Source organism: Genypterus blacodes, unplaced genomic scaffold (genome assembly GCF_046128005.1).
Source record: "Genypterus blacodes isolate CSIRO-AG114 ecotype Tasmania unplaced genomic scaffold, CSIRO-AGI_Gbla_v1 ptg000401l_1, whole genome shotgun sequence".
Classification (NCBI taxonomy): Eukaryota; Metazoa; Chordata; class Actinopteri; order Ophidiiformes; family Ophidiidae; genus Genypterus; species Genypterus blacodes.
Window position 1 is genome coordinate 775,753 of NW_027467176.1, and position 61,748 is coordinate 837,500.

Consider the following 61,748-nt stretch of genomic DNA (forward strand, 5'->3'; position numbering starts at 1 on the left):
TTTTTCAAATCACTTTCCATAGTCATTGTCCTCACTCGGCTCTTTACCAAATGGCTTGAGATTGTGCGGACTGTGTATTTGAGTGGAAAGAGGGGTTACGTGCAAATTGACTTTGGAATGAAGCAGATTATTCCATGGACTTGAAATAAAATACTATTAAGCCTCAGTCTAGCCTGGTAAAGTAATTAAAGGTACAGTAGTGTATGCACACACACACACACACAGACACGCACTCACACACACACACACACACATGTACACATTTGAAAGCCAAGCTAAGAAAATTCCATCCAGTAAGGTGGGAGTGAAGCAACAGTGCTGCAGGAGCTTCAAGCTTTAAAGGAACCAAACTGAAAAGAGTTTTTTGACCACCAACTACTTCAACATAAGCTTTAGAGGTTATTTCATCAAGAAATGTATCTATGGGGCAAAGCTGTCTGGGTCTCACCATCAACGTCATCCACCGTAGCAAACTGTGCCCCAACTTGAAGGCTCTCCAACACAGGAATGCACCCACACGGTCAATATGAACTCTTGCTGAACTTGATTTTAGTAGCTGTGTCAGCTGCTACATTAGATAGTGTGGCAGTTTGAAACCCATGTTCCAAAATGAGCCTACTCGCACGGTAGTGTGTGTCCTATTGTAAAGATAATACACATGCTGTTCCAACAGAGTCCATTGGCCCTGTCAGGTCTGTGATCACATCCCACACTTAAGTGCTGTGACCCAGCAAAATCAAGCTCAACTGCTGAACAAGCTGTCCCCAGCAGCCTCCTGGTAATTAGAACGAGAAGCCTGAGGCATCTCACGGCAGACATGAGACCCTGTGCCGCTAATAGGGCCACAAGCTTCTTCACAAGTGTCTAAAGTAAAGTACATGTTGAACCTCTTTTCTTTCTACAGTCAGGATGATCATTTCTTTGAATGTTTTATGTTAAACAACCTGCAGACATCGGCTCCACTAGGGAAACCACCACCGAGCTCTCAGTCGGATACGATTCTACATGAAAAATGTGAGAACAAAAGTGTGAAAATGTGCAATAGTGTGAAATCAGCTGACAGAATAATAGGAGGCCAGGATCGTTTCATGTGTTTTCAATTCCAATTTATGTCCAATTATCTCAATTTCTTTGTTTGTCTGTAAAAATAGGCCATAAGGTGTGAGTATTCCAACAGGACACATTCAACAAAGGCGAAATAAATTGTGTTGTCAGTGATACAGTAACTTGCTTATCTCCCTCAGGTTTGAATAATTGACTCTGGATGCAGCATTGAGTCTCTGCTCGGGTCTAAATCACTGCACTTTAATACATATAAGACTGAACCCTAATGCATCAAATCACATTGAATGTAATTGGTGCTAATGACTTGTTTTGTCAGGATCTTAATGTGTCAGAAATCAAATATAAGCAAACACAGAGACACAGACTTTGCCGATGATGCAAACGTCTCTGATTTGTTTCTTTAAAAATAGAAAAAATGTAGAACGTTGACATAAGTTTCCGCCAAATTTCAGTGAAATCTGTTACACATTTCCAACATGTGATGCCAAAAACAGAAGCAGAACATAAACACTGCTGTTTACTGCCTGAAACATTACAGGACTGAGCTGCGATTTACAGCATTTCACAGGATTGCCTCACCTAACAGTGGTGACTTAATGTACCGTAAATTCTGCTTAGGCAAGACAATCTTTACTCACAGCACAGATATTTCTACAGGTCTCTGGAACAGTATTAATATCTGAACCTCTGTTCCTGTTCTTACTTTAACGTATCTGTGATAGTCCATGCATGGAGAGCCTCGCTTCTCCTCCAGATGAGCTGTTGCCTCAAATACAATCAGAAATGGATTGCAGAATCGCTGGGTTTGGTTCTGCTCCAATTCACTTTCAAAGCACAGAAAGGTCCTAATTTCTCAACCGCATTCTCTGTCTGAGTGCAGATGAGCAGGGGCATGAGTTTGGAGCATGTCTTGTGAAGAACATGCGGTACAAACGCAGCCCAGTCTGTTGATGGATGTGAGTGTTTTACACACAATGTCAACATTTCGGTGCAATTATTGTTTTTCTAATAAGATGCTTACCACATTTCCCTGAGCTACGGTTTCAAATGTCTGTCAGTAAGATTTACAGTCAAATCAATGTTGCTGCTGTTCAGAGTGTTGACAGCTCTTAGAAAACACATTTGCTTTTACCCGTGCAGGGAATTTAATAATGCCTCACTGGAAAATCCATCTGCGGTTGAATGTTTTCCTTGTGTCCGACATGGCGTCTGAATGTAAATGAATTGCCGCTCTTCAGAGGAGCAAAATTGCTCGGTAGAAATTGAAGACTATGTTAAGTATTCACGAGGAGCGCGAGGATGAAAGCAAGGGTCTAGGCTGAGCGTTTCCAACCTGAATTACGCCGCCATCATCCTCTGAAACACCACTTGACCTTTTGCCTCTCGTTCCCATCTGAAGTTGAAAAATCGTGCAAACAGCGATGTGGGTGATTCTTAAGTGCTGCTCATTATGAGTGATTAATATTGCTCATCAACGGAAGGTCATCAGGGGTCTAATTAACACTCTCCTGGATGGTGCAGCATGCATGAATGCGTCTCCCCCGTGGCTCAGTCCACTCTTAGCCCTCGCTGGATGATAACACAAGATTTGTTTTCATTTAACCTGAAAGGGACAAGACACCTGAGGGCTCTGACGCCTCCAAGTTCACCTTTAATGTCAGCAGCGTTGTTTTAAATCAAAACCAATAGGATCGCTGGTCATTCCGGCGGGGGGGCAAGGGGTTCAAAGGTCACGCTGGCACGCATCGAACCGGTCACGCTCTCCACTGATTGTGAGTAAAGGCAGGAAGTAGTGACCCGTGTAATAAGATTTTGCATTTGAGCCGCTTAATGAGCTGCGCTGATGTGTCTGACTGTTTGGCTCAGCGCGGAGGTGCAGATTTACGGCGTACCTCTGTTTCCCAGAGTTACCGGCGTGTTGCCTCATGTCTCTAAAGGACGTAGGCCGTGTGTTTGCAGAAGCCGCCTGAACACAGGTGGGTGATTCATTCCCATTAGGAGGAAAGATTTTGCTGCAAACTTCAGGTAACTGTAGAGCATTACTCACCATGAAACTCAACCAACATGGCAGATCAAAGCAAATGAGCTAAAGAAGTACCGGTTCACATTCCTGACATATTGATCCGAAACTTTGCACCTTCTGTATTCTCCTTAACTTCATAATTGTTTGTTATGTAATTGTGGTTTTGGTTTTTTTGTGGTCATTTTTCCCCCCCTTCCCTTTTCTCTCTGTCCCCTGAAAACAAGTATTCAAACAAACAAAAGTGAGCCTCAGGGGTGCAAAAAACATTATTCCCTACAAAAAGGGGCTCCTGTCTAAAGGAAACACCAAATGTGGTCTTTAATCCTGATGTCAACGGCTCCAATCCAGCGTGCGGGGGAGATAGCGCTCCTAAACAGATAGTGTGTATTGTGTCCAGATCAATACTTGGCAAACTGACGTCCCATTAAGCTGGAAAAACAATAGAATGATGAAGCAAACCCTGACGCAGCGCCGCTTTCACACTGATCCCCAAACCCTCATGTGTGGATGTAAAGTTCTCGACCCCACCGGCCTTCGTCAGAATGATTTCACAGGTTTTGTAGTTGTAAACAAACCAACAATCCGACAGTTGTGGGTGAAAGCATAACCTCTTCAACGAAGTGCCGAGGGTCGATACTCCATCATTAAACAATGAAGCGGTAAGTGAAGTGAAACTCTTGAAGGGTACAGCACCGCGCCGTCATTAGACATGCAAACAATGTGCTTGTTTATCATAATAGCCAAGGATGCACCGGTCAGAGCGGCTTGTTTATTTCCCCTTGTCTTTGCCTGCGTGTCCTCACTTGATAAATATCCCATTAACTCTTCTGTTCCACTTAGCAGGTCGGACCATGTGGGACTCCTGTTTGACCTCACACACACACACACATTTCAAATGCTCATGTTAAACTATATGTGCACGTCGGACCATACGCTCAGGGTACAAACAACATTGTCGTATCCCCTTCTCTCTCCCTCCTTCACACACACACACACACTCATACACACTCCCTCTCACTTCCTGTATAGCGTGGAGTTCAATCAGCCCCCAAAGGACCTTTTTAGTCACCTCGTTTGCAGCGTTATGAAGCACCCGCCTGCAGCCATTTATGCCCGGTGCCCTTCAGTATCCCCAACATCTCCCCCACAAATGCATCTTTGTTTGCAGAATATAATAAATAAAAAAAGAGTAAAATAAAGGAAGTAAAGTCTTGCGAGCCGCCCAGTGTCTCGGCGGTCATTTATCTCTGACTGCCGGTGGTTTAGGAGTAAAAGGAGAAATTAATTTAGCCTCCCTGTCACGAGTGCGCATCAGATTGGACGCCGGCAGGCTGGGCTCATTTATTGCCTCTTTGTAGCCTCCATTGTGTTCCAAAGAGATAGGCCAATCCCTGTAAGCAAGTAAAGGGGGGATTAGAAACTTTTATTCATTTCTATGGAGAATAGAGGTCAAGAAAACGTTAATATGAGGCTTCATAGAGAATGAGAATGAGGGAAAGAGCGACACATAACAGAGCTGGTTGATTATATAAGAGCTTAGTCACACATCCAGTATATTAATCATGAGTCTGTGTTTTATGCATTAAGTATTTACTTTTTATTTGAAATTTGAAGACGTGGACTTGTGGAGCAAAGCTCATATTTAAAGTGAAAGGCTTGTGTTTTGGATCCTTAAATGTGCTGCAGTTTCTCTTTATAACTGTGAACATTTCTTCAACTATTTCTCAGTGGGAGGATTAAGCTCTGATTGGAGGATTTTGACTCCTTTTTATTCAAAAATAATGTAAATTTTCCATTACCTCAGCATTTAAAGGTTCCCTGGGATCCTGTAGACCACCAGTGTTCCTGTAGGACAAAGCCCTGGTTGTTCTATCAGTAAAACACAGGCAGGACTGTACCTTCAATTTACGAGCATGGGCATTATTTATTACACACACCTCTGCAGAGAGCAGTAATGCATATCATCAGTTAATAATGGCAGTAATGTGCTATAAAAGCAGAATTGTTGACTATAAACAATCCTGTCGTCCTGCTTTGTAATCATAATTCCCCAGGATATCTTTAAATAATTCAATTTTAAATCAAATTGTTATATCATAGGATAATATTATCTCACCAACACAGCCTGTTCTCACACACCCCATATCCGTATAATTATATTGTGTATTATAGTACTTATCAATGCAATACTTCTACATTTCCTACATAATTAAATCCTCTCATACTCTCATTCAGCTTCAATGCAAATGTGAATTATTATGTCTCCATACTCACACGCAAATGATCTCATGTGTAATATGGTGTGTTCCCCATAAAGTCCTTTACAAAAATCACTAATAGTAATGTGTTCCGTCACACAAATGGTTGCTTGGAGACATATTTTCCCAGCATGCAATCTGTTAAATGAAATTTGATTTCCTTAAGGTGCATTTTTACCACATTGGCTGAAAATGGAAATTTTTTCGAATGTAATTTCCAAGGAACATTTTAGCGCAGATAGCTTGTGCTGCTCAGCATATGATCATGACTTTGACTTCAGAGACACTTTGAACTGTCGTGCAGCGCTGGGAGAATGGCAGACAACTCTTGAAGTTATATAAGGGATGAAATATTTAGTATGCTGAAGATGTGTCAGCCTGGTGGTGGTGGTGTCATGCCCTGCTCTGTAGAGACACACAGAGTTCATATAGAAATGGAAATGCAGTGCACAGAATATTCAAGTTATTCGAGTCTGTGTCTCGGTCAGTTGGTTGCTCCGTCTCAAATCAGGTGGGTCTGTCAGTGTGTTTGAGTTGGAGAGAGAGCAAAGATCCAAACATATAGCTGTGTACAAAAGACAACATAACGTAAAGACAAATCAAAGATGTGTTTTTTTCCTACCTGACTGTAAAGCAAAGTGGTATTGATTACCTGTAGTCTGATTGGTCGCTGCCCTTGAAGTTATTGGGCATTAGTTTTCCCTTCTCCCATTTTCTTGGCCAGCAATCAAAGGAGAGAGGTGACAAACTAGCAGGTTTAAAATACAGTGAGCTGGAGACCCATCAGGAAAAATTGACTTTACAGGGGAAAAAACACACACAAGACCACACACAGACAGGCACACAACACAGACACACACAAGCACGTAGAGCGAGAGAGTGTGAAGCTATTCCCCTGCACCATGCGCACAGACTTGTCATGCCCCTTAATCAGTACAGTCTTGGGAGTGTAAGATAAATTGGAGCCATTCTTCAACTTGCACAGTCTAGGTGTCGGAGGAAGTCAATAGGCTGCTAATTACATGGTGTTAGAAACTCCACGTCTGGCACCCAGGGCCTCCTTACACCGCAGACCTATAGGCACGGCCTGACATGTGGATTAATGCTGAGTGCCAGAGAGGCGGCCGAGTGCAGGAGAGCTGCGCTGACAAGGTTAGAGGACCAATGTATGTTTGTGAAAAGGGGAAATGTAATTATGTCCAAATGCTGTCACGCTCCAGCAGAGGTGGACTATACAGAGATACTACCTGTGCCTCCATTCAAATTGGGGTGCAGGTGTTCGGAAGCTGCGTTGTTTTAAATGGATTCCGATTCAATTTGAAGAGGAAAACAATTTGCATGCCTACCAACCCACAAGTCATAACAAATGGAACACAAATGCGTTATGCAGCCATTCCATATCTGCTCTGTTGGCTCCAAGCTCCTCTCCTGTAGATCGTATAAATAATCAATCAGCTCCATATCAAACCTGATCAAATGATTGGCTTATCTGTCACATGTAATAACATGCTGTGATTGGAGAGTGAATTCCAATTATGCACAAGAAAATAGCTTGAATGACGGGGCTGATGTCAGATATACAGAGTAATAAGCGCGGCATTTAGACTGCAGCTGTCCGCGTGTGTGTGTGTGTGTGTGTGTGTGTGTGTAACATCGACATATAGAAAAACATTTCCCCCCGGTGCTGTTGGAGGAAAGTGAAATGGCAGCACGGCGGGAAAGCTTGAGTTTGCATAAAGAAATGGAGGGAGTTGAGAAGGAGGAGGAGGTTAAATTCACATACATGGCTCCAGAGAGGAGAGGAGGAAGAGAAGAGTGGGAAGACTAATTGTCTTTATAGAGGCTCATAAAGTGTAGGGTCATTAGTGTTAATCATGCCGTGCTGTCACATCGACTGCTGTGATTATCTAACTGCTATTGTTGCTCCTCCGCACACTCGCTCTCTCCGCCGACAACTTCTCCATCTCCTGAGTGCTTCTGCCTGTGTTTGTTGTTCCAGACAAGAGATCAGCAACGTGTATATATGTGTACGTACACGTGTGTGTATGAACCAGAGTCATCATCATTTCCCTCTCTCTCATTTTAAATATAATAAGAGAATATTTTGTTTCGCAGTGATCCTTAATTGAATTGAATTCTGTTTAAATTAAAATCAGAAAATGGTTTTAAAATCTCTCTTTGATGCTTCAGTAATTTAAAGGAAAACACATTTGTTCATAAATCAACCATTATACACAAATTGGTCTCAAGCTGTGTTTTTGCCATTTAAATAGAACATTCTATTGTGAATAACTCCAGCTGCAATGAACAATCAATACAACTTTGGAACTGAGCTGTGTAATATAAAACCAGATTTTATTGTCGGTAAGCGCTCGGTGTACATGAACCCAAAGAGCCTCTGCTGTAGCTGCTGAAGAGTAAATCAATAAGAAGGAGATGTTTTGATTTGGAAAAAGAAAAGATAATTGTCAGAGAATAGCAGGATTAAGTAGATATGAACCACAACTTTCTTTTCAGTTCCACCAATCCTGCAGCTTTCCCACGAGTGCTCCTCTCCTATGCTGACTGAGCCATGAGCTAAGGACAATGGGCTTGATTTGATTATAAAGGACATCGGAGTTGTCATGGATCACAAAACCCCAAAACAAACTCAAACACAAGGCACAGAAGAAGAAACCAGACAGCCGACAGAGGGAGAAAAAGGTTTCTGTGCCCTCTAACAAAATGCTGAGCGTCCACTCGTCTGGTTTGGGAGTAAGCAGCCCGGGGACTTGGGGACTTGCTTGCACGGAGGGTCAGCAAGATGGTCTGGTTCGATGTTCTGGGGCCCTGAACTGAAAAAGCCAATTATCCCGGCGTTTCAGTCAGGCTTAATTAGGCTTGTCAGATGTGCGGTGGATTCATTATGTTTCTAATTAAGTCCCTATCAGCTCCACAGAAATAATGGCTTTATGCTACATCAAAACCAAGCTGCAGTGGGCTGACATGATTGCAGAACGATCCTGTGGCAATCACTCCACCCTGCCAGAGTGGGTGGTCGCCTGGAGGTTGGTGTCTCCTTTAAAAGAGGTTTGGGTTTTTTTTTCCAAACAGAGTGATGGAAACGGATATTTCACCAAATTATTTCTCAACATGTTTTGTTACTTCGGTGTTTCATTTCTACTGCACAGCTTGCTGCCTAAAACAAATCTTACACTTTGTAAATGAACACAACAGGGTTTTTTTGTACCTCAAATGTGTGTGTGGCAGTTAAATGACAAGCGTGGTCACAATCCCACAGGAGAGAACACGCAAATATTTTACATTCTGTTCGTATTCAAAGATGTAAACTATTTTTCATGTTGCTTACTGCTCACTTAATGGGTTAAAAGGCTGTGAGGGGAAGGTGTTTAACTGACTGAAGGTGAAACTAAATCTACTAAATGTGCTGTTTATGTTGGCTGAATGCAGAATGTGACTTAAAGCAGACATCTTTATTACACCTTAGGAAAAAGCTTTCTAACATTCATTATTCTCTTCCAAACAATTGCACTCATGCCACATTGTGAGCTGGGCTTCAACAAGGACATAAAGGAAAATCAGTGAACGCATACTGCAATACACGGCACGGCCACTGGAGCAAAGTATCACACAGCAGCGTGTGGAGCTTTGGCATTAATGATTTTTATGAATTCAACTGCCAGTCAGTCCTAAACAAAGAGGATGAGCTGATTCTGTTGGAGAGGACAGCTACAAGCAAAACACAAACTCCCCGAGAGCTTCCCATGCAAATACTGCCGAGGATGAGGCTTTACTCTGCAAACAGATGAAGGGCCCGACTCGTAGACAACACGGGTGGGGAATTTGAATCACAAAGAAAGTGATGCAACATCTACAATATGGGCTGCAGAGTGGAATCAAAACAGAAACCGGCAGCTTCGGGCCTCAGCGAGTCTCGCAGTCGGAAGGTAAAAATACCTCTTCCGAATTGACTTACGCAGAGGTGAGGGGTTGTTTACAGTGATTGTATCGTTTTGTGTTTTTGTGCTCTCCATATTGTTACACACAGGGATACAAATGCATAAAGCTGCAGAGTTACAAACTTACAAATGTCAGATGAAGCCTTTTAGGAAACAATGGGACATGAACACAATTTCCAGGTAAGAGCAAATCTTTCTGCTTCTGTTTTGTAATTTTGGGACCCTGTTGCCGGCTGAGAAAAGGAGAAACTGATTGCAGCTCTTTTCACATGCGTCTTGATAAAGGCCGACTTTCTTTTTTTTTTTTTTATCTTTCCTTTGGTTATGCAAATTATGTGGGAGGCAATGTTGCATAATCAAAAGAGAAAAATGCTGTGGGGGAAATAATGCAGAGATGAGAATGCATGAAGAGCAATAACACACTTTTCATTGTAAGATGCATGAATCGCATATTAATTGATTGAATAGAACTGGTGCTGATTCTGTTTAAAGGCTGATTAACCATTGTCATTCTGTTGCCAAATAACGATCCTTTAAAGGAATTATCAAAGATTACCACTATTCCAAAAGATGTCCACGGCAATTGTGCTCCACCTAAAGACAATATTGTGTAGTATTTACAGTTCTGCACACAAAACAGAACAGAGCACACAGATCCTAACACTCCAGCCCTTTAAGGAGTGTGTGAAGCTCTTGAAGCGAATGAGTGGAGGTGATCTGATACCCAAACTTCACCTACTACCAATCAATTCATGCCAAAGTTGCACAAATGAGTGCCCATGTGTCCAGTCTCACGTACCGTCTTGTGAGGAGGAGGATCAATATCATCGTTACCTCTGATCCATGCAGGATTCCAACGATCGGACCTTCTGGTATGACAGAGAAGCTGTGGGATGCTAAATGGATATTATTGTAGATTCTATTATTCGCTGCACAGTATCATTGATCCACTGTGAATTCATAAAATGGTTTTCTGTAGATCATCGCTTTGTTGGCGGTGATTATTGAACAGAGCAGCTCACACGGCAAATTACTTTCCAACAGAAGATTCGTCCTGTTTGTCAATGTCTGCATGTGAGCCTTGGTACACGACTGAAAGAGGGGAACATGTCACAGCTCAGGTGTGAAAGCCATCAGTGTGTATTACTGTAACGCTGCATTTAAGTACAATCTGTCCTGATGACTGACAGGCGTGTCAAACCACAAGGTAATACATCATCACCCCAGGGATCTGTTTTACATTCAGTAAGACGAGACGCGGTGACTCTCATTTTTAATCATCAGTATTGTGTTTCTGCGTGTGTGTGTGTGCGTGCGCGTGTGTGTGCGCGTGTGTGTGTGCGCGTGTGTGTGCGCGCGTGTGTGTGTGCGCGTGTGTGTGCGCGCATGTGTGTGTGTGTGTGTGTGCATGTTTGGTAGCTGGCAGGATATTATTTTATCGTCCAGTGGAGCAGAAACATGGGAGCCAGTTGGAGACATTTAGAGGAGCCGTGCAGGTTCCTCTCGGGGATAATAGCTACGAGGAGGAGGCAGGTGATTGCCTGGACAACACAACACTGGAACTGTTTGTCCCAAGAGGCTAAAGAAGAGTTCTGCCTCAGTGATGCCACTCAGGAAATAGATGGACTAAGATTAATCTCAATACTGGCTAAAATGGCTCCGTGCCATTTTTGCATGTTAAATTTCCATCTCATCTCATCTCATCTCACATCCTGTTAACATTTTTCAGCTCTCCGACATCACCTGGCTCCTTGTTAATGAGAGAGACTGAAGAGGATATTGTATATATTTGAAAGATTATTGTCTGGAGTCGCTCTGAGAGGACTTTTATTATTATTATTATTTTTCCTCTTTTGACAGAAGCCTTGACACTTTGTTTTTCTGTTCAGCATTTTGAGCTGTCAAGTGAGCACAGAGATCAAGAGTGACTCAGCCGGGTGTCACACATTCTGAACACACAGATTTTGATTGGCTGACTTAAAAGAGCAATCAATTCTGATTAGTGACAAGTTTGCCGACATGTGATTAGTATCTGTAAAACTGAAAGAAAGTGACTGATTGCCATTTGCATGTCCCCCAAAAAAACAGCTAAAAGGTTGACATATTATTTATATTTACTTAATTTTGTTCATTTCCTGGCTGAGACGCCACACAGGGGAACTTCCACTAATGTGATGCTTCTCCTTTCAAATGAACTTAATTGCGGATAACTCAAAGAAAAAACTAACATGTAAAATTATAGACATTATGACAGGAATGTGTGTTTGTGCCAAGGTTAGACTTCATCACATCATTCAACTGCTCCAATGACACAGCAGTGTTTTGTGGGATGCACACACATTTCAGCACTGAGCACAGACAAAGTGCAGGAAATTACAAGATCTCTCAACAGGAGATGACATTTGAATTCTCATTTCATCCCAACATAATGCAAACATGTAATACATAAACGTACAGCCATGATGTGTGTGTATAATGTATGTATGCTAATGTGTAAAAATCAATGGAGAAGAAGAAAAAGTCCTATGCTGGCACTGGAGGATGAATCTGTTATAAATGCAGATCTACTGTGAATAGATGCATGCATGTATCTCCATATATGGTTATGAATTAATGGGCATTACCATCATTTATAGAGGCTAAATCCATTTTAGTGTGAATCAAAGTGAGTTCTGCTTTGCATTTAAATAAAAATCCTTTGAGGTAAAAACCCGTTTTTTCTTTTTCTTTCATTTACCCAGAGAAGTTGCTTGAGCTGTAGATTTTCTGTGATGAGACCACTATCAGGTCGAGTGACTTAAACAAAAGGTAAACAAAATGACTCTATGTTGAGGAATCATCCTGGATTATCACTGTAATCCCTTGATAAATCCCTTAAGAACCCAATTATCCCACCTAGTAGGCCGTGCACTTTGGTAGTTATAATGATAGAAGATAATAGGAGGTGATGTCGATGTTAATAGGTTGGTTATTTAAATTGGAGGACAGTTCGGTCTTGGCAGAGGTATGGACTAGTTTCAATAGATAAACTAAAAAATGCTAGAGGAAAGGAAAGACAAGTTTATTGAGGTTGTCAGTTTAATTGCAGAAAAAGTGGGATAGTTTAAAACTATTTAATGATATGCAGTTGTTCTGTTTGAAACCAGGCTTTACAAAGTCCTGAGATTGTTTTTCATGAAAACAAATCCCTTAACAGAAAAAACTGCAGATCAGTGAAATCCTCACAAAACTTTACTCTTTAGGCATCAACAACAAAAAGAGCGTGTCCTTCAGTGAGTGACCGACACACACACACACACACACACACACAAATACAGAGATGCATTGAGTTTGAGAGATACATCAGAGGTTATTCTCTGTCTGCACTGTGAAAAGTGTTGTGGATTGCTTTCTTTACAAACTGCTCATATTGTTTTAAATCAATCAATATAAGTCCTACATGAGGTTATAAGTGATCCCCATTTTGATACAGAGTCAATTATCCCTATTAGATATGGCAGTAGATCAATGGTTTTCAAACTGTGGTATGAGTACAACCTGTGGTACTCAACTCATCCTATAGTGCACAATATATAAATCATTTATGTGTCGTTGTGTTTCCCTTGTGGTGGAACAGGAGCTTTGTAACAGCTACAGGTTGAGCTGGAGAGATTCTGCATTAAAGTGTGTATGTGTTCCTAATAAAAAGGGTGAATCTGATTACATTTACTGTTTACTTTAACTTATGATTCAATCTGTCCATATGTTGATTTTCCCACATTAGTGAATCCAGCCTGTGTGCACATTTATGCTGTGATGTTTGTCGCTGAGCTTTTAGCGGCCACAGTAAAGGCATGTGTTATGTAATGAGAATGTTTGATCTGGCTTTGCTTTTTGTTTTGTTTTTGGCAGGATTACAGCCTTCGACAAGATCATTTGATCAGCAGGTGTCTCACCTGGGCCCATGTTTGTTTTCTTTATGCTGGATGCGGATAATCTGAGGATTATTGTTACGTCCCATTGCAGCGAAATGCATTTTAATGATGATGCTCCTAAAAGTCATTACAAAATAACTCTGTCAAATGGAAAAAAGAAGTGAGAATGTTTTGGGTTTTTAATCCTGAGGCTGAGGCTGAGGCTGAGGCTGAGTGGCTGGGGTTTGCATACTCGATGTTATTTCTACATCTTCTCGTGCCCCACAGTGAGACGAGGGTCATGCATCATTCATAACTAGATGTGAGTCGGTTTTGCAATTGAAAAAAGAAAAGAAAAAATGATCAAATTGGATAGAATTTGGAAATTTCATCAGAAGGACAAATTCCTGTTTGTCCTCCGCTTCCAGTTTCAGGTGCAAAGCGCGACCGTGTCCTTTCAGCGTGTCGCCTGCCCGCCGTGGTAATTTGTGGCAACCTTCTGCTCCATCCCTGGAAGTCTCACCTCAAAGAGCACAGAGGGCGTCGCTGAGGGTGTTTCTCATTTTTCGGGGCTTAAAAACCTGCCAGGCAGCATTGGACACGGGGAGGACGAATCCTATCTGTGTGTGTGTGTGTGTGTGTTGACCATCAGCTCAAAAGTACACATCACGTCCTTTCTGAACCACATACCGAGACAAACTGTGACTGAATAAATGCGACCACGGCGACGGTGGTGCCGACCGGAGGAATTAATTGTGATTCATTAAGCAAACACAGCTGCCTTTTAGTCAAAAAGAGCTGGAAATATGGAAAACAAACCATGCGGCGTTTCATTAACACCTCATTTAGCAGGCTGAGCAGATAACCTATTATTGCCTGGTTGCAGAGGAGTAGCAGGCCTCAGAATAACACACTGCTAAGTGGTTCACACTCCAAAGGTCGGGGGCTCGTGGTGATTGAATATTAGCTTGTGCGGCACAAATCCAATCAATTATCTCTGTGCTTCATGGCGGGAGATGAGAACGCGGTGACGGACACTTTCTCTTTTACAGCTTCGCACGTTTTAAGGTTGGGGTTTTTTTGGGGGGGGGGGGTTTGTTGCACCTGAGCTGTATTCACTGACCTCATTACAGAGAACACACACACCTTCTCTATAACAGGATTTCTAACAAGAACTGGCAAAGGTTGCGTCGTGCTGTGGCTCACGTTGCCCTTTTGTTGTGTTAACAAGGCCGTCGTGTGTGTGTGTGTGTGTGTGTGTCCGCACACTCTGTGAGGACTATTAGCCATCAGCAGTCAAGGACTTCTTACCTCTCAAATCAGGGCGGCGATTTTTCACCGCAAGACGCTGCCGGCTCCCTCTAAGTGAGCCGACGGTGAGGAAGCAGCAGGCGGCCGGCGCGGTTAATCAGAGTCATACTAGCCCAGGATTACCTGTCACACCTCGCCCTTACCGATCTCTGCGACGCCTTCCTCTGAATTCCTGCTCATGAACTGATAGAAAATCACATTAAGGCTGGGATTAATCTGACCGTTGCTGTTGTCAAACCATCATTGATACGCTCTGGAGTCCTTGATTATGAATCCATTTCAGCGCCAGCAATTACAATGACAATCTGAAGGTGAAGTGGCAAATACAGTCCTCCATATTCTATTCATCGCCATAGCCGCACAACCACGTAACACGGCAACAATATGAACTCTGCCTTTTATGAAGATGTAGATGTTTATTACGGGTGACATTTTCATTCATCACAACCAGTTGGATTTCGCACACTTCACTGGAGAACCAAATGGTTATTTTTTTTTATGCCCGTGCAATGAAACTAGAACATTACAAATGGGCCGCAGCCAAACAGACAGGACGTAATGTGACACAGCACAGTTATATTGATTCCGCGGTCTGTCAGTTACACCGGGTCACACTCACACTCTTGCACTAGACTTGTTTTTCTTGTGCTAAAACCGCAGAGGAGAGTAATTAGAGGGAGAGCGTGCATAATCTTTTATTTTTTTTAGAGAAACACTATCTGTTTTGATCCTTTCTTCCCCCCTCTCATATTTGCACCAGGCACGCAACCAACGTCTTTATTTCTCATGCATATAATAAACATTAATCATGTGCCGTCCTGTCAGCACCTGCCAGAAAAAATGGCTATAAATCAGCAAGTGGCCAGACAATTGGGGGGAAAACTTTACATTAAATGACCTAAGTGCACAACACTGCGCCCGTCCTATACACAGAGAGGATGTGAAGTGATCTCAGTCAATCCCATCCCTTCCTCCGGCCCCTCTAGACGACAATAAAAGGTTCTCGCCAGTTTATCACGGCTGAATGGAATCTATCCGAGGGCAGATGATGGAGAGGAGCCGTAAATGAGTTATAAGCCTATTTACCTTCTCATCGCCGCCAAATTGGTAGTAAAGGAGATAGATGGGCTTCACAGGTTGGATGGATGATAGAGAAACAAATGAAAAATATAGCAAACAATTATCGCTCTATTTGGCAGTTCCTCGCCGCTTTGCTCGTCTTTTGCTCGTCTTTATACGGAGGTCAACAAAGTCAACTAAGCCATTATCCAAATTAGCATAAATACCACAACAAAGGTGTGGCGACACGCATGCCAATGAGCCGCACGTGTGTATGTGTGCCTATTCATGGGGTTCTTCTTCTTCTTCTGCTGTGATTTCATAACATTCTTACACAGTTGGTCCTCTTGTGTTGAAACTCCCTTTAAAAGATGTGTGTTGACTTTATTATGCCTTAATGACTGTAACCCTCCAGCTGTAAGCCTCACTCCCGTGGAGGCTGCCTGGTTGACGTGTGACACCCGATGGAGCGGGGGTCTAAGACAGTGGCAGGGAGATCATTGCCGCAGTAATTGGACCACCTATAGAGGAACAATTAAAGCAATTAGAGGAGTGAAACGGACACGTCAGCTGTGGAGTGATGTGTGGCTGTGCTATCTCATTGTTTCCCCAAGACCCAGTGGTGTTTGCTGTGGAGGAATTATGGTGGAACAATGCTGAGGTTAAGGCCTGCATCGTTGAGAGAAACATGACTTTACCAACGTTGCTTTACTGGCAATTTGTCTGCATGTAAAATGTCTTTACATGGCTGATGAGTGAGCCTGTGTTTTAATGGTGGCATGCCATGACCAGCAGACGATCAGCTGCTGAGCGCATCTCGCATCGTGTGCCAAAGCATAAACACAAACAATGCAAATCCTCCCCCGTCTCCCTCAGCACGAGGCAGAGCTAGTAATACACTCAGCTGCACCTGGAAGGAGACGAAGATGCTCCTGTGTACAAAGAGAACGTGGATTAGCTGAAGTGTGAGGCCACTTTGGTCCACATGCAGGATCGTCTCTGTGCAATAGACGCCTGCACTTTAATTAGTGGAATCAAATACGGCCGGAAATTAAGCAACAAACGATTGATCTTCACTACATGATCGCAGATAAATGCGTGATTTGCATTATATAGTATATCTACACATATCAAAGATGCAATAGCTGCTCTGATTAGATTAGATTAGATTAGATTAGATTAGATTAGATTAGATTAGATTAGATTAGATTAGATCAGATTAGATTAGATTGTTTTTTGCATATTCATCATTATACTATACATTATGACTATGGAGGTGAAACTTTTTTGCAGGAAAAATAAATTAAAATAACCTGAATGCATTAATGGATTAGTAAATAAAATGTAAGAAGCAAAATAAAAAAATACATTATTTGGAATATTTCATGTAAACTGGTTATATATGACTTTCCTATGCTACATATACCAGGTGAACATGTTGATATCTGTGTGACAAATTGTTCTGCCATGTTCTCTCCTGAGCCGATTTAGCTCCATTTCACCTGCAGGAGAGGGAGAAGTGACGAGTGGGGAAGGGCTGACAGATCTGATTTGTCAAGCTATTACACTCTGTGTGTGTGTTTTCGGGCTTTGCACAGCAACGTTTATTCACAACATAAATATGCATTAGCTTCCGTTTGCATCAGCTCACATCAGTTCCATCATCATTCATCTGATTTTTTTGTTTTTTGTTCCGTCTGCAAGTTGCTCTCAGTGCAAAACCCCTGAGATCCTCTGCTCAACCAATAGAGAAGCATGAATCTGGGGGGAATGCAGAAGAGAGATGTGCGTAAAAAAGGCGCTGATCCTTTTGGTGCCGACAGTGTAACTTTATGTAACAGCGGACAACTTCGCTCTCACTCCAGCTCGACTGTCTCACCAGCTTCAGGGTTTGCCTCATGGTACAGGCAGTGTGGAGGACGGCTCGCCTGTTGCACTTGTGGGTATCTGACATCCTCCATTGGAAGAGAGCTGCGTTTAGTTTCTCATCCAGGAGCTCCGGTTTGAAGAACCGGTGGACGACACGTTCACATTCCGTCAGCTCAGGCCTCTAAACAGGGACCTGCTGATCCCAGAGCAGACAAAACACACAAGTCAGCAGAAAAAAGGCAGACAGCCCAAAAAATGTAATGTCAGCAGAAGAAATATGTACATTGGGCTAATGCTATGTTGTGAAGTCATGTGTATTTATGTGTATGAATGCTACTGTTTATGTCAGCCCGTGTGACTTGCTGTCACAAGACCGTGTTGACTTGATGTGTGTTTGAGGTCATGCTGTGGAATTCAGACGTGTGGGTGTGAGCGGTCAGCCTGGTAAAAACCTGGATTTCCCCTCCATGGTTATGAACAAACTGAGTTACACAGAAACCGCTTAGACTTGGACACGGGCCACATTGAAGAAAAACAAAAACAAACCGTTATTTTTATCCACAAAAAACGTTTTAAAAATGATTTCTTAGCCAAGTTGCCTTTCTACAAGCATCACACACTGCCACCTTAACCCTGGTGCAGGAAGAAGACATTATTTGAGTGTTAACTGGATGAAATCATGTGTGTGTGTGTGTGTGTGGTAGACAGAGAGAGAGAGAGAGGGAGAGAGAGAGAGAGAGAGAGAGAGAGAGAGAGAGAGAGAGAGATGTGTGTGTGTGTACAGGACGAAGATTTTAACTTTGTCTGTCAGCCTGTCACAGTGAAACAGCGAGCCTGTGATGCGTCTGATTGTTGACATTTCCACGCCACAGTGAGTAAGTTTCACGGCCGGCCCTGAGCCTGCAGAACACGGAGGCCTAAATGTCACGGCGCCTTCTTCTCTGCAGAGGTGTGACAGCGGGGCACCCTAAGTGCTGTGCACCCAATGATTATGCAGCACTTAATGCTTTTAGGCCCGAAAAGCGATGAAGAAATGATACGAATTGAAGCATTTAAATGGTGGAAAACTTGAAAGTGACTTATTCCATTACAGCGTATTAACGTGATGACATTAAGGTTTCTTTCTCAGCTTGGGCCATGATCGGGGGGAACACAGCTGCACGGCCGTTTTCACCAGATTTGTGTGTGTGTGTGTGTGTGTGTGTGTGTGTGTGTGTGTGTGTGTGTGTGTGTGTGTGTGTGTGTGTTCTGTTGGGCAGAGGCGAACAAGACTTCTGCAAAAGAAAGAAACAACACTTTTCATATAAGTTGTGTTTTGGTCCAGAAGGCAGCCTCAGGTCGAGTCCTTCTATATGAAACTTCTGTATTCCTCTATTGCCTCGTATAGCAGGAGCGTTTTGGGCAGTAAAGCCTCGAATGAATAGATGGATCAGAATCTCACTTCACTCTACTTTTTAGACTTTTGCTTCAATTTGTGATGAAGATATTCCTTTGAATGTTTACAGACAACAACAGACAAGAGAAATGCTATAACCTTGATGCTACAGGACCAGCATGTTTATGAAACTTTACTTTCTCTTACTTGCTCTCTTACCCTCTACTAATTACCATAGACGACTGAAAGTGACACTCACTGTCAGGTTGTATCACTTTCCAACGCTCCCTTGCAGACAGCAGCGATTTATAGACAAACAGTCATAGCCGGGGCTCATTTGCATACTTTTGTTCTGGTGCATTTGTTACCGCCCACCCAAAAACAGCTCGCTCTGGAAAATGACAGACTGAGGAGCTTGAAACTCGCAAACAAACTTCATAAACTCTATTTACACACCAGAGGGAAAGTATCGGTCCAGAAACAGAAAGAACGCAACTCCCTCCACTCACCCACTGAGCCTGAAACAAACTGTATCAAGTAAAGTTGTGCACATGACTCTGAACTTCTAGTGAATATTTTATGAGTAGATTTTGTCGTGTTTAAATATTGAAATCAGCATCGTTTTAGAGCAAAAACATGAATCTGGCAGTCAAAATCTACAGAATGAGATTGGCAATAGCTGATTTCATGAATGGGGGTTTGTGTGTGTGTGTGTGTGTGCGTGTGTGTGTGCGTGTGTGTGTGTGTGTGTGTGTGTGTGTGTGTGTGTGTGTGTGTGTGTGTGTGCGTGTGGGCGATTCGATGAGTGACCATGACGTTTGCAAAGTCGATGGAAGAATTTGCAGGGATAAGAGAAAGAAAGATCAGTATGTCTGTTTGTCTGTGCGTGTGTGTGTGTGTGTGTGTGTGTCTGTGTGTGTGTGTGTGTGTGTGTGTGTGTGTGCGGCTGTGGGACGTGGCAAAGCAGATACACGAGACAGGCCGTGTGGCGGAAGAGACGGAGCAGCTGGTGGTGTAATACTGCTCTGCTCTCATTACATCCTCTTCCCCGACATTATTGTTTAGGAAATGGATATTACAGCGGACATAATGGCTTTTATCGGCAATTTTACCCCCCGTATAATTCCCTCGATTGTGCTGCTTGAAAGGCAGATGAAATGTAGAGTGGAGAGGAGAGAAATCCTCGGACAGGCAGCAGCTCATTTCAGATCCTCCCGGTGCAAATCTACACAATCAACGGAGGCGTCTGAGAATCCACGAGGGGTGAAACACTTCCCATGAGTTCCCATCAGCGTGTTTCATCAGGAAACCCCACGGTGACTCTAAGAGAACATACTTCAAAAAGGTGCCTCCGTTTCTGCGCTTATCCATTTCCGAGCGACGTCTCTATCGCAGCTCGCATTGTGTCGCCGAGACAAAGAACACCAGATCTCTCCCCCCGAAACATTCTGATGAATATGTATAACGTTCGGCGGCCGCGGCGACGGCCTTTTGAGGGAGGATGATAGCCCGGCCGCGTCCTTTCATCAGCAGATTGCGGCGAACAGAGCAGCGCTTCGGGCCTAATTGGAATAATTAACAGCCTACTTTGAAGTGTAAAAGATGTGTAGCTGGAGTGGAGGCTCCTGAAAGGTCAGAGCGAGGAGCAGTTACACGTCACAGCTCACAGTCCTGGCATTTAGTAAAGGAGATGATATCATCGCTTAGAATTCACATTGGCCGCCGTGTGTTTTGGGGCTCTGAGCCATGAGTGTAACGAGCAGAGAGATCACAAGTAGAGACGCTTCGGACAAATGTGCAACACTAACATCCTCTCCATTATGGAGGTAAAGAAATATTTAATGACATCTGTCCTCAGGCGTGCTCATGGGTTCATGCCTTGGGCGGCGCCAAAGAGCTTCTTCATCTCTGCCAAAGTATCAAAATCCAGTCCACAACTGGTGCAGATCATCTTTTACGAAGGGATCTTGAAGTGTGATCTGACTGCATATTTGTGTTTGTATTGCTGTTATATTGTTTCTCTACTTTCTCTTCTTTTTGCCGTTTTCTTCTCAGCTGCATAAATATCCACAAAGAAGGAAATGTGCTGCAACACGTTTGGGACGAATACCAGCACTGATGTGATAATGAAAGGCAAAATACAAACCGCTGCAGAGAGAGAAGCGAATAATCAGGTTTCCTCTGCGCGCGTTTGTGTGTGTGTGTGTGTGTGTGTTTGTGTGTGTGTGTGTTTCACATCAACTGAGAGGCCGAAAGTGAATAAAGCTATTGGCTGAATGATACGAGTCTGGCCTGGTGCTCGACTCAGTGGCGCCGCTGCCCCCCCTGGATAATCGCTGGCCCCCCCACTGGCCCCCCCACTGGCCACTTGACCTTAACCCCCACCCCCCCTTCGTCATACACCCCAACATTTTCAGTGGCCCCCCCCCCTATGAAACATTTCTGGAGGCGCCACTGGCTTGGCTTCAGAAAATACACAGGAAATACTATAAAAACAGGACACACACACACACACACACACACACACACACATATACACACCTCCTCCTGCCACTATTTAGCCTGATTAGTGAGTGTGTCTGACAGCTCCTCTGAGCTCTTTTATCTGTCTGACATTTGCGTCAAATTATGTAGAAACCTTCTCCGGAGCTTCACAGATGACAAATAAAGGCTAAATTTTCCAGAAATTGACCGAAAAATATTTATGAGATTTTATACAGGCGGTCAACTTTGCTGCTCCTTCTGCTTTGAATAAACACACCATTTGTCTTTAGCATGCGGCAGAGGAAGAAACAGTGGAGCAGACGTCACATCTCCACATGAAAGCTGTAAAGAGTTTAGACCTCATCTCTGATCCTTAAGAATAACTTTGTAACATTAAAGGTTGAGCGAACGCAGCGCTGACCGGCAAATTTACATATTGTGTCTTTGTAGCTGCATTTTATGTCTTTTTATTCTATATTATTATTTAGTTTCAACCCCTCGCACAACTGTGTTATTCATCTTCCTCTTCAGTTTCATGAGCGGAGCCGTCACTCATGTGTGTGTTCAATAATTCAGACGTGTATTTTCTCTCCTTGTGTGACGGCGGCGTCCCGACGTGAGGCCGGTCAGAGCGATGGAAGTGGGGGGGCACTAACCTGGCTTCTTATGTACATATTAATATGCTCATTATCTGCAGCATGGAGGGACACACACACACACACACACACACACACAAGCCGTGACATTCTAAAGGACACAAAGCAAAGGCACATGTGTTTACACAGTGAAATATGTTTGTGACTGCACACCACTTAAACGCTCTCTGTCTTTCTCCCCAACACACACACACATGCACTCGCCCCTCTCTCGCTCTCTCTCTCTCTCACACACACACACACATACACACACACAGTCATTTTCACTCTAAATGCTTAATGACACATTCCACATGGGGGGGTGCATTCACTTTTATTCTTATTAATTCCCTTAACAGAAGGTGTGTGACAACGTTATTAATCATGTCCCCCCCTCCACGAAACCAGCTGACCAAACCCCCCCCCCGTACAGAAATTGTAACTTGTTTGTGCAGAAAATTAATTTCTCTGTCATGCACATCCTGTTTAAGAATAAAAGACACAAGCCTGAGGTGGCGACTGGTCTGTGGTGTGTGTTCCACCTTGTTCCACATTACATCACTGATACACACACACCAAAGACTAGATGAATATGCAGCGTCACCAAAAGATGGGAAGTGGAGCATAAAAAGATGCCGGGGAATAAAATACACTGTTTTATGTGTCGCCCGACGTGTTGTAAGAAATGTTTTTATGCTTTTTTTTAAGCTTGTAGCTCCCATGAATCCTGGTAATAAATGTTTTTATAGTAGCCTGCAGTTTATCTTTCCCTTTAGTCCAGACATTTTTGGTACTTATGTAAATGTCCTTTTATGGCTGCAGTCAGCGGTGTGGCGAGCGTCTCCTGGCTGTGGACTCGTCTCATCCCCCTGCATGAATCCAGCCGTGTCGCTGAGCTTTGCCACCGCTGCTATCAGCTGCCGCTTTACCTCAGTGAGCTCACAGTTAAAGATTAACTCCTCTGCTTGGGCTCCACTCCAGCTCTGCCAGAGGTGACTGTTGTTTTAAGCCTCCAAAAGCTCAACAGAGCAAACACTTTTCCAGCTCAAGAGCAAATTTGGAGGGGCTTTGTTGGCGCTAAAAGCTCCACAGCATCATGACCGGCTGCTTTAAAAGCTATAAACAAGCTCCTCTATTAATCTATACATGCTTATACCATGAATCTTTAGGTTGGAATGAAGTGTATGGTGACCATTTGGCGATCACACTCCCTACACACACACTCTCTCTCCCCTTGACTCCTTGTCCGCTCTGTCACGCTGAGTCCCGGTGGACTGAAGGAACACGAGGACAGCTCACTCAGCCCCGTGCCAGAGGGGACAGGTTAGGAGAGATGGGACACAGACTGAAAGGACACCCTGAGGTGCAAGCGATGGAGGCCATGTAGGGCAACACACGCATGTAGGACAACCTCAGGGGGGTGGAGGGGGAGGTAGAGGATGGAGAGCTCATCTACTCTACAATCATAGTTTCACCTTTCATACAAATACACACACACGCGAGTCAAACTAGCAGCCATAACAAAACACTTCAAATCAAATTTCAAACCTGAGATATTTGTTAAATTGGTCAGAACATTTATAGAAACATTCATTAAACAGGCTTAGTCCCTAATTACATGCTTGCCAGCTGTGAATGTCTCGGCAAATTAAAATGTAACAATGAAATTTCAAAACAGCAATAATGGCTCACTAAGGCAGATTAAAAACCAAAGCAGCACAAAGCAAATATCTCACCTCAGATGTGTGTTTCCTCCTACATCTGGCCTTGATTTGAAATGTTTTGCCGTATAAATGTAAATAAAAAAGTGAAAAAAGTCCAGAGTGATTTATGAGCAGATTCAGTTTAGTTTGGGCAATTACAAAGTTGTTTGTTTGTCTATTTTATGTGTTATTTTAACTCATCTCAACTCTTTTCATCCATTTTGTGGCACTCATCAATCAGCCTGTGTGCACAAACTCTTTGCTTTCCAAGTAAATTCAGCGAGGGCGAACGCTCCCGCCAAATAATCCTGGAAGCTGTTTTCATGAATCGATGATGCGCAGCTGAAAGCACAATCGCAGACACAAACACACAATGGCCACGTTTTTGTGTGTGTGTGTGTTTTTTTACAATAACCTTTTATTTCATGGCCAGGTGCTGGGAGGCCGATCCTGATGAGATGGCAGGTTGCCGTGACGAGATTCTGCCCGGAGACATCTTAGGAAAACTCTAATTTGATGTGCATAACAGCGTCTGCAGCTACAGTCAATCTTAGAAACGTCCTTACTGTGATTAAAGGCAAATTTGATTCAGGGTTGACAAAAAGACAATTTACAGTGGGACTTTCAAAGTAAACATATGGAGTTTGGGGTCTTGTTAAATCTGTGGCGTGTGTTGGAGCAGGTCGGTGCCAGCAGAGCATGCTGAGGTCACGCTCGGCTTCCTTCAGCCATGTGCTTTTGACATGTGTCCCAGCAGACACACAGCACCGCACAGCAAGTCCAAATCCCACTAATCCCTGACATTTAAATTGCCCCCTGTGTTGCTTGTTACTGACAAACATCCACATGCCCTCTCCTCACAATGTGTGAGTCACCAACACACCAAATGGAGCCAGGCATCTGAAAACAACATGCTTTGAGACTACCTCCAAAATATGTCACCAAATGAGCCCACTCAACATGTTGCTCCTTTCTACTCTACTAACAAATCTACACACTCCTTCTTTCTATCAATATTTATATATTGTACAACACAAAACAAATCATTAAAAGCATAAATATCCCCCCCATAAATATATATATATCTATAGATATAGATATATATATATACAGTATATTTATTTTTATAGCTGGAACTACAAGGCTCGGCTGGCACTGCAAAATGAGTTTGCAGGTACAGCAGAACAAAGTGTAACCATGCCAATTTAGCTCAGTCTGGCAGAGGAACAACACATTCTAGATCCACTTAAAACTACCCAGCATTCATCAACAACAACAGCTTACAAGAAGAAGAAGAAGAAGAAAAGAAGAAAAGCAGACAAGGCCAGTTCAGCTACAAATAAAGCCAAAACATTTTAATATCAAAATAACACATAACCAATCACACACTCTTACAATGCATTGAACATGGCTGATGATACAGTAAAGTACATCAACAATCAAGTGCATGTAGGGATGGAATACATTCAAACATGCAGTCTGTTTACATTCATTGTTTACAATTTTAGGAATACTCCATTCTAACATTTTCCTTCCACAGTCCCACATTGTCTAAAAGTCTACAGGAGACGGCACGCTATAACACACACACACACACACACACACACACACGCACGCACACACCCTGTATAGGAAGAGCCGCCCTGAGCCGCCCTCTCGCTGAAACCACTTGTTTACTCAGCGATCCCATGTTGGCTTCCAGACCGCAGTGACCTGGGAGCAGGGTAACTTTCCCGCCCTCGTTGCCTCTGTCCCTGGCTGCCGATCAAGGCTGTCTGGGAGACGCAACCAGTGAGAGGCGAGGACCCGAGCGAGAGACGAGTCACCGTCCACAGCCCAGTTGCCACAAAGAGGAACCTCATGAGTAACTGTGGAGCGCTCGGCAAGTTCCCCCAAAACTGCTGTCGCTATTATTCCTACTAATATTATTTATCGGTGCTTTATTCTAAACCCGTCCCAAGAGGTGTGATGTGTTTTTATTGTTTTTCATCACTGTCCTTTGTTCTTTTTATTAAGTAGGAGGTGTAGAAAGGAGCGATTCGGCTGGTCAGCGCAAAACTGATTGCAGGTAGGATGATAAATACGGCCGAGCAGCAGCCGAGTCAGCAGAGCACCTATACGCTGTGTGAGTTAGCATAAGGTTTTGTTTATATTTCCCAAGAGGAGGGGAGAGGATCGATGCGCCGGTCGTGAGAGAGGAACTGCGGAGCCAGTCGATGACATCACAAATTCAGACCCCTATCGACAACTTGCCGGGGTGACCCAAAGGTCAGCAGGAAGTACATCGATCAGACTTAAACCCTAATTGGTGCGTATTGAAAAACCTGGCGGAAGCTCACCTGATGCAAAGGGAAGGAATGAGTGAGAGAAGATGAAGAGATGTTGTTAAACGGCTCTAATGAAGCCCCGGCACTCTGCGTGGTGCTTGTGAAACGCACCGAGCAAACAGGCCACGCGCTCCCACTCGTTAACCTCATCCTTCCTGGGCAGTGTCAACATCCGGCGCAGCCTAATTATGGGTTTCCAAGGATGAAGAGTCACGGCCAAGCACAACACACTGGTTCCCACAAAGCAGGAGAGCCACCATCACACAGGCCGGCAGTGTGATGAGAAGAGAAAGGCTTGCACGGTTGGTCATTTGACAAGCTGAGGGTGTGTGTCTGTGTGTGTGTTTTCCCGTGTTTTCCTTGTGCGTGCGCCATGTCTTTTTACGTCTCGTCTCTGTAAGTTCGGAACCGTAGCCAACGCCCTGCAGTGAACTGAATGTCAACAAGCAAGTGGGAGCAGACCAATAACAGGATGTGGCCCAAGAGCAGCAGCAACCAGGACTCGAGCAGCGCCAAGGTCTTGCGTAACAGACAGCAGGTTAAATCAGCCAGAACCAGGAGGAGGAGGAGGAGGAAGTGAAGGCTGCAGGTGTCATTAAATCAGTGAAAAGCATGGCCACATCATCACAGCCTCAGAGTCTCTTGGCTGGTGTTTGTTGTGAACATGTCGTTCTAACCTGGCACCGCTGGTCAGATACATCCAGGTTATCTCATTCCAGCGGCGGGAGGCATCATGACATCATCTTCAAAGAACAAAGGTCCACGCAGAGCAACAACTCATACAACTGTCACAGAATTTGGTTTAGATATTCATGGAATCTAAGTGAGGAGACCATGAAATTGTACATGAATATTAATCTTCCCAATGTTTTTGTAATGTGACCCCCACTGGTGACTGGTTGAAGGATGCAGCAGCACCATGAGCCACCACACGCTGACTGCAGGAGGAAGCTTCAGTCTGTGTGCCGCCTCCACGTTGCTCCGTCTTTGAGCATCTCTTATTTGTGAACTACCTCTTCCAGCAATTGTGTTTGAGTTCCTGTAATTTTGTAAAAGTGAAGCTTAGGCGTGAGCTGCCATTTGTGTTCAAAGAGTGTTTTCTTCTGTTCCTTCTAAGTTTAGTATTGTCCTTTGTTTTCCCAGACTTGCTTTCTGTGTATTTCTTTGGAAGATTAGTTTGGGTTTTGTTTGTTATTTTGGCCTTGACCACCCTGAAGCCTATTTTGCTTCCTAATAGTCTCTTTGTTGGCCTCTCTTCTTATTCTTATTAAAAACAAAATTGTCTTGGACTGCTGTGAAGAGCTCGATGTTACATTTCCCACTTTAAACCCAGAGACACAGGCAGGGGCTGGAACACAACATCAGAAGTCAAAGTTTCCACTCGAAACATAAAAATATCGAGGCCAGATTGACATAAAATGAGCCGAACACATTCACGCTCCCATGCCCTTTATTTGGTGAACAACAGCCTCAAGACAAATTTTACATTTTATCCCCACAGCTGGCAGTGATCTGAGAATTGCGAAATCAACAGAATGTTGATCAGTTTTTTCAACTCCAGCGGACCCCATGTGGGTCAGGAAACACTGGTGCTGCAGTATTTAGCCCATCTGGCTCATGAGCCTTGAAATTACCGCTGATACCTCATATGACCTAAATGACCTTTGATTACAGCACGCCTGCAGTCTGTATATTGGGCTGATTAATTGCTCCATTATTTCCTGTATCCCACAAGGCCATTGATGGCATTGATTTGCTTATTGGCCATAGGGAGCAATTCATCATTTCATTCCATGTATGGATTTGCTTCCACTGTACACCAAACCAAAACAGAAGTAGTGAGACTCTGAGACTTTAGTTTGGCAAGCAAGCTAAAGGCACTTTCCAAAAATGAGTATTATTGGATGTGACGCCACGCGAACAGTATCATCATTATTCACTCATGCACGTTACTTTTGTTTGGCTGAGCAGTGATCCAGCTTCAGCTCAGCTGGAGGAGATACAGCCATGATCTTCCTCCAAGGCAACACACACTGACATGCAGGAGAGTCACACACCACCACAACCCAGTGTACCAATAAGCTCACACATACCTGAGTCTCACTGTGTGGATGGTCTTATCTCAAATTTGGACAAACTCTGACTCAGACATCACTGTTCACATTCTGCTTTAGGGATGAGGGATTAATAGAGCAAAAATAATAAATCACTTTCTCCTTGGCCATTAAGAGCAAAGTCATTAAATCAGGTACTTGTCATCAGTGTAATGATCGCAACGTCATATTTAAATTAAAAACTATTTTTTTCACCCTATGTTCTTGTTCCTGTATTAGCTGCTTAATTGAGGGCGCGGGGTCCCCGTGCCTTCAACCCTTAGTTGAAGGACACCAGTGCTACACACACACAAAGCCACACGCTCCCACACGGACACAAACACACTAATACATGTAAATCTGAAGAAGCAGGGAAGATCAGATCTGACCCCCTGACACACAGCTGGATGGATTGACGCCAGCTTATCTAAACCCCCTGTGCAAGAGAGCAAATCCTCCTCTGTCAAAGCAATCAGAGAAGAGACAAGAGAGGCTGTGATGAGTTCCAACATATGACGGCCGTAACACACAACACATCCCATGTGTAGGCGCAACAGTAATCTAAGGAATGCTGATGTATTGATCTTTTATTAGCTCTAGTAACTTAATCACATTCTGCTCTCAGTTGAATTAAATCTCTCTTCAGTCTTTTGCTCTGAGTTGCATGTTATTGGACTGTGGGAGGAACATTTGTATTTCTTTGGTTTGCATTAATGATTCATGGTTCCAATGAGGATTTAAGCTGGTTTCAGTGTCGGGCATTCAAATGTCATTGTTCCATCAGACCCAAAGGAGGAGACAGAAATCTGTTACGAGGCCTTTGACAGTGGCATGAAGGTGACAACTACTTTGTCAGAGGATGATGGAGGGATAAGAGTTCACCACCCAAGTACCCCGCTGATTGATGGGCAGGTGGCTGCTGTAATAATGGCATGCGGCCGTCTCTTTCAGCAGAGGTCCTTCCTTTACAAGTGTACTTCCTTTCTCACTCCTATATTCAGTCCTGTACAGGGTTAGCCTAACAGCCCCGCAAATTAATCCAACCTTTGCCCAGCTTGTGATGTTCATGCTTTATTTGACACCATCAGTACATTTCCGGGACGTTACCTAAACAATCGTGACAAACCCGCACCCTCGTCCCAGGCCCGTCAAGGTCACGTCACGCTTCCCATTCATTTAGACACCCCAGAGCTCATTTTGACTCTTTGATTCACTGAAATGAAGAGATCAACGCAGCCGGGGGGGTGAACAGCGCTCGTGGGCTCATTATTCTAATTCATTGTCCCGCTGTGAATGGCGGAGGGTCCAAAATGAAAGGCAGAGACAGTGCCATGTATAAGCAGGGATAATATAGGAACACGAGAAGAGAACGTGCGGTTTACATGCATTCCCCCCCTCGAGTGAAGTAAATTCCAGCTTGTCACCAGTCAGACGTCGAAACGTGTCATTGCTCAACACCTCCACACTTCCTCCCTCACTTTCTTCTCCCTCTCTCTCCCCCCCACCCCTCCCCACTCACTAATGCTCACTCGCCCCGTCGCACCCTCTCTGCCACACTGGGAGGTGTGAGGTGACGAGCCATTTGTCAAAGCGATATATTTTTATTCGTATTACTCGGATGACATTATTCTCCGTTTATGTTTTTTTTTTTGTACCGGTGACATTTTCAAAGCCGTTTCTTCCTCAGTTTGACATTAGCTGTTGGCAAATCATCACACCTATAAAACTGTCTAACAGGGCTTAATGTGACTCAGCTTATGGCCTTTTATGAAACACAGCTATAAAAAGGCATATATTTTTTTAGCATGGCGCCACATTGTAACTTTCTTCACAAAGTAATTGGGTTTACAAACACGTTTTGACCCTAAAGTTATCAGTCTAAAGTTGATGCTCACATAACAGGTTGACAGTAAGTAAGTAAGTTGCCAGAAAAATTCCAACCTGGGAACCAAACTACCCTCAGGTCAAATATACAGACACAGAAACGTCCCTGGGTGGAACAAACCAGGGCAGAATCCAGAGTAAGCATTGATTTTTTATGTTTTGTAACCACAGCTCTGGTTCATCCTCTTCCCCTCCGTCCCACATCCCATCTTATTTTAAAGACAAGGTGAATCATTCTTTAATACTCAAAGCTTAGCAATACAAAAAGGATTTGGGATTTGAGATGGGGGAACGGCTGTGCCTCCGCCTGTCTCAAGTCGCCTGGACCTCCTGCGGGTCAGAGGTCGCCGTGCTGTTGTGACGGCAAATAAGGATATAAATTGAATGTGAAAGTTGCCCTGGAACCAAGCGTGTGTGTGTGTGACAGACCTGACTTGAAGGAGTCTGTCACTCAGGCCCTGGCAGATACTCTTCACCTATCCTCCTCCTCTATGTGACCCCCGGTTCCTCACCTGCCGAACACTGGGCTCATTAGCGGGGAGGGAAACTGGGTGGACTGCTGAGCGACGAGGTCAACAATGAGAAAAGCAACATGTGGATGCCTGAAGCAGCTTTAGACTTTGGCTGAACATCTATAAAAGGTATTGTGTCTGTCGCTTTAAGAGGATTTCACCGAAATGACATAATTATGTGAAAGTGAGAAGTATTTATTTGCCTTTCTGGTTGATTACACAAGCAAATAAGTGTAATCTTGCTTCAGAAATAAAACAATGTGAATTCTTCCAAGCAAATATCTCACTTCCCATACATATTGTTACAGGACAATAAGGCGACTTCTGTCTGCCTGTAATCAAACAAATTCATTTCAAATCAGCAGCTCTCTACAGATCAGCCAGATGCATCTCAGCTCTAAACAGACGGTAACATCCTCCGCAGTCTGTTCACTCCTTTCCTTGTGTTTAGTCGAAGCCGCTGACATTGAAATATTTATCCTTACTTTTGCACCTCATCTTTTAAAGATTAGATGTGCAGACTATAAGACTTCACACCATGAATATAAAACGAATGTGACACATGATTTATGTTGCTTCCTTCAAGTCCTGTGAACAAATTGGATTTGAATGCCTTCTCTTGTTATCTTTGTGACATAGCCATTTGATTCAGGTGAAAAGGAAATGCGCTCTGAATCTCTCCGGCTCCTCCTCCACAGGTGATCTTAATTGTCTTGTTGTCAAGAGGACGACTGATGCAATTCATCACTAATCAATCTGGATTTTCTTTCCAAATCAATCCGAATCTTTTTCCCATTCTCCGGTCTTTTCTTGAACATGGAATCTCAGGTTTGGAGAGGAGACACATGCAGTTGCTTCTGGCAAATTAAGACAAATATGCCTCATCAGCTGATATAGATTAGCGATGTGTTCATTGGCGACATACTGAGCAGCAGCTGAAGCGTGTTTACCGGCTCAGGCTGTGTTTCAAATCAAATGTGGAACAGCTCATATGTTTAACTTTGGAGCTGAGGCTAATTATGTAGGTCATGCACACACGGCGATGTGGAATACCTTTTTAGCATTTGTGGATTCCAACATGACTGCACAGGGCGATTTGTTTTGTTCCAAGCGCAGGATGAATGGGGGACGGTGGGCTTCGCCTTGGGGAGATCAATTTGTTTGCTTGTTAGCTTTAAGATTATGTTTTATTTCGATGTACAAATCTGGCAGTGGCATGAACTCTAACTCAATGCCTGTGGGAAGAGGGGCAGAAGCCAAGTGAATCCCTTCCAACCAGTCCCACTTTGTAAGCCTTGTACACACACACAAACACACACACACACACAGCCGCACAAGCCAAAGGCCTGTGTATAATTTCTTTACTTTATTTCGCTGTGTAATTCTACTGAGCTGAAATCAATTCACCCATAGGTGCATTGTGTTTCTCCTCCTCATCTAAATGTGTCCTCACCCTCAAGTGACAAAACACATTTTCTGCATGAGGAGTGTGTCGGTACATTTTGCCCGGCTGTCAGAAAACCTGCAGTTGGCGGCTTCAATGAACTCTGGCACTTAAACTGTTATTATTTTAATTGCCGTGATGTTTGTGAGATCTAGCCCAGGCTTGGGCGCCGGCTGCCGTAATTGCTGCGAGTGTTTCCCCCCCCTGCAGCTTCAATGAAAGGTGTGTTTTACTTTATCAGCAAATAGAGAAATTGCCTCTGAGAAAGCAGATAGGTGTGTTTTGACTGCACAATGTCCATTCAGGGGGGATTCATGTTAGTGGATGATAAATAATATGATTATAATACCTTTGACTGTTATTAAATTAAGTTTTGAAAGTAGTAAATGTCCATAAGATTGACAGTCCAGCTGAAAGTATTTTGTAAACACAGACACACACAGATGTATGCACACACAGATACAATGGGCCGTTTTGGAGATATGTGCTACAGAAAGCTGCTTCAAAATGAGCTATTAAAAAGCTGAAATGATCATTTGAAGTCACTGGGTGGCAGAGGAACAGAAAGACAAACAGACACACAGCACTGACCTTTGACCTTATGGACGTTTTTCATCTAATGCATTGGCAGACACAAACCCATATCAGCAACACAGGGAGGTTCAATTTCGGTCCAAATCCAATATCTGCTCTCCTTTGAGCCCTGTGTTGATTTCCGCCAACCCCTGAGTAAAATAGCTTTGTGTTTGGTGTGCAAGAAGCTCGACTCTCTCCACCACCTATTCAGCAGACTGTCTACTGTTTGGTGCTTTGCATTGAGTGCACATTTGCTGGAAATGGGGGTGTTTAGGGTCCTGTTGGGAACATTGGGGCTCGCTCTGAAGAGTGAAGATCGTCCTGTCTAAATTGGACAACAACCCCTTGAGTGACTATGTGGGCTGTAAAACCAAAACAAGAGGCTGAAAGAGATGTAAATAATGAAAAAGGTGCACAGTTGGCTGGTCAACAGATGATGTCATTAACTACTGTGCTGCTAGAGTGCTTCCATTCATGTTTCCCACCAATATGATCATGTCATGCAAATCACTATGACATCACTGTTGTTTGTTTGATTTCGATTTGTTGGATGATTTAAGCAAAAAAAAAAAAAGCTCCACCTTCATCAAATTGCCTGCAGGACCCCATCTGGATGCCTACATTCCAGTTTTAGGGCCCCTTTGCTCCGTTTGTCCATGCATGACTTGCACCCTCCAGGTTGAACTATCAAGACAGAATCACATTCTGGCTCTCAACAGCGCCCTCTGCCTGCGTAGAGTAGCATTGCGCCCTCCAGAGGTTGCTGGTCCTGTGTGGCTCGCCTCCTGTCTCTACCGCTGCTTATGTGTGTGTATGTGTATGTGTGTATGTGTCTGTGTGTGTGTGTGTGTGTGTGTGTGTGTGTGCAGACGCAGCCAATCTCTTCCTCATGACGCCACCGAGGCAGGACTCGGAGGGCTCCCATCATAATATTTAACACACCCACCCCTGGATGAACGCGGTGGAGGGAGGATGGGCGGCGTTGGGAGGACAAATAACAAGCAGAAATCGCTACACCTGCCAGACGCTCTGTGATTTGACTCCAACCGGGCGAGCTGACAAGCGGCTTCCGACTCGGAGCGGGACAGCATCCGAGCATCTGGGAGCGGATCACCTGTCATCGCTGCTCAGAGGATGTTCTTATTCCTTTCCTTCAAATTTCTGACTACAAATCCACCCGAAGTATAAAGAAGACTGCGCTTTGTGGACTACATCACTTCAGCTTTGTGGAACAATACCGGCGCTTTTCACAGGACCTCCTTCTCCTCCTCCTCCTTCTCCTCTTCCTCTTCTGGTTCCCCTTTTTTCTCGAACAAACCATTTAGCGCTCCGTCCTCCCGCTGTGTGCAGTTTAATGAATGAAGAGTAGCGACACTGCTATGTGTCCGCTGCTCCACCTGTTCTCGAAATGAAGATCTGGGACCAGTGTGAAAAACAAAAACAAGGCTCGGCACATCGTAAACATGGAGTTCCTAACACAGACTAACACGCATTATGTGTGAGAATCTTCAAACCAGCACCGCTACTTTGTCATAGCGCGCTGTGGGACGTCGATGTCGGCGGCGTAAGGTGCGCTGAGTCCGGTTAAGAAAGGTTTCTGTGTGTGTGCGTGCGTGTGTGCGAACTATTAAAAGATGATCTTGTTCCGCCGTTTCCGAGTGTTGATCCTGATGGTGTTTCTGGTGGCCTGCACGATGCACATCATGATAGACTTGTTACCTAAACTGGAGAAGAGAGCGGCTGGAGCGGAAGGCGCGGACGGCGGGTGTCAGTGCGCTCACAGCCCGGGCGCGGAGTCGCAGGGCTGGGGGAAGCAGCGCGCCATGACGGCGGCTGAAGCCGGCTGGCCTAAGCACACGCTGAGAATCCTGCAGGATTTCAGCAACGAGCCGAGCTCCAACCTCACGTCACATTCCCGGGAAAAGATCAGCGCAGCCGGGGATCGAGCCGAGTCCTTCCGGGGGATGAGAGCGTCAGCGGGGAACGCCGGGGACAATAAGCCGCTCATCAGAGACGCGAGCGGGGGTCGGAGCGTCCCTGCCCGCGGTGTCTCCCGGCTCTCTGCCCTGTTTGAACATGCCCTGTATAAGATGGACCTTCCTCCCCTCACGGACGATGACACTTTGTTCAACGTGAACACCGACATCAGGTTCTATCCCAGAGGAGGAGCGGGCAACCAAGAGTGGTAAGCTGGCGCGTTGCGTTCAGGGAACCTATTAAACTTAAAAAAGGGTTACAAGTGCAAGAGGAGTGCGACCCGGTGCCAGAAAGAGAACAATCAGACAGTTTGAGACATGTTTCACTCTGATGGGAGGGTTAAGGGGCTGCGAGTAAGTAGGGACAAGTAGACAGTATTACACACGATACCTACCGATACAATACACACTGATTGAAGTATTTACCTCCTAAACTGCCACATTCAATCAGATCTTTCTCGTAATGTTCTTTTATTCTGCCTCCAATGTCTCCAAGGCCTAATAATCAGAAGAAAATCTGGTAGTCTACTCTATGTGACAAATTTGTATTCATTCATTGATCCCCCATTGCACACATCTGTCACCACTGTCATCTCTCACCTCTCTCTCTCTCTCTCTCTCTGTTCAAATATCATTAACCAGCACACAGTTTCTTCCCTCCATCCATCCAGGTAATTTCCTGTCTCCCCTCTGCCTCTTTTGTGGCAAATGATATCCACTCATCCATCTGCTGCAGCCACCCTCTCTCCTCTCCTTATGCCATTTGTATTCCCTGTTATCCTTCGGACATCAAATTGAGGGATTAGGGTCTTGTTGGGTTTGGGGATATTCTTAGATTGTCTCTAATGAGTGTAGAAACATTTTTAAGTCTTATTTTTCATGACGTTTTACCTCCTGCAATGAATATCAGGCTAAAATGGTGATTCTAAAAGTGTGTGTATGTATCACACTGACACACTGAACCTCTCCTCCCTCCTCAGGCACAACGGGGAGGGGAATGAAGTGGAGGAGTTCGCCCCGACAGGAGATGTCACAGCTGAATCTTACCCCAACTGGTTGCGTTTCCACGTAGGGATCAACCGCTTCGAGCTGTATTCCAGACACAGCCTGGTGCTGGACGCCTTGCTCAAGGACCTGGTCACGCAGAGGATCACCAGTGTGGGTGAGTCAGTGGAGTGAAGCACTGTTACCAATGTGTGTGTGAAAAAGTGTTAGACTCAAGGAATGGGGTCATGTTTTGACTGACTTATCTTACTGCCGCAAATTAACCACAGGCTGTAAAACCTTTGATTGAATTAGACTTTTATTGCATATTTAGTAAGACAGCTGCTCAATAGTGGGTTGCCATGGCTATAAGCGTGGCTAACACAGCTTCACAGTGCAGTGGAATGGGAAAGGAATCATCAATGTAAATGAAACCTGAAAGTATACAATCAGCATCAGAAACCCAAATTGATCAAATCCTGTAAGTTATGACTGAACCACTGTATAAGGAATCACATCAGATCACTGTAGTCTCTCACACACACACACATACAGAGAGAGAGAGAGAGAGAGAGAGAGAGAGAGAGAGAGAGAGAATCACAAACATCTGGTCCTTTATCTGTATTTCTGCTTGCGTGTGCAACTTTAGATGCAGATCCAAGTATTTATAGTGGAAAGGGAAGAAAATAAAACTCTTGCATTCTTTGCCTCTTCAGGAAACTTAGTAACAAGCAAATTCCCTGTAAGGATCTCAAACATTGCTTTTATTCCTAATGACTGATATTCAGTTTGAGATGCTTTGCTCTGTAACCAGGGGATACAAAGTGCAGATCCTGGCAATATCAAGCTGTATTTGTGTTTATGATCTGATCTTGAGTCTGTAGTGAATAACAAATGCTGCTGCGGTGGTGAATGACGCTGTGTGTGTTCGTATAGGAGTGTGAATTAAGAATAGAATCAGTGTGTTGCCAGTTATTGTGTTCTCTACATCTCATTGATATCAGTTCCTCCATCACTACCAAGGCAGCCTGCAGTGTGTGTGTGTGTGTGTGTGTGTGTGTGTTTGCTTTTTGTGCCTCCCTAGTGTTTACCATGCATCAACCATCCATCAAGCAATTCTGTGCCCAGACACCCTTTAAAAATGTCTGTCTGTCCGTGGAGGCAATTCAAAAACAAGGGTGTGCGTGTGTGTGTGTGTGTGTGTGCGTGTGCGTGCATGCGTGTGCCCCCAAATTTGTCTTGTCTTACCATTTACGTCTCTCTTCTCTCTCTTCCCGTCTCTGTCTCCGTCTCTCGCCCTCTCAAACCTAAATGTAATATAAATGTCCCTCCTCGTGTGTCTATCTGTGCTGTGGCGGCCATTGGCCCTTTGTTCGCTCCTCAGCAGGAGTCATAAATCATGCATGCGTGCAGCGCGGCGCGGTGGCACAGGTGAGCGGCGAGAGTGCGATCTGTCGGCGGTGGAGGAGAGACACTTGATTCATTCGCGGGTGGATTTGGCATTTACTCTTTGGCGGCAGCTTTGGTTGAGACACAGCAAAACGTGCACTGGAGAAACGTATGATCGGATCAGCTGAGATACTGACACTGATGCGCTTAAGGAGAATCAAAAGAAAGTAATAGATGCCTGTCCAAGTTCACCGTTTTTCAATCCGTGTTTGATTGCATGTCAGGATGTTGGATACAATCCGGGGGGAGGGGGGGGGGGGGGGGGGGGGGGGGGTTGAACAATCAGCCTAACCTTGCCGGGTGTTTTGACAAAGGGGATTACCTTTTTTGTAGTTTCCTATTACAACAGAAATGTATCAACCAGGCAGCGAATTGAAGCCATTTCTTTAAGGATTGTGGCTTAACGCTCCAAGGTCACAATGATGCAACATAGTTCAGTCACTTGCAATCTCTCTGAGGTTTTAGACACGCCGTGTAGCTTAGCCTACAAGAGTAAAAGATAGATTACTCGGAGGGCACTATCCACTTGACCCGGCTTGGGCAAATCTGGCAGCATGGCGGCGCATGTTTGGACCTCATGCTCTGAGTGTATTCACGTCTTTCATCCGTCCCCCGTCACAAAAGAAACCGCGCTGACTAGAGGAGATGAAAGCTGCACATTTGCGTGCCTGTGGAAAATGCTGGAGAAAATGAGTCAGAGTAGATATGTAAAGCCGCCAGGGGTGAGTAGGAGAGGAAAGAGAATAGGAATGAAGAATGGCAAAGAGAAGAAGACAGGTGGATATTGAGGTTAGACAGAAGGACGGACGTCTGTCAGAAGGAGTTGTCTCTGTTTGAGAGACACGCAGGCGAGAAGTTAGCCTTGAGGGACACACTAGAGACGTCCCGGAGGAAGTGCCAGAGCGTCAGGGGAAATGGTGGTGGAGAATCTGATATATGGATGTTTACACAGCAACATCTGGGCAAAACCAAGATCCACACGCACACATTTAGAGGCTGATTTACTCTCCATTCAGGAAATTGAACCACAACAGTAAAAGCTCCTGAATTGAAGATGCAGGTCACTTGTCTGTCTCACTCTTTTAAAGCTCCTTATACTAAATATACTATATACTGAATACACACACACACACACACACACACACAGGTATTCCACTTAATTCTCAAACTCAAGCGTTCAGCCCTTCATCAGCTCAGATGTGGTTGCGGTTGTGAGCAGATGCTTTCTCATGCCGACCGCTTCTCAGCTCCCCGACCGCCACAATCACACTTTGATTGTTCACAACGTCGAGCAAATTGGCCGGCAGATGTGAAGGCTCTATTGTGCAATCGTGCAAAAAACTGCATTCTCCCAATTGTGTGTGTGTGCGTGTGTGTGTGTGTGTGTGTGTGGGTGTGTGTGTGGGTGTGTGCACGTGTGTGTTTGTGTTTGTATGCTTCCAACGGTTTACATGCTGATCTAACAACTCATTTGTTTTTTCCTCTCAGCCATGAAGTCAGGAGGCACCCAGCTGAAGTTGATCATGACTTTCCAGAACTATGGACAAGCTTTGTTCAAGCCCATGAAGTAAGTCCCATCAGAGCAGACTGCATGATAGCATAGTTAACCTACGTGTAAACACCGGCCCAACTCCACATCGTCTGGGTACCGCGCTTATTGTTGTTTTAGCGTTTTCAAAACTTTTAATGAGTTGTGTGTTTCTGATGCTAACTCTTGGGATTTCTGCGCATCTGCATGTTCTCTCCTAAACATCTCCCAACATCAAAAGCCCGTTTGATACATGTGGTCTGACGCGCCTGCTTGTAATGCGTGTTTTCAAGACGGCCAGAGATAATCGCATTCAAATACATTCCAGCATCTGGCGCTGTGTTGAGATATACAGCTCCCCCCTTTTGTGTGTGATCTTGTCTGATGGGGAATTGTCTGTCTGCTTTTTAATTAACATCAACGGGCTCATGTGTTAATTAAAATGAGCATTGAGTCTCGGTGAAGATGTCTTCGGGGAGGCGTATATGCTGGCAGAAGCACACAGCATATGAAAAAAGAAATATCCTCCCTCTTAAGTCTTTTCTGTGCCCAGTGAATTCCCACCGTGCCCACATGGACAAACGGCGCCCGGGCCAACCGGGCTGCAATCTGAGGTAATTACTCAGGAGTCCGCTTTGATTGTTGTGAAATGCAGACTACTTTTCTACATGAGAGCCTCGATGGAGTGTGTGTGTGTGCGAGTGTGTGTGTGTGTGTTATATGCTTGCAGCGCTGCTCTCCGTAGCCGTTTGGATAGATGAGTGATATTTTGTCCGTATGGGAGTTTGAGCCTGTAAACTCAGCGTGAACTTATAAACGAAGGATGAAATGTCACCGCCGAACGACTCGACTGCCTGGGTTTGATTTATGAAGAGGCTGCCAAATGTCAATCGAACGAGTGTGAGAGTAAGTGTTCGTATCTATTATGCAGCGGCACTTTAACCTGTGATAACCACCTTACAGTACTACACATGCACACTTCCTACTTCCTGTTCTGGAAGCGTTTACAGATCAATCTAGTCCACAGTGACGCAGACGGTTTATCTTTGGGTAGATTTGTACAGAATGGGGCTTGTTTTTCTCTCCGATGTCATCATGGGGGGAACTCGGGTGATTCCATTCATGATGTCATTAATAACTGTGATACATTGGATGGTGATGTCATTGACAACTACAAAAATACCAAAAAAGAAGACGATGAAAGGCTATACAGCGCTCATTTACTCATCAGTATATACAGTCGATGCAGAATAACACTTGATCTAGTCTTATCTGCATTAACAACATTCGTTCATGTAGCAAAGTGTGGATCTCATGTTACAATAGAGGAGCAGCGATGATGACATGATGTGTCATATGATATTAGTAATCATATTAACTTCACTTTGCTCAGTAAGCTTCAAACCAGACATTTACAAAGCTCACTGTCATAATATATATATGTAAGTAAATGATGCTTTCTCATGTAATTACATATATATAGTGGCTGAATTATATGTTACAGATTCCTTCCAGCTCTGTAGTTAAGCTGTCACACATTTCTCCCGCGCGTTGACTGTCACAATCATCTGTCAGCAGCGTTTACACTCACCGTACTGTAAAGGCAGTTTGGAAATAGGAAGATGTGTAAATGCTTGCTCTGTTCCTGATCCTGTTTCTTCTATAGCGCCGACGTGTCCCCGTTTGTATTTTAGGAAATGTTTTGCATGGTGGCTACAGTAGTACAGAGTGCTATTGTTTTCCTTCACCTGCCCCATCACGCAGCATCAAGTGGTGCTTCAAAGCTGCTTTGATGTTTTGGGTTTTCCTTTGAGTCTAATGCTAATTTGTTGTACTAGCATGGACCAAGAAGAGGAGACAAGCTAGATTTGCCATCCAGACAGAGAAGTGTGGAGCTTCCTTTTATCTGTCTGGCCCATTCTTGATATTGTTTAGTGAAAGTCTTTGCCCCCAACAGGGAAGAAGACTCTGCATTCTTCCTCAGTTCAGTTCTGGACATTAAAAATGGTAATCAGCTGTGTCAGAAGTCTCTCACTACGCTGATGACGACGACACGCTCTCTCTCTTACATGGGAGGTGAAAATCAACACAAGGTGAAAGGAAAGATGGCAGTGAAGAGATGGCAGAGAGAATTATATTGAAAGCCATATTTCAGGCACATAAAGAGTCGGGGAGCCATTTGCGCTGCCAGTGTGTGAGTGAACCGGCTCCTCCAGTTGGAACCAGGCTGCGACGTCTCAATCAGCGGCGAGTGCAGGCCCCACCGTGCCAGACTGTCTGGCTGCCGTCCCCCCGGTGCCCATCCGGCTCATCCCCGGCCAAGGAGCTGGCTGAGGTATATTAGAGGGGAACCATAATAGCCATGTCACCGTAATTGGATTTGTCAGATGGCACGCTGCTGGTTTTGTTCCGTCTCGCTTCCGTCCCCGTTTGATTTCATTTCCAGTCCCTCTCAAAGTTAGGAGCATTGATAGAGCTGTGATTGCGCTTGTTTCCGTTACAAACATGACCCATTTCTGCCAAGAGCTGTTATATCAGTCTGCATTGTTCATCGCATGCACACCCCTGAGTGAAAACGCGTGGTACATATAAGCTCCACACACACACACACACACACGCACGCCCGTGTTTTAGCAATGGCTGTGTGTTTACGCACCGTAGGGGGCCTGCAATGTGTCCTCCTGTATCTCCTCAGCATGAGCCACATACGTTTTGACAAGCTCCGGCTCTTCTCACTCCAGCAGCGCCAGAGGGCTTCACATTGTTGCCTCTTAGCAGCAACGCCCCAGAGGCCTCTTCATCTCTATCAACTGCAGGCTGTTTCATAACCACAACGCCATCGTATCCCATGCGCCTCAGCTGGGGTTTTGACTGACATGCCTCCATGGATCTCCTCTGTAGATGTAAAAATCCAATTAGGTCCGAGGCCGTGTATTGTTCTCCGCAGAGCGCCGCGCTCTCAGATCGGCTTATTGAGCCAATCGTGAAAAAATTGATGTTTGTTCCTATTGATCTACATGTGTTCTTGTATATTGCGACAGGAAATTGAGATGTCCCTAGAAACGGGTCGGTTATTTGATTGTGCGTTTGATGCTGGAGACTGTACCTTCTGTCGACACGTCTCCTCCATAACAACGACTGTTTGATCTGCTGCTCTTTGATCTACGCTGCCCGAAACACACACACACACCCCTAATCCTAGAGATCCATCATCTGTATGCTTACGCTGCATATTCAACCTGTTCAGTCAGGTGCATTGTTTAACAAAAGTGAAGATGTCTAAGCTCTCCGTCTGGCGTGATCATTCAGAGAAAGTCAACAGAAACCAAAGAGAATGGAGGGATTGTTGCGTCAGCCAAACCTCACGCAGCTTCAGATCCACCCTGATCTAAGCCACGCCCACTGTGAAAGCACCGCCGGTCCGCTGAAGAGAAAGTTGAATTCCGTGGACACACACATTAAACATGCAGAGACACAAACACAGCATATCTCTTGAAGCGGCAAGTATGTGTGAAAAGCAATCATAACAGCGTAGGAATACACTCTATCATAATTGGAATGCAGCCATTTTTTTCATTCTTCTTCTTTGCTTTAAACTTGTTTAAGTGTGTTTCCCACGAGAGCTGCGAGCGTTCCGCCGACTCTCCCTCACTTGGACACACTTTTGAGAGGTGCTGCCTGTGCTCATCCTTGCATCTGTGTGTGTGTGTGTGTGTGTGTGTGTAGGGTACGGAGCATGTTACTACAGACAGCTGTTCGCGCAGCTGCAGCTCAAACACACACACACACACATTCGCGCGCGCACACACACACACACACACACACACAAGCGGCAGAGAGTAGAGTTTTGTGGGGGTGAGAGAGTTCGTGCACCCTCCATCACCCAGCAGCATGAGAGCAGGAAACAGAGAGCTCCCAGCTGTAACCACTCACTCTGTCTCACACAACCGAGAAGTTGTCGGTTAATTTGAGACCTTGGTCGTTTATTACTCACCTAACGATTTTCACGACGGCCAGATTCAAGTTTTGTGTCGCGCAGAGGCTGTTTGCTGTGTTTCCTGTCAGATCTCTTCACGTTTGCTTTAACACGCCATGATTTCCCCCCCTCCACCTCCTCGCTCGCTCGCTCGCTCGCTCGCTCGCCTGGCACTTTAGCTCGACGTTGGTCTTGGTTAGAGCGTTCCAACCGATCCGTGTTTGGCAGAGAGAAACACTCCTCGGGTCTGATCTCCAAGCTGTCACGCCGGGTCAAATCAGACACACACACACACACACACACACACACACACACACACAGCCCCCCCCGAGTCACCTGCCAGTAGAGCGTAGATGCTCAGGAGACAATGTGGCAATTTGTGGAAGCCTCCAGCTGAAGCCAGGTGTGATTCGTTCACCGGAGGGGCAGACAGGGAAGTGGAAATATAAAGGAAGGGTTGAGATGCAAGTATGTGAGCGATGGACAGACTCGTGCCTGCTCCTCCGTCTGAGGGCTTCAATAACCTTTAACTGAAGCTCTGATTAAGCTGCTTCCCTTTCAACCATGAGGTCACAGTTTGAGTTGGTGCTTTTGAGGTGAAACATAATAATGATGGTTTACTCTCGCTCTGTTATCAGCCCTTTATTCTCTTACATACACTCATATTTGTGTTGTATAACTGTACAAGAAGTAGTAAGAGTAGTCGTGAGTACTTATTTCCAGCGCGCGTTGGCTGCTGCTGCTGCGCATCGGTGACTTCAGTGTCGCCGAGAGCAAATAATAAAAGTCATGTTGTGTTATGAAAAGGCTGCAGGAGAAACACACAAGGAGACACGCAGAGTGGAAATATCTGCTCCCTCTCTCTCCCTCTCTCTCTCTCTCTCTCTCTCTCTCTCTCACTCTCTCTCTCATCATTTGATTGTCTCTACCTCTCACGCACACACACACACACACACATCTGTTTCTCATGCAGCTTTGTTTTCCTCGCAGCCAATCAGAGAGGGCCGGCGCCCAGTCACGCTCTCCTTCGTCTTCTTCTTCTTCTTCTTCAGGCTCTGGACGCACACGCTCGCAGCCTCTGCAGGTCTTTCCCATTAACTTGGTTTGTGTGTGTGTGTGTGTGTGTGTGTGCGGGCGCGTGTGTGTGTTTTATGGAAGGTGATCTAATGCGGTGGAGGATTGCTCATCTCACGCCGTTTATTTCCTCCCTCTCCCTCGGTGCCTTCTCTTTTTGTCCTTGTCTGATCTCTGCTCTCCTGCTTTATTAATTCTGTCACAGACGTTTGTAGTTCAGGTCGGCGGGCCGTTGCCGTTGCCGTAGCAGCGTCTCTTCCAGGTTTTCCATCTTTCCCCTCTGATTCATATGTGTACTATTTCAGGCGTCCATGTAGAGAAAAGCACTTAATGAATGCTCTTTCAAGATCTCTTTGCTTCACACTGATTTGGCAAATCAAACGCTCTGTGTTTTGTTTTTCATCCATGTGTTTGATCTGGAGTTTCTGAATGTGTGTGTGTGTGTCCAGCGTTGTCGGTGCGATTGCCCGGACCAGTGAACCTGCTGTACTGTATGAGATGAGCCTGTAAGCCTGTGTGAGGCTTTAGGTCCTGTAAACAACTTCACTCGGTGTGAACACCTGCCTAATCATCAGCCACACACACACTCGCACACCCCAACATATACACAAGGACACACACTATTCACGTAAACTCCATTATCTCTGTGATATACTGAGATTCCTCTCTCTCTTTATCTGGCCTCTGATGTGTCTTTGTCTCCGTTGGCAGTGTGGTACTGAACTGACTGTGTGTGTGTGTAAAGTGTGTGTGTGTGTGTGTGTGTGTGTGTGTGTGTCATCTCAAATTACAGAGAACTGTTTGTGACAGGCACACACAATGAAGCGTACATGCACACTCCCAACACAGACACTGGAAAACTCAGAGGATGTCTTATTTTAGACTCCCAGTCCTTAAACTCCCCTTACACCCACAACCAGCAACCCCCCCCCCCCCCCCCCCCCCACACACACACACACACACACACACACACACACACACACATACACACACATACACACACACACACATAAAGACAGTCTCTCATGAGTGTTTTAGTAGGTCATCTCCTGAGGAAATTTTTCATCACCCTTACTTCCCCCCCTCTCTCTCTCTCTCTCTCTCTCTCTCTCTCTCTCTCACTCACTCACTCACTCCTTCTCTCTCTAGCTCTCCCTCTACCTCTCTTTCTCACTCCCTCTCGCTCTCCCTCTCTCTTTGTCTCACTCTGTCTCTCCGCTCTGCTTTGTATTTTTAGATTGTGTCTCATTTCCTTGCTGTCTAACAAACTGTGTGATTGTGCAAGTCTCTGTGTGTGTGTGTGTGTGTGTGTGTGTGTGTGTGTGTGCGTGCGTGCGTGTGTGTGTGTCTGTGTGTAGTTTAAAGTCCATAACCTGCCTAATGTAGACAAAGAAAAACAGCCTAACACTAAGTGACATTGCATTTCTGAGAATATACATCCAATATGTTTGATGGAGCCTTAACTCATAAGCTCAGAGTGTCTTTGTGTTGGCGTACGTGTGTGTGGGTGACTGGGCGATGATCTAAGTGTGTGTTTGCGTGTGTACTTTTCCGTGTTGCACCACATCCAAGTGATTCACATTTCACATTTGTGCGCGTCTTGACCGCAGCTTTTGTCGCCTCTTGGCATGTTGTTTCTGGTTCACTATCATATCATTAAAAGTCAGAAATACCCAATAGGGGAATTCCTGACATCCCACGAGGAATGCCACTGCCACACTTTGGAATGTTTTATAGTCACATTCCTGGAGGAGGTGAATTGTAGACCGGAGCATTTTCTCGTTACGAGGCGAGGAAGGAAGCCAAAGCTCAGCTCGTGCTGAGGCAGAGTGCCTGCTGGAAGAACACAAAGTATCTGAAATGAGACGGGCGACCTGTCCAGTGTCCCCCGGGACTGTTGGATTAGGCTCCACCCCCTACAAGAATGGGTATCAAATGGAATTTAGAGGACAGATGCAGGGAACTGAGTGGACTTTGCAAAAGGAATTCTGTATCCGTGTTCTAAGACTTCCTTGTATTTTAGGATGCAGTGTGTTAAGTCTTGCTAATGACCGTGATGTGTTTCATTTATCGTCTTTCTCTGACGGATTAATGAGCTTTGTTGTTTGGGGTTTAATTAGACGATCGTTTCCTCTTTTCCCGTCATTTGCGAGACATCATTCGCACGCCTAATTCTCGCTTTGTCACTAAAATCCAATGTTGCCCCTCAACAATGGAGACCACACGCACTGCGCCCACCCCTTACAACTGCACCTGTTCATTAGATAAAGACCTTTCCCAGGTAGATCTATCACAGTCCACCTGACTGTCTCCCCCCAGCTCAATGAATGACTCAACAGTTCTTGGACACGGTGAAAGAGAGAGAGCATTGTGTCTGTGTAACTTGGGCCATTTGTGATAGTATGCAAAGGTTAATACGTCCATTGTGGAGCAGGTCCGGGCTTGTCTGAGTTTGTCCCACGCAAGGTGGCAATTAGGCTGTGTGTGTCTCCCCTATCCCCCCCCGACTGAGGCCGGGAGAGGGGAGGAGAATGCAATCATTGTCTAGCAATTAAACCGTAGGAGGGTTCTTTCAGCTCCGCTTATTGTCAGGGCAGGATATGGGAGGGGCTACGGTGGTCAGGTCCGGTATCACCGGGCCAGGGAGGCCGGAACCCGATCCAGGGGCTCACCTGGGTCACCCCTCCCACCCTCCCTCCCTCCCTCCCCCTCACAGCCGCGGGCAGCAGAGATACAAACAGAGGAGCCTCTGTGCTGAAGGTGCAAGGAGACTCTGGACTGGAACTGCTGGGAAGATTGATTGACCAGATGGATGTGTGTGTGTGTGCCGTCTAATGTATGAGGGAGGTCACCCACGTATCTCAATGTCCAGGTTTGTGTGTGTGTGTTCATACGCTGTATATTTCCATTTATCCATCTAAGACAGATGGTATCCACAACTGGATGACTGGAGAGAGAGAGAGAGAGAGAGAGAGAGAGAGCAGCAGAGTAGGGTTAGTTTGACTTGGACATAGTGTGTGTGTGTGTGTGTGTGTGTGTGTGTGTGTGTGTGTGTGTGTGTGTGTGTGTGTGTGTGTGTGTGTGTGAAGATTGACACATGAGCACCTGTATGATGTCATGCGATCCAGTACTGTAACTCTGTAACAGTTACAACTTGTGAAATGTGGAATTTTGAGGTATTTTGTATTGGAGTTGGTGACATTGTAACAGTTGGGGTGGGATAACAGCAGTGACTTGAAGCAGTGCTCACTTTCCTTCCCTGTGTGTGTGTAAGCCGCATTTACTGTACAGAAATCCATCCCAGCTTGGAGTGTGAGGACACCCTGCGTCCCTCCTCGCCGTCTTCTCACACACATATTAACTCCCGTTTATCCTCAAGTGCATTGGAATCAGTCCAGCCCACTTAGCTCTTACACAAGCAGAACTGCATCGCTCAGATGTGTTTTTCCAGTCGTTTCACCACATCCTCCTTCACCGCCGTCACCCACTCACCACCACAATGACATCTCTCAGCCGCCACTGAGCCGCTGATAGACGCTTTCTATTTAGGAATCGGGATCTGCCTACAAACCGCCGAGCACAACAAGACTGTTGACAGGTCGAAATAGAAAAAGTCCAACTATGGGGAAACAGAAGCGCACATTTGGAGACCTCAACCATAATACAACTGGAAATACACTTTGCCTTGCTTTCTTTGGTGGAGCAAAGCAAATTCTCTTCAAATCTATGTTTTCGCTCAGCGGTGCGCCATCCATTTTACAGCGCGGAGGAAAAGGCGCCATCGGAAAAATAACCGACAGCTAAAATTGCGCCGTTCCCTCTGTGCGGTGACAGATGCGGTGTGGGAGCCTGCGACTCCTCACGCTGGGAAATAAGAGGTTGTGGTGACAAACCTGAAAGCTTCTCAGGTAATTAATAAACATGTTCGTTAGAGGGCCAAAGAGAAAGACAGCACCTCTAAATGCGACTCTGTTATCAGTCATGCGCTGCGGGGATACGACACTTTAATAAGCCTCGCGTCGGACTAATTAGGGAGAAATCATGTCGAGCCTTTCAAGCTGCTCTGGCCTGTTATTGTTGAGAGTCGTCAGCGATGTTTCCTTCACTGTGTGCAGGCATGTGTGTGTGTTTGTATCTTTACCTACTTTTCTGTTCTGTGTAGATCCATTTTGAATAGACACAGATGGAAAAGGAAGTGAGTGGCACGCGGCCATGATGCCCTTCAGTAAGAGGAAGTAAGAGGAGAGGAAAGAGAGAGGAAAGCAAGAAGTGTTACTTGGCTGAGTGTTTTATGGCCAAATATCTCCTGGAGGTGGTAGAAGTTTCATTTGCCTTCTCCCAGTGAGAGCATGTGTGTATTTTTCCTCATTACTGGTTTATACGGATAACAGGATTGTTTTGAATGTGGCACCAAAGATACCAACGGCCACAGATGGACACAGATAATGGACGACCAAGATACTCACACTCCCAATTAACAAGGCTTGGCTCCATGCAGAGGGATAGTTGCCATGTCCTAGCTGAGAATAGAGCATATGTTTGTGTGTGTGTGTGTGTGTGTGTGTGTGTGTGTGTGTGTGTGTGTGTGTGTTGGGCAGCCTGGAGAAAAAGCTTTCCAGGACTCAACATATTAGCTCTAATTGGCATTTAGTCTTTAGCGGCTGCTTAGCGGCTAGCGCATGCATTCTTAATGGTTTGTTTCTGTGAGAGGACGAGTCAAAGCAGGAAAAATCCAGCAGGCGTGACTCAGTGTGGGAATAAGATTTGGGACACACCTCATGCTGACACACATACATCAGCGCAGGTGGGCGACGTCCTCACACGAGTACAAGGGGACAATTTGGGACCACGGCGGAAATAAATGCTGAATGGCAAAAATGCAGGGAAATTGGCCAGATGGGAGACAAAAATATGGGAAGTTAAGGAATTCCAATTAGGGGGAAGATGGCCCAAGGTGTAACCGCCGGGGATTCCGGTATCATTCCCATATTTTCCTTCAGTGTGTGAAGAGAGTTGGCTTTTCCTTTTCGCAAGCTCTGCAGTTTAGTGACGTGGGCGTGTTTTATTCTAACGCCCTCGCCCGCCCTCTTCTCATCAGCCTCAGCTTACACGTCATGCTGAACACCAGGGTTTGTTATTCAGTCCCGAGATGAAGATTCACTGTAATGCTCATTGATTTTGCGTGCAGGCAGAAACAGACACAGTCGAACACATACACACACACACACACACACATACAAGAACATGGGTAAAGGCTGTCTCCGTGTTGTAGCGTTCTGCATACTGCAATGATCTTTCTCTGTTTCTCTACGACATGTCAGACTCAACAAGATCATTTACTTTTGCCTACATTGTGATTGAAGCATTCCCCTCCCTCCCTCCCACCCTCTCTCTTTCTCTCCCTCTCTCCCTCTCTCTCTCTGTCCCTCTCTCTTCTGTGAACGATGGAAACAACTGCTCGGGGCTTTCTGGCGGAATTTTCTGTGCTCCCCATTCTGTCCGAATTACTTCCTTCGTCCAAGAATGCAGTTTTACACGAGGCGTCTCGGGGGTGTGAGGCAACAACATTCTGCAGTAATCTGATATTCCGAGCGAATCTATGCATCTCATACTGATTATACAGTGTGGAAAAGACTTTGCGGGACAGCTGGTCAGCATGTAGAACTACTGCACTGCTCATATAGCTGTGAGCTGTAAGAGAGAGAAAGAGCCAGCGAGCAGAAGCACATTGATGTCAATATCCCCAAGCTGCTGCATTTTGATATCGAATCACCGCTGACCTAAGGATGCCCTTGTCGAAATGTTTGTGTGTAAGCGCTGCATAATTCATAATTTGTATTTTGTGCGAAGACTGGTCATGAATACTTTAGCCTGTGCAGGATTTTCTCCGACTATTTGTCCGTGCTATTGAAATGGTTAATCCTCTGTGGCCGATATGGAAATAGGATGGAGAGCGGCTCTGCGTTACGGGAACGCTCCTAATCATGAAGGATGAACTGATACGCCTTTTGTTTGTTGTGGCTGTGGGATTTTTAATACGCAGACTAGCCGTAGAACTACTAAATGGTATTATCATATTTATGTCATCTTATGTGTTAAAAGATCAGTGATAGTTGATAAAATGTCAAATTGAGGGGAAAATGTCCTGAAAGGATCGACTCAAGTCAACTTTCAATTGTGTGTGATAGAACAAACTGTGAAACTGTTTAAGAGATATTTTCTCATATGATAGATTACAAATTTATTGCAGCAGACGAACTAATGAAAATTTCGACAAAACTAAGTTAAACCAAACCTTTGCTCACAGTTTATGCTTAGAGTCATTCATGAGCATGTGTGTGTGTAGCCAGTACAAGAAGGAACGCATTTACAAATATGGGTCCGTATGAAAATGAAAAATATGATGCGTTATTATAACTTTTCTTTCATATTCCAGATGCACTGTGAGAGCATGAACAGGATTCTAGCAAAGGTTCCCAGAGGCCCAGATTTAAATCAGGTCACTGTAGTGATTTAGATGCCATGTTTACAGTGGGATAATCCTGTCTGATTATGATGTCACTGCTCAATTAATTAAGGCCAAAAATAAATCAGAAATGCTTTAAAAATAGCACTAAAGCAGCAACGGAGCCGAAGGTGATGAGGACATAAAAACACCACCGTCCACTGAACCAACTCATTCAACCACCTGCTGAATGCTGCCGTCTCACACTCACACTCTCCTTCCATCTGTTCTTTCATCTCACACTTTTTTTTAGTTACTTTCTGACCGTACACATCTCACACACACACAGACTACATCTTACAAGCTGGAGTTCACAGCGAGAGTGAAGACTGGGAGAACATCCGATGGAGATATGACACATCAGGCAATTATGGGGGAAATGATGGTATGATCAAGCAGATGTAGGAAAGATTTATTCCGGGAACAATTCTGATCAATCATGTGTTTTGTTTTAGTTAGGAAATCAGAAGCAGAAACGGTCAGACTGTCCACTCAATAACAGTCAATCTGTTACACTTCATGCTTGAAATGACACCTCTCTCTCCCTCTCTCTCCCTCTCTCTCCCTCTCTCTCTCTCACTCTCTCTCTCTTTCTGTCCCTTGCTCCACTGTCTCAGATCAACCCCAACCCCCAGCCAAACACACACACACACACACACACACACACACAGTTTCCCCAGGTTCCGAGCGTCGCTGTCATCCATCTTGAGCGTTGCCACGGAGCTTTGGTGGTCACAGATAGTGACCTTGCCTACAGCTATGCAGCTCCCTGGGCGCCGTATATCCTGCCGGCCGATTCCAGAATTCATTTTCTGCCTTCACTTTTTATGAGCAGAGAAGGGGAGGAAGGGTGAGAGGAATGGAAGCAATGGAAGAAGGAGAAATAAGAGAAATAAATTGAAAGAGATGAGAGCAGAGGGAGGAGAGAGCCTCGCTGGGCGGTTTGAAAGAAAGGACAGGTGAAAGGGTGGCTTTAATATTTATAGATGTATTACTAATAAAGACTTTTTTATTGGATCATATAACATAACGCGTACTTTACCGTTCATAGCTTCTTACAATTCATGGTTTTGCAAAGTAAAGGAACAGGAAAGCGCGAAACGGCAAGCGACGCGAGCGCTTTGTCAAACCAAAACAAAGCCTCAATCACAGGGGTCAGAGACGGACAAATGTCCCAAATGTCTTCCATTATCTTGTAGTCAAACATGTTATTTGTGAGCCCCTGCACTGTCAAAGTACACCTTTCCCTTTTCGCTCCCTTTGTACTGTAATAATGCAGCTCATTCAACAAACAACAGACAGCTCCCAAGATGCCAAAACCGGACAAAAGATCAATCAATAGCTGCAGATGAGCTTGTCCTATGGATGGAGGCATTGTCCCTTTTTAAAGACGACCATCATCAGCATAGTGTGTTCCATTGCAGTGTGCAGGGTTACTCTTCTTCTTCTTCTTCTTCTACCCTTGCTCATTCTTCACAGTGTTTCCACACACTTCCCTCTCACCTCATATAAGTGTCTAATAACTTTGAACTGACGCCATCATCCATCTCTGTCCATTTTCTGGAGTATTATTACCATAATATCGCCCGTGCTGCCTTCCCTCGCGCGCAGATATATAACTTGCTTTTGCACTCGCTGGCAGCGTCTCTCTCTCTCTCTCTCTCTCTCTCTCTCTCTCTCTCTCTCTCTCTCTCTCTCTCTGTGTCTCTCTCCCGCCCCGGTGTGTTGGAAACAGGCGAGGCTAGAACACAACTTGTGCAACATTGATTTGAAATTCAATCTAGACAGCTACCGCGGGGCGCTAAGCCGACGCTGAGATCCTCCCCCATGCTGATAAATGGTGAATGTGAAAGGGTGGAACGCCTGGGGGGAAACAAAGAACACAGACTTGGGAATACATACACACACAAACACACACACACACACATAGCAGTGCACTTTCTGTTTTCCTTTCCCTCTATTTTTGCATTCGTAAGTATGAGCACACACACACACACACACAAATACCAGCAGCGATGCTAACAGATAAATCACCAGGCTCACCATCCATCCTTCCACCTGTCCGTCACCTTGATGGCCACTGTGAACACTCTTGAAGTCGCCGCTCACCTGGGGCCCTGAACACGTCGCACTAATCACTATCATTCCACCTGAACGCTCTCACACACAGGGAGGAACGATAGAAAATGAAAACCAGGAGGGAAAGAAGGGAAGACGGAGCGGATGAGTGAAAGAGTGGAGCGACAGGATACTTAGGATAATTGAGTGTTGAACAGGGAATTCCATTTTGGATGCAGTAAGACAATAGATTTGGTTTAAAACTCTTCTTCTTCTCTCTCTTTCTTGTTCCTTCACTTCTCCTAGTTCCTGTAAACCACTTCAGTCTTTGTGCTTCAGTCGTTGTTGTTGTTAGTTGTAGTTGTGTCTTGGGGGGTTGAAGCCATCCAGTGTTACTGTGTGCTGCACTGTTTGCAGTTGTCTCTCTCACACACACACACACACACACACACACAGAGGGTGGGGTGAGGGGTGCAGACAGAGATAAAGGAAGCTGTCTGCAGGGGCCTGAGATTTGCCGGGGCCGCCTCTCTTTGATGGATCTGCTACATGCTCTCTGTCCGCCTCTCTCTGTCTCTCTCATTCGTTATCTCAGATCAGGAGCAAGATGTTACTGTACCACCAGCAGCTCTGGAGAAGTGTGTGTGTGTGTGTGTGTGTGTGTGTGTGTGTGTGTGTGTGTGTGTGTGTTCTTTCCCACTGCAGCTTTACTCCGCAACTCAATCCAGCATGGATCTTTCTTCTTTTTGTCCTTTTTTTTTGGATCTGTGTCGCCTCAGTAAACATTAAGTCCATTATATTTTGGTCCGGTGTGTTTCTCTGAATGGCGGCGGTCACACTGACTCAGATTCCTTGTTTTCTTGAATGGTTTTTACTCACTTTGTTCTGCTGCCCTCTATCTGTCACCTATATGTGCCATTATGTGACGGTGTCTGTGTGAATGAGTGTGTGAGAGAGAGGAGCGATTATGCAGCCTCTCTCTCTCTCTCTCTCTCTCTCTCTCTCTCTCTCTCTCTCTCTCTCTCTCTGAGTAACTGTACCGCGCAGGTTTTGGCTCTTGAGAAATTGTTACAGTAAAACTACCAAGTCAGCACAAAGTTCATCTCCACCACCTCACACACATTTCTGCTGAACTCAGTGTACCGCCTCATATAAAGGGCTTTTTGTCGTGTGTGTGTGTGTGTGTGTGTGTGTGTGTGTGTGTGTGCGTGTGCATGCGTGTATTACGACTCCTCACATCGCAGACCTCTTACCCGCGTTCAGGAAGCCAAAGAGCTTCCCCACGGACAGGAAATTGCATTTCGTATCATGGTGACCATGGCAACCAAAGCCTTTGATACCTGACTGAATCATGTGATACATTCTGCACCGTAAAATGTGATGTGGAGGTAGAAATCGTCTACAGGAAATGCGAGGACAATAGTAACTAGATTGGTGACTACACAGTGTTAAACATGGATGAATCTCTGTTAGAACTTCTCCATAGAATATCTGACAATGTTCCAACCTGACGTGTTTTGTGCTGCCGAGCCACGTCAGCCAGGCAGGTGATCATTACACAGTGAAGACTCAGGATGAAGCTTTGTGGGAGGGAAGCCCGGTGTGTCACAGGTGCATTGTGTGCTGAGTCACGTCAGGTCTAACTCTCTCTGCCCTTCACGTCTCTCCCCTCTAATCAACGACACGTCCCTTTGTTATACCTAGAACATAAAAGCTCCATCAGTCTGCTCTCTGCTCTGGGTGGGAATGAAGGGACGACAATGGCTGCAATTGATTTGGCGATAAATGGCCGCCCGCGTTCACGACAAAAGAAGAGAGAAAGACCGAGTTATAGGTTTGGTGTTGTCGGGGGTTTGAGACGGCAAATTCAATCCACGCTGATGAAAGGTTGGAGGAGGAGGTTGTGTGTGTGTGTGTGTGTGTGTGTGTGTGTGTGTGTGTGTGCGCGTGTGATATGCTCTCCTCAAATATGAATGACCTATTGTTCTTTTTCGTGTTCTGCTTCTAAAATCCCAATTCCAAATCAATCCACTTCCTGTTGTTTGTCTGTGTTCTGATTGGACAGCCCCAACCTGCTGGATGTTGCCAATTTACTCTCCTTAAAGAAAGCAAATAAAAGGAATAGAAATCCTGAATGTCCTTGGTGCTGACATCGCCCTCCATCTTCTCTTCCAGGCAGACGCGGGAGCAGGAAACGCCTCCAGACTTCTTCTACTTCTCAGACTTTGAGAGGCACAACGCCGAGATCGCCGCCTTTCACCTGGACAGGTACGGTGGAGCCTTGGCCCCCCGCTCTTAAAAAAACAAACCTATCCTGCTCTCTTACAGCGGAGGTTTCATGTCACTCATCCCAGCAGAGGAGCTTTTCCAAATCATCCCTCACACACTCTCTCAGACAGTGACAGTGAGCTCCATTGTAAACTGCAGATAAGCCACTGCAGACTTGAATGGAGGAAATTCGAGTGGGATTTAGGAACGAGAGATATTGGATAACACGCCAAGCTCTGGGATCATCTCTGTGGACACACACACACACACAACACACACACGTTCACACTTTCTCTCTCATGTCACACATAGGCTATTGGAATGTCCAGATGAGGCCGGTGTGGCATGTGTGGTCATGTGTTCAGGGAGATAGAGCCAAACAGGAAATTACCGGCACGCCACCAGCCAGCATGGGGGGGGGGGGGGGGGGGGGGGGGTTGCCTTGTGGGAGGCAACCCGTCGCTTTTTGGGGTTGTGTGGTTGCCCGTGAATTATGCTCTGCCTCTCTTGACCGCAGCGGCCTCTGGATTGCAGCCTGAGGTTTTGCTGTAATCCAGATTACGACTCCATAATGAAGCAGGAAGGTTGAGTAGGAGGATGTTTTGCTCGTTGCAACTTCCTGTAATGTGTTTTCTAATTCTAGACCGCGCTGATGAAACGAAATGAAATGAAATGAAAGGCAGCGAAACACTGCAAGGATTTCAGGGAGGAGGTATTTTCAAGGGTCTTCAAGTAATTATGTCTAAATCTGGGTGATCCAAGGTTTCCTAACCTTTGTTCCGTGGTTAAAGTGCAGCGGCCCGGCTGTTGTGAACTCTTTTTGACTCGGCGGGGTGTAAGAGTTGCAGTGCATCCAAATAGATGCTCGATTGTGTTCTCCCTGTGCAAATACACACACAAATGCGGTCGTGCACACACGCACACATGCATGCGGCCGCGCACACAGGTGATCCTTTGTCGCCGGGGGCCCGACGTGACGGTGCAGTTTGCGGCCCCTGAATGCTGTCCTCTGTAGGCTAGAGTTTCGCCAAGTCTCTTTCACTCAGTCAGTGTGTGTGTGTGTGTGTCTGCCGACTCCCAGGAGGCTTAGCTTTAGTCTCAAACGGGTCGGGGGTCATTTGGACAGAAAACACACAACAGACAAACAGGCGCTGAATAGGGTGTAGTGTTCTTCAGAAGGTGTGATTGTTCTGGGAGATATAAATGTTTTCAAGCTTCTATCATTTGATCTGAATCTCAGAGGGAGTTAAGTTTTATTATTCAGTCACTGGCCCACTGACAGGAAAACAGGAAACATGAAATATTTTATAACACTTTCTTACACTGTAACCTCAGATTTCTATTATAAAATCACAGAAAAATGGACAATTAAGACAAATGGACAAAATCTACAGGTAGATGATGTAAACGTTGCCATGGATATGAAGGAAAATGGTTAAAACAGCATTTACAGTCAGTCTGTTACAGATTACAAAATCAATGTTAGGATACAGTAAATCAATACATATGTAGATGTGGTTCAAAAGGATTTGTTACCACACACACACACACACACACACACACACACACACATTTTCTGTCCTCGATGTGCAGAAGTCAAAATTATAAAAATGATTGCATAATGAAACCACCAGATGTGATGAAATGATACGATTCCATTTGAGCCACTGCTCAGGTGCATCATGGGAGATTGAGCTGCATACTGTGTGTGTGTGTGTACCTGTGTAGGATCCTTGACTTCCGGAGAGTTCCCCCGGTGGCTGGAAGACTGGTCAACATGACAAAGGAGATCAGAGACATGACGCGTGACAAGAAGCTCTGGAGGACTTTCTTCATCTCGCCTGGTAAGAACCGTCATCCCAGGAGTGTGTGAGTGTGAGGATTCTGCAGTAGCTCCAACTTACCATGTGATGGCGCTGTTGGTGAGCGTGCTGTGCTCTCAGTCAGGTCGGCACTAAAGTAGAACGTCACAATGAGAAAAGAGGAAATCTGTTTACGGAAAGCGAATTTACAAAATCAAGTGAGGCTCTTCTGTGTCCTCCTCCTCCTCCTCCTCCTCCTCCTCCTCCTCTCAGTCTGAATGTGAACAAACTGCAGTCAGCTTCTGAGATTTACCCGGTTTTGCTCGGTCAGCACTCTCCTCTCTGCCTCTGTGATTAAAAAAAAAACCTCCACCCCTCCCCCATTTTATTCACTCTCTCCTCTTCCCTTCATCTCTCATCGTCATCCCTTCCTTATCATTTCCAGGCTTGCACACTCTTCCTCTCTAAGAAATCCTCACTGAGCCTCTGTTCTTGTTGTTGTTGTTGTCGTTGTCGTCTCTCCCCCAGCCAATAATGTTTGCTTCTACGGCGAGTGCTCTTACTACTGCTCCACCGAGCACGCTCTGTGCGGCAAACCGGACCAGATCGAAGGCTCGCTGGCCGCCTTCCTGCCCGACCTGGCTTTGGCCAAGCGCAAGACCTGGAGAAACCCCTGGAGACGTTCCTACCACAAGCGCAAGAAGGCCGAGTAAGGACAAGGCTGTCACATCCCACTGTGCCTCTAATCCCTCTTTAATTCCGTCTCTCTCTTGTCTCTCTCTCTCTCTCTGTCTCTCTCTCTCTCTTGTCTCTCTTTTCTGCACGAGCCTTAGTTGAACTCAGCAGTGTCAGATGTCATATGATCACCGTCCTGTCGCTCACCTCACTGCACTGTGCTTTCATTGCTGTTTATCAGAGCCTTTTGGTTGTTTAGCCCCATCTCCACACATCCATGGCGTTATAAACCTGTACTGTACTGTGTTCCAGGTGGGAGGTGGACCAGGATTACTGTGACGAGGTGAAGCAGACGCCTCCATACGACCGCGGCACTCGACTCCTCGACATCATGGACATGACCATCTTTGATTTCCTTATGGGTAAGAGGAAAACTAGGAAACTTGGGTAAACTTTATAAACAGAATGGAACTTAAATCTACAGTCTATATTCTTACATGTAATCTCTTACATCTCTCTGTAGGTAACATGGACCGCCATCACTATGAAACTTTTGAGAAATTTGGGAATGAAACCTTCATTATTCATCTGGACAACGGAAGAGGGTAAAGACGCTCTGCTGCTTTTTATCTCTCTGTCTTTGTGATCGGAAGACGTTTTAGGCACGATTCAGGAACGGTTGGAGTTGAAGGTTTAGATGAGTCTGAAAGCATTCTGTAATGTCTTTGACTGACTACCTCCATATCTGAATATCAAGGTCAGCAAATCATGGTGTGTTTGTGATAATACCTGGTTCACCTTTTGATCCTTTAGGTTTGGGAAGCACTCCCATGATGAGCTGTCCATCCTGGTGCCTCTCAGCCAGTGCTGCAGGTCAGAGTCATTGTTCTGGATGACATGAGTAATCAAAGCTTCCTTTTGTTGGCATCACACTTTTCCTCCACAGTTCATTCAACCTTTCCCTCTTTGTTTCCAGGGTAAAGAAGTCCACTTACCTGCGTTTGCAGCTGCTGGCCAAGGAGGAGTACTGGCTGAGCTCCCTGATGGAGGAGTCTCTGCTGCGGGACCACCTGTCCCCCGTCCTCATCCAGCCCCACCTCCAGGCCATGGACCGCAGGCTCCGGCTGGTTCTGCAGGTCCTGGCGAGCTGCATAGAGAAAGAGGGCCACGCCAACGTTGTGGAGGAAGACCTCGTCGGGGACACGAGCACCCGCAGGAGCCCGGGCCACAGGTAGTGAGTGAGCCACCAGTACAAATGGACAGTGGACTAATGGACAGTGGCTCTGGCTGACTGACCAATGGGATTCCGCCACAAATCCTTCTTCTGATACCAAGCTGAATTCAGTGAATTCCAACGCCTCTATGAAACCTGGCTTTTGTGCGTGTTTATAAAGACATTATCCACAGATAACAAGGCAAGACTGAGCTCAGAAATAGACTTTGTATATGTTAGATACAGATGTATTTTTGTTTTATCAGATGCTGTACAAGATAAGACGTAAAGGAACCACTGTTGTGTTCTGATTTGTGTTCTGATTTGTTTTGAATATGGAAGGTGTCAAGGCTTATCTCACCCAAATTCAGTCAAAACCCAATGTGAAACTATGGTGACAGCTAACGGACAGACAATAAGCTTTATCACTCAACCTTTCAGCCAGCAAGCATTCAGCAAGCTTCACTTCAGTTAGAAGGTACAAGCAGAGTCAGAATCCAAATGTGTGCTCGTTTCTCTGTAAGCTTTATTGTCTTGGCACAGTTCTGGTGACAGACGGAATGAAAACAGTCTTACATAAGTGTGAAGAATATAAAATATGAGCACAATGCTGTATTCCAAGCAGTACTTTTACTTTGCCTTTCTGATTTTGTGTTTTCTTTTTATTTATTCATGTGTCATCCACTTGGCAAGCTCAACTTGCCCTACATACAGTGTGACAGCACAACACTATATTATTTTTGGAAACCAAAAATAGCATAAAGGCAAGAAAGACTGGAAACCAGACTGCCACATAGTGTTCATTAATCGGTGAGTCTCATTCAAATGCACTATCACCACCTGAAACATTGAGCTGAAGTATTGTCTCCTCTGTTGGTCAGTTTATGCAATGCAACATTTTCCATTTTGTGTGTTGTTTCATTTTGATACATCCAAATGACTATTTATTGGTAAGTCACAAACAATGAAAGTGGTTTATTAAATTCTGATTAAAGGCTTAGCTTTACGTTGCTTTAACCATTGAGAGATAGTTAGTGTAGGTACGTTATCATTTATATATTACTTTAATGTGATGCTCCTTTATTTTCAGATGATAGGAAAACAACAAAACGTTTTGATTTTAGACATTCAAATGTGTTGCCGGGGCAATCTCCAGTTTCCCGATGAGTCCCGTGTGTATTGTCTAACCCGGCACCTGTGCAATGACAGAAATACTTGAATGTTTAATGGGTTTGCAGTGTGAACAGGACTCAGAGAGCTCAAACAGCAGAAAGCCTGAGGCTGGACTTCATGCCTGAGAAACACTCACAGGTAATGTGGGAGTGAAAATGCCCTTTTTACATAACAGAGATAACTTTGGACTTTGATTTTCATTTTCTCAATGTCAATACATATAAATACTCTTAACAGGCCGCACCGCACAGTGATCTGCTTCTGTTTTCTGCTGTTGCATTGTTACTGTGAAGATCTGTTTACTAAATGATTAAAGTGTGCAATAAAAACAAAAATGAGGACAAACGTGTGTGTGTGTGTGTGTGTGTGTGTGTGTGTGTGTGTGTCAAACATTACATTCACATCAGATACTCACAGCTGATTGCACACATTTTTTTTTTCAGGAACCTTTAGGAGATTTTAAACCTGAGGGATGAAGATTGTGGTGGAATTAACATTTTCACTCCTCATTTAAAAAAGTTAGATTTAGTTTATAAACGTGTGTTGTGCACTTCCTTTACATGCCTTACAACTTATTTCCCTATTATTCCTCAATTTCCCTTAACTTTTATTAAAATGTATTTTAAATTGCCTTCTTCAGTACAATACGTTGATTATGCGATGAAGAATCGATCGATTGTTTTCAAAGCCCCACAGTTGTATTTACTCTCAGTGACAGCAGGGGTCGCTGTTACAAACACATGGACTAATTAGCAAACTTGATTCCGGTGTGCAACTAAACCCGCGTGAGAAAAGGAATGATACGTTTATAATTGAAAAGGAAAAAGAAAGAAGCAAGTGAACAAATTCAGATAGTGAGGAGAAAAGTGGAAATATAAACAAAGGATTAAAAAAACTGTAGGGTCACGCGAGTTCATGAACCGAGACTCACAAATCAAAAACCGGTTTTGTTTAACGAATCCTCTCTTTTTTTTCTAACCCAGTAAAATTTGAAATGAACACAAATCCGAGCTTCACGCCTCTTTGTCAGATGGAAACTGAAAGCGATTTAATCTCTGGATTTTATAACCTGCTGGAGTATTTTTCCCACGAGGAAGATGAAGAAAAACACTCTGTTAAGGTAAGAAAGCTTATTCTGTTGCTCATGCTCATGTTTATCAGCCCGTTAATTACTGCCATAGACTGACGGTTGAAAATATGTCCGTGAATGTCACACAGCGGGTTCAATTTGATGGATGTAGACAAGTTAAGTGTATTTTTGGGGCAGGTGGGTGTTATTCAGCGAAATATTCTTTATTATTACTCGAATAAATGTGATTTAAGCAGTAGGTGAAGGCAACTCGTATTTTTTCATCAGAATTGCAGTCCCTGAATGCACCATAGATCCAATCAGACCCCCATTATTGACCGGTAGGGGGCGCGTGCGTGTCCGGGGCCATCAAATGAGTACAGGTCCAAGTCTACACGCTTTTATTGGCAAAATCCACCAGATGGCGCTCAAGCTTCATGGTTACTTTGAGAGGTTTTCGTTCCGTTTGCTGTCCTGATTCTGTTCAGCCTGGATGATAAATCTACCACGCGCTGTCTCCTGATTCTGAATATTTTTCATGATATGATTCATCACAAAACGTTTGTCTATAATAAATATAAGAAGCTCAACATGATGAAACGTTGATGAAGGGTTAACAAGCAACTCCTATCAAAACACATCTCTGCACGTGTTGCTGTACTTCACTGCAGTGGCCGCTAGGTTGTGCACTAAGCTTGTTATCCTACTACCGTGATTGGAGAACGCGTGTATGTATGGAGGATGATAGCTGAGTGTGTGTGTGTATGTGTATATGTGTGTTCTTCAGCATTCAGCGCTCCAATTATGTTCAAACTTGTCAGAAACATCATTTGCGCAAGCTGCTTTTTATTTCACTTACATTTGTTAAAGTATTTGTACAACTAAATAGTGGGATACATGAATGGACCGAGTCGTGTCACAGTTGTTAATGACATCATCACCCTAGCATTGGTGTTAATGACATCATGAATGGAACCACCCTAGCGCCCCCCGTAATGACATCATGAATTACGTCATATGGTACGGGAGGGTCGGCGAGAAACGATGGAGCGTGTGCGTGGTTTGTTTGTGTGGTGTTGTGAGGCGCTGTGTTCCTGCTATCGCCTCCAGCAGCCGTCGCTGTCGGCAAGAAGCGGCGCCATGACAGAAATGATGAGCTTCTCTTCACCTTTGTCAGGCGGCTGTTCGCTGTCGGGCTGACTTTCGCGGTAACCATTAACAAAGGTCAGGGGTCAAGGGGAAATCTACCTCCCTCTGCCTGTGTTTGCTCATGGGCAGCTCTACTCCAGGGGAGAAGAGAGCGAGCCGTGTGAAAGTTTTCATTGAAAGTGATGAGGAACGCTTTGCTCTAGAATGAAATAGTTGTTATTGATTTGAAACCTGACCCTAAGGAATCATTTGACCATTACACACACACACACACACACACACACACACACACACACACACACACACACACACACACACACACTCTGGGATAAGTGGAGTTCAACCGTGAATGGGCTAAATTATTAATGCATGTTGTGAT

General features: G+C 44.9%; 1 protein-coding gene across 1 annotated transcript; it reads left to right on the top strand.

The window, feature by feature from the left end:
- The first annotated feature begins 33,446 nt into the window (after positions 1-33,446).
- Positions 33,447-59,484, top strand: LOC142989263 (extracellular serine/threonine protein kinase FAM20C-like). The gene is made up of 10 exons (XM_076138716.1): positions 33,447-34,655; positions 35,427-35,608; positions 38,368-38,446; positions 54,196-54,288; positions 56,017-56,132; positions 56,619-56,799; positions 57,078-57,187; positions 57,289-57,370; positions 57,579-57,638; positions 57,742-59,484. The coding sequence occupies exons 1-10, from the start codon at positions 34,105-34,107 to the stop codon at positions 57,998-58,000; spliced, it is 1,713 nt and encodes a 570-aa protein (XP_075994831.1). The 5' UTR covers positions 33,447-34,104; the 3' UTR covers positions 58,001-59,484.
- Positions 59,485-61,748: the final 2,264 nt, after the last annotated feature.

Coding starts and splice junctions, on each gene's coding strand:
- LOC142989263 (XM_076138716.1), top strand. CDS start 34,105: ATGATCTTGTTCCGCCGTTTCCGAGTGTTGATCCTGATGGTGTTTCTG. Junction 54,289..56,016: donor GCCGCCTTTCACCTGGACAG/GTACGGTGGAGC, acceptor GTACCTGTGTAG/GATCCTTGACTTCCGGAGAG. Junction 57,188..57,288: donor CATCTTTGATTTCCTTATGG/GTAAGAGGAAAA, acceptor ATCTCTCTGTAG/GTAACATGGACCGCCATCAC.